Raw genomic sequence first — 72,089 nt, forward strand, 5'->3', positions numbered from 1 at the left:
TCAGAGGTGTCCAAAATACTGAACTGGATGTTTTATTCTTTAGATGTGTTACTAAGTTAGATGTGTTTCCGAAATGTTTATAGGAAGATGAACACAACTTACATTGCACTCGATTATCTGTAGTTTTCTTGTAAAACTCCCCATTACCACAGATTTTTTGTTGTACCGAGGCATAGTTAGATAGAATGAAAATTAATAATGGCTACAGATCACTTTCAAAACATCACTTAGGGTTATGAACAAAATGACTTATTCTGTCTGACAAGAGATGGATCGCGCTAAAAGTTCGGAGCGAGTCGGTCGAGTTCGTAGCGAGTCGTAAGAGTTCGTAACGAGTCGGAGCGAGTCGGACGAGTTCGTAACGAGTCGGAGCGAGCCGGACGAGTTCGTACCGAGTCGTCCAATCTCGGGTTCCCTTTGGTTTGGGTGGGATAGTGATTAGTGAATAGAATACGAAATGCGAGTTGACTCTACTCGAATAGAACGGAATTGTCACTCGAGTCGACTCGAGTGGAGTCTGACTCGAGTTGACGAGTAGAACTATTCGACTCGTCACATCACTAGCAGGAACGCGAACTACTACCGTGTACGGGAGAACGGCCCTTACTTAAAAAACAGCCCTCGTATTTACGGGAGTTATTTTAATTTTTAATATGGACATGTTCCTTTTTGAACGGAAACGCTGGACTTGTCCCTTTCTGCACTGACACAAGTTGGATATGTTCCTTTTTGCTTGAATTAAGACTATAGTATTGGTTTTAAACTATTACTGTTGATATCTCTTAAACAATGATACTACAGTACTTTATCAGAGTATTAACCCTTACCTGTAGCTTAGGCAAATAAGGTATGATTCTGCTCGCTGCTCAGGTGACTCGTTGCTGCACTCTAACACAGTTTAATACCTTTCCAAGAATTTAATACTTGTATATTTAATAAGTACAGTAAATATATTGTATTTTAGTTATAGGCATTGTTTAGTAGGGGAGAGCGGGGCATGTTGAGACAAACTTCAGATTTTATTTTTTACATTTTTTGTTTGAATTATTTTGTAATTGGAAAAATACTGATATTATACTTCAATTAGTTGTGCACTTTTCTATGGTATTGACGCTTTAATTAACTATATATATCTCCCAAAATTAAAATATTTGTTTAATGCTGTAAAGTGTATCAATGTTCCCCACACGGGGGCAAGTTGATACTAGCGAGAGGCAAGTTGATACAAGTGTATAAATAATAAGCTAATAGACATTAAGGTAGCAAATAATCACTTAATAGACAATCGAAAAAATGTATTAAGCAGAATATAGTACAAAGGTAACGTAAGACATATTATTAAACTATTTTAAACACACAGTTTATGAGATTGTGTTCATAACCTACTCAGAATCACTGATTACAAAGTCAGATGTACAGTGAATACAAGTGTACATTTTACAGTCTTTCCCACATTCTATATGGGCCCATTTTTTGCAAGAAATGCACTGTATCCAGTCCTGACCTGGCTTGGATTCGGAGAATGGCTCCAAACATATGAGACACAGGGCGTCGTTCTCTTCCTCCGACTCTGATTCAACCTTCATTTTATTCTTTGGGACGCATTTCTGTTTCTTCACCTTGTTCTTCTCCTTAGTCTGACTCTCTATCATTTTAAAAAGTATTTTTTTGGCGTTTTCTGACTTGGCTACCATTTTAGCTTCCTTTTTTTTGGCTTCCACTTCCAGCCTCTCCTTAACTGGTGTGCTAGTAAGGATAGCGGATTTTAAAGATTTCCTCCCTTTTTTGATATTTTTTCGCTCTCCAGCTTTAGGGTAGGGCGGATTTCTTGAGGGCTTACAGTGAATACGCCTACAGAAACATCCTTATTTGTAGATGGAACTGCAGTTGTAGTCTCAGTTCGGTTCACTTTGGAGTGTAGACCATCAGCGTTGCTTGTCCCAGCTTGAGAAGTCTTGACAGTGCTGTCTTGTGAAGTCATCTCTCTATCCGTGACTGCGCTGGACAAGAAGTCATCCTCAGTAAACACTTCTCTTGCATGGCGCGATTCCTGTTGCTTGAAATCCAGATATAATATTTGTAGGATTTATTGCTCTAGGGAGTGCCATCTTTACTATGCCAAGAATGTCGTAGATTGTTACAGTTTTCCCTGCATTGTTGACCATCCAGTCGTCGACTGAAGCGAAGTAAAATCTTTTGAAAGGCCCATAAACTGACCTGTCAAGCGGTTGCAGGCGGTGGGAAGTGTGGGGGGGGGGAAAGACAACATGACGATACCATTTTCTTTGCAGAAGTTGAGCACTTCAATAGATAAGTGTGATTCATGGTTATCCAAAACCAACAAGCAGGGATTGCCCTTGCTAGATCTTACGTGGCCGTGAAAATGTTTAATGAACGTCAAAAACGATTCAGATGTGATCCATCCGGATGGGTAGGAAGTTCCAATACATCCTGGTGGCCCGTTAATGATGAAGTGATCCTTGAAGAATACTCTTGGGAATACGAACATTGGAGGAACTGAGTTGCCGATGGCACTGACAGCCAATACCATAGTGACAGTCTGCCCCCTTTCTGCTGACGTAGCTTTCCCTACTTGGCGTACTCCTTTCTGAGCTACGATTTTGTTTGGCCTCTGAACTGTTTGCACACCGGTCTCGTCAATATTCCAAATATCCTTAGGTTCAATTTTGTATTAATCTAAAGTACTCTTCAAATTGTCAAAAAATAGATCAACATTGACTTTATTAAAACTGGTAGCGCGACTAAGGCTCGTAGCCTCAGGCTCCCTGATTGATAGTCTAGGGTGTCTTTTCATAAATAAGCTAAACCAGTCCTTTGTAGCCATTTTATGGTTAATCCATGAATCAGGTAATGTAATGATATTCCTATTAGCCATAGCAAGTTCGTAAGCTAAAACTTTGATGTTTTGTGGTGTAAGTCCGTAGTAGATTTTTGAAGAGTGTATTATATACTCTTCGAGTTGAGATTCTAATTGGTCTGGAAAAATTTGTCTTGGTTTGGCATACCCCATTGTAACGGTTTGACCTTGCGATTCATCTTTTTTTCTTATAAATCTAAACAATGTCATTTTGTCGATCTCAGAGGCTACAGCTGCTTCCCGCAAAGACATGGTTTTGGTCTTGACAGCTTCATAGGCTTTTTCAAAGCTCTCATCCGGGACTTTCCCTCGATCTGTCTTCCTGGTATAATTCCGCACCATGTTTCTGTAAGAAAAGACAAAACTCTAATTTTTACAATATTGGGGTACGTTGATACACTGTATCAATTTTCCCCAGCTACGCGTATCAACTTGCCCCATTGAACAATTGTCTCTTAAGTCTAACTTAAGTCTCTAAAATATAAAGTCCAGAAATATGAAACTATCATGGAATTCTTACCAAGAAACAGGTGTTTAACTGTGGTAACAGTGAACTTCCTGAATATTATCCTCTTGCTGGTACGCCAACTCAAACACACTAGCCAACAATTACTTTCTACTCATGAAAACACAATTTCAACAATAAAAACACGTAGAGTACTCTGTTGACAGCTGGACGCCGTGTGGCACTGCGTCTCGGTAAACAACAGCCTCTACTGACTCATGTCCGCCCTGCGCATGCGCGTTAGCTCACAGTCACATCTGTATCAACTTGCCCACGTATCAACTTGCCCCGCTCTCCCCTACAATAATGAAAAAATCACATTTCTAATACATTTATTTATTCTAATAAAAATGTTACAAAAATAATTAACTTTATGAGAAAAACCAAGTGTAAACTTAACCCGGGATCACTCGCGTGTTAGGTTGAATCTAACATTTGGAAATATTGAATAAAAACTCATTTTCCATTAATTTTTTTGTTTTTATTGTACATAATTGCATCTTAAACAGTACTTTATACATTATTATGAAACATTTTAAATGGTTTGTTATAAAAAAATATACATATTGATTATATGAGCAGTTTTGAAAAAATGCCCTCGAGTGCCAAAATAAAAAAAAAAAAACATTGTAATATTCTTAAAATGTACATTTACATAAACATGTACAGTCTCTGATTATCACAAAGGTGTTCTTGATCATTTACTCTGCAGCTGCGCACTGGAAGCATGTCAGCACTGTAGAAGAAATATGCTCTTTGCATACTGCGTGGTTACAACCACTACATCTGGCCTGTGTATACCTGTTTTTTCTAATAGGACAGTATACACATCGGGTTTTTTGTCCGTCTTCTGGAGGTGGTGCTGGTGTTGCAGGTGTTCCCACAATGCTCTTGATCTTTTGGCGAAGTGCAATTGATAAGTTCGTCAGTGATGACCGTCTTGTAATGTGGGGGATTGCAAGTGCTCTAGCCAACTCGGTTAAATACTTCCGTCTGGGCATTAGAATGTTTGTGTTACTCTTCAGAATTATCTGGCTGTTAATGGCTCCAATATTCAACAAAGAACAAAATACAGTGAACGGCCATCTGTTACTAATCCTTGAAACACAATATTCTGTTTTCATTCTGTCAACCACATCTACACCTCCTTTTGTGAGGTTGTAAAATGTGATTAGTTCTGGTTTCAAATTATCACCACTTTCTTCGTCAATCACTCCTTGTTTGTGCATGGTTGATCCGACTAAAACATTTTTATTTCTCTTTGGAATGTATGAGGCTAGCATACAGTTGTTTGGGCTTTTGGAGAAGGCAAATATAGTACTCTTTACTGCACGTTCACGTAAATTGGTCGTGAGTTCTAAAGGGAATTGGCGCTTATTTTTACGAACAGTTCCTACTACAGTAAGTCTGTGATTTGCATAGAGGTCATTAGCCAATGGTATGTCCATGAAATAATTATCCATTGTAACATTTCTTCCGGAGTTGTCAATGGGTTTTATCATACGTTTTACAACACTCACTACATCATTGCCTAAATCAAACTCTCCTGGAGGCTGTTTTCCAGGATAAATCTCGAGGTTGTTTGTAAAAAAAAGTCCTTGCATCAACCAGTGCGTAAATCTTTATCCCGTATTTCGCGGGTTTGTTGGCAATATATTGCCTGAATTGGCACTTGCCCCTAAACGCCTCCAACATTTCGTCTAGAGTTGTTAATGCACCTAGATTGTAGGTGTCTTGACATTTTTTTACAAATGCCTCAAACACGTCCCGTATTGGTGCTAAGTTATCCTTAGTTGATCGGGCAGGTCTTGTGCTCTTCTTATCAAATATTATGGCCTGAATGAGTGTTTGGAAACGCTTTTTAGACATCGTAGCCACAAAGAAATCAGGAGCAGTGCCATCATTTGCCCAAAGCTCATCAATATTCAAATGGTTACCTTTCTTGACTCCAGCCAAATACAAAATACCAAAAAATGCGTGTAATTCGCAAAAATCTGTTTGAGGGCAGTCTTTTTCTCCTCTTGTGTACTTTTGGCTCATAACTAACAGCTGTTCATTTGTACAACGTACTATTTCATCAATTAACGTGTCGGGAAAAAACAATTTCCACGTGTCATAAATTGTGTTAGAATGACGTGCCATAGCCTTTACTCCAGGTAGTGTTGTAATTATATTTTGCCTAGGTGTTCTTGAACTGGGAGGTTCATGTACATTCCATCCCGTGATTTGGTCTCTTCCTACATAGTACGGTTGTAAGTTAGAGACTAATGATAGATTAGGCCTACTTACAGTTGGTGTCGTAACACTGGGTTCACATGGAGCAGCACTTTCAGTAACTTCATTAGGTTCATTCTCGAAGTCTGACTGCTCTGAGTTGGTGTCTTGATCATCAATTTCAGTTGTTGCATCCAAATCTGACACGTCATCGTGCAACAAATTCTCCTCTTCTTCTAACCAACCCAAAATTTGTTCATTGTTCATTTTTAAGTATCTGTTTATAAATGTCACTTAGTTCAAGCAAACAGATTAACTACACCACAATATTAAAATTAAATCAACAATAAAACTAAAGTTGAACACAAACAAAACACTAACGCGGTTACTCGCGTCGTTAGGTAGCACCTAACAAATGAGACAACATCGTTACTCGCGCGGTAGGTTGGCACTAACAGCGCGCGTATGGCTACACTCCCCTCCCCACCAGTTACCCCCACCACACGGAACTTACTCTTTTCGCGCGAAAACATGCACACAGACACTTCAACGAGGAATAGACAAAAAGACGAGAAAAATATAGTAACTTTGACTAGTAATATTGTACTCCATTTACCAATGTTAGGTTCAACCTAACAGCGCGAGTGATCCCGGGTTAAACGGGGCCAATTAACTTAAACGTGAAGCCCACAATCATCTTCAAGACAGTCACATTGTCCAATGTCAGCTTCTTCCCCCTCTTCTTGATTTATCTCTCGTCCCTCCAACATAATCTTCTTGTAAAAAGAAAATTTCTCATCGTCACTGCAGTTATCACTATAAAGTTTCTTTAAGAGCGAGTCAATGTCCTTCTTTTTTCCGTCAGTTATTGGATGTCCCAAGGGACGTTGCTGTAACGGTTCATAAACGATTTTTTTAAAAGTCCAACCCTTTTTGTTTAGTTTGATTGGCTGTTCATCTTCGTTTTCAAATCTAAAATTTTCCATTGCTTTTAATATGTTTATTACTTTGGATCCTTGGTAATGACAATTCTTTTTTTCTAGCTTATTAAGTGGACACTTTTTAACTGCTTGGACAAAGATAGTGTCCTTTAGGAACTAATCTTCTCCCAGTTTTTGTATCTTGCCAACTGCTTCATACTCAGTAAAGTAATCTTCTTTGAAAGTCATTGTTGGTTTTTTTCGCATTAGGCGGTAAAATGGTAGTGACAGCGATACATATGGGTTTTATGTATTAAATTCAGTCGTCGGAAGTAGGGCTATAAACAGACTTAATAGTTTGGTACATTGAATAATATGTTTGACATACCCGGCCGGGTTTTTTAGTACACCAGAAAATCAGTTGGATTTTTTACCACAGCTGATAAGATACCTTTTGGAGAAAAAAATAATCGGTAAGCTATAACAAATAACGACAAGAAAGGCGCGTTTGCGTCCGACATGTTGCACAGCAATGACAATGTTATGAGCTGAGAGCTGAGCGGCAGGAGAAACATTTACTGTCTAGAATTGGCGGCAGATAGTAAAATCGTGTGGTACCGCCCTGCCGCTCAAATCTGTCGTGAGTGTTCCCCATACGTATAACACAAACATTAAACTTTAAATCGCCGCTCGATCCAGTGTTCATCTCGGTTGGTCTATGAATGATTACTCCTCGCACACGTTCAGATTGGTCATCAGATTACATATCGTTAGCCTAATGTGCAAAGGGCGTAACTCTAAAATGACAAACTTTTCAGTACAACCAAAAAACTGTTTCTATGACAACTATGTTAATAAAAACATCCTTTTGCCCGTAGGGGGACGTCTTACTCTGACTTTTAAAGGTTGGCGACCTTTCGTACCCCGAGCTAGTGCCAGACACATCTCCAATCCTGGCACTTTCCCCTGTCTCATCCATAAATCCTACCTATTCCTAATTCCACCCTTTTCCTGACTGGATCGTGCTATTGTTTGCGGGGAGTGCTTGAACTGCTACACTCTGAGAAGGTGTAGCAGAAGAGAGCTGATGTGAGCTTGCTCTGCCGAAGCAAACGGTAGTATGAATCCTAGTGCCAGCCACTTCGGTCCCTGGTCAGGAAGTGATTATTGGACAGAAATGTCGGAGATTTCTGTTGCCACGTGCGAGCCCGAGTCGTGCGTGAATTCCCGACTCGGTTAAACGAGATAACATCGGGCCCCGGGGAATTGGGGTAGGGTGCCCTGCCAAGCTTTGGCTGACAGGTTCCCGAGGGTATACCCGTTCCCGATGTCTCGGCCTGCACCTTTAATCACGATGCGCTGGTTCATCTATTGAATGGCTACCCTAAACCCTTCTCAAGAACAAAAAAATAGAGTTGTAGAAAGAGATTCTACTATGGATCTGGAAAAGAAGCGTGCTCTCTCTTCAGAATCTGAAGAGGAAACAAACAAACAGAGAAAAACTGCAGACAAGAAAATTAATGTTCAAAATCTTCCCACACCACTTTTTCTAGTATTCAAACACAAAGACGAAACTCAGAACTTGGCAAAGGTGAGCCCCTTCCTTGTTAACAAGGCTCTAGTCGGAGTGGGCGGCTCGCCGTCTTCTGTTAGGAAGCTCCGTAATGGAAGCATCTTGGTAGAGGCTGCGAACGCTCCACAGGCTCAGAAATTTCTCTCCATGAGATCCTTTTACGACAAAGTAGAAGTCGTTGTCCATCCTCATGAGACATTAAACTTCTGCAAAGGAATTGTATTCTGTCGCGATATGCTATGTTGCTCAATTGAAGAGTTGAAAGAAGAACTGAAAGATTGTCTTGTGACTGATGTGGTGAGAATAATGAAGGTTGAACACGGTGTACCGACACCTACACCAGGTCACATTTTGACTTTTGCCCTTCCTCACCCACCAGCCACAATTAGAGCAGGATATCTTTCTCTACAAGTTCGTCCATATTTTAGAAATCCTCAGAGGTGTTATAGATGTCAACGTTTTGGGCATTCAAGCAAAACTTGCAATAACCCTGAAACATGTAGTCTTTGTGGAAAAAGTGGTCACAGTGACAAGGACTGTGCCGGTGGCGAAGAACAGTGCGTCAACTGCAAGGGCAAGCATCCTTCAAGCTCTCGCAGCTGTAAAGTATACATCGAAGAAAAGGAAGTGCTAAAAATGGTCACTAGCGAGAAATTGTCTTTCGGCGATGCTCGTAAGGAATATAGGAAACGACTTGGGCAAACCCCGAAGAAGGACGTATCCTATTCTCAGGCTGCCTCTGTCCCTGTGCAACCGAAACCGTGTTCTTCCTGCTCAGCTCTGGAAGGCATGGTTAGAGAACTAACCCAACAGGTTGCTGCCTTAGTACAACAAATTAGTGCCAAGACCTTCCCACGTAGTGGAGGCACTGATGTATCAGACCTTGCACCTTCTGTGTCTGTAAGACCGGCTACACCTACTCAACCCAAAGGACGAAACACTTTAAACAAGCAACAGTCTTCTGAAGGGCAGGTTGCTGCTCAATTTTTAAAAACCCCTAATGCTGGAGGTTCCAGCGTGACGGGAAAGAAAAATTTATCTCCGGAAGTACGCCAAAAACTTGTGTCAGGGCTGAATCAAAAAATTTCCTCTAAAGTGGTCGAACGGTCAAAGGGTGCCAACAGAACCCCTCCCTCATACCAGTCCTCTAAATCCAGCCTAATGGAGGAGGATTTGTTTGATGACGACCTTAGACCACATTCAGAATTAGAAAAAACTACTGTAAATTTCAAACAAAATCAAGGAAAAACAAAAAATAAAATTACTTTTAAAAGCTAATGTTATATGAATATTAAACAATGGAATATTAACGGACTGCGAAGCCATCTGGAAGACCTGAACCTACTAGCATCAGAAATAAAACCAAATCTCATATGTATTCAGGAGACCAAGCTTAGCCGTGCATGCCAATTTTCCATCAGAGGATGGGATATCTTCCGCCATGACAACCATAATGACGGACATGCATGTGGAGGAGATATGGTTCTCGCAAATTCTTCTCTGAATACAGTGGAGGTACCTTTGAACACACCTCTACAATTAATTGTTACAATTAATCAGTTGTGTTTATATCCCCCCGCCACCAGAATGTCTTCCAAGAGAAGATCTATTGGACCTTATTAATCAATTGCCTCATCCTTTCGTACTTGTGGGCGATTTCAACGCCCACCATCGTTTTTGGGGCTCTACTACTTGCTCTCCAAGGGGCAACATGGTTTCCAAGGTCCTTGATGATCTAAATCTTGTTTTATTGAACGATGGCTCGCCAACTTATCTTTGCCCGAGAACAGGTTCCTGGTCAGTATTAGACCTAACCGTGTGCTCACCACAAATTGCTTACCGCTTCGATTGGTCAGTTTCCTCTGACCTTTACGGTAGCGACCATGCACCGGTCATAACTAAAGTTCTCGATATTCCAGGTAATGTGTCCCAAAGACCTAAATGGGTGCTTGATAAGGCAGATTGGAGCAAATTTAAACAAGTTTTACAGGCACCAGATGTTTCAATATCAGTAGTTATAGACTCCGCCGTCAACAATATAACAGTTGCCATTTCAAGCGCCGCTCTGGAAAGTATTCCAAAAACAACAGGAATCATCAAAAGAAGAAACGTACCTTGGTGGACAGAAGAGTGTAGGATATCGCTTCGGGAGCGCAGGAGAGCTTTGCGGATATTTAATAGATCTCCGACCGAGGAAAACCTCGAACGATTTCGTTTTGCCAGAGCTAAAACTCGGCTCATATTTAAAAGATGTCGACAAAATTCGTGGAAGGAATTTACTTCTTCGATAAACCGTACCACCCCTTTATCTCTGGTGTGGAGGAGACTAAAGGCAGTTTGCGGAAAACAGCCACCTCTGCCTATTCTTGGCTTAAGGGTGAACGACATCATATTAACCGAGCCGAAAGATGTGGCAAACGCTCTGGCCTCGTCCATTTCTAACGTGTCGAGGACGATGTCCTACAGTCCTTTGTTCTAGCGATATAAAGTACAACATGAAGCACAGCCATTAAATGACAATAACTATATAAGTCCCTTAAATTTATTTTTTTCCCTTGACGAACTAGAATCTGCTATTTCTCCCATTATAAACTCAGCTCCCGGTGCTGACGACATCCACTACGCCATGTTGAGAAACCTTCCTGTAGAGGTTAAAGCGTGCCTCTTGTCCCTTTTCAATAGAATTTTTCAAGAACGCAGCTTTCCAAGTTCATGGCGTAACTCTTACGTTGTGCCATTGTACAAACCTGGCCAAGACAAGTTCTCCCCTACTAGCTACAGGCCTATCTCGCTTACCAGTTGTCTTTGTAAGATACTGGAGCGGATGGTAAATCGTAGACTGGTATGGTTCCTAGAACACAATAATCTTCTGTCTCCACAGCAATGTGGCTTCCGTCAAGGCCGTTCAACTCTAGACCACCTAGTATGCCTGGAATCGTCAATCCTGAATGCTTTTCTGGAACGGAGGCAACTTGTTGCTGTATTTTTCGATATAACAAAAGCGTATGATACAGCTTGGCGTAGGGGAGTTATAAACACCCTTTCAAATTGGGGCGTCGGTGGTAATATGCTATATTTTATTAAAGGTTTTATGGATGAGCGTTCTTTTAATGTAAGACTAGGAACTCATTTGTCCGACACCAAAATTCTTGAGAACGGTATACCTCAAGGGAGTGTCCTTAGCTGTACTCTCTTTGCTGTGGCCATAAACAGCATCACTTCCTGCGTCAGAGCTCCTGTCAGATGCTCTCTATTCGTAGATGACTTTGCTGTGTTTGTCCCTGCCAGGAGGCTGGCTACTGCAGAGAGGTACCTTCAGCTCACCATCCACCGTCTTGAAGATTGGAGCAACCAAACCGGGTTTTCTTTTTCTCCTTCAAAGACTAAATGTACAACTTTTTCTCGACTGAGGAACGTCGCTGATCCAACTCTTAGGATAAATAGAATAATAATCCCAGCGAGTCGCTGTGTGAAATTCCTGGGGTTGTGGTTTGATTACAGACTGACGTGGGTTTCGCACATTAAAGAACTTAAAGCGAAATGCCTAAAGAGACTTAACGCGATGAGAGCTTTAAGCGGAACGAAGTGGGGTGCAGATAGAAAATGCATGCTTCAGTTTTACAAGGCATATATTCGATCTTGTATAGATTATGGATCCCAGGTTTATTCTTCTGCCAAGCCAAAGCCCTTAAAATGTTGGACTCAATCCATCACTCTGCTATCAGATTGGCTACTGGAGCTTTTCGTTCCAGCCCCGTTGTAAGTCTGTTAGCTGAGAGTGGTGAGCCATCTCTATCTTTCAGACGTGTTCAATTGGCTATAAACTATTTTTTTAGTTTAAAATCAAGGCCAGAAAATCCGGCCTTTGAGGTAGTCCTCGACACATCGCTTGCTCCCTTGTACCACAATAAACCTAATGTCCCCGCACCTTTTGGCATTAGAATCCTGTTACATCTCGCAGAAGTGGACATGAGAGCGATTGATGTTGAAGTATGTCACGAGATGGATAGGCCACCATGGACAGTCAGAACTCCCAATGTAATACTGTCGTTATTACAGTTGGACAAGCAAGATGCATCACTGTTGTCCACAAGCGCCTGTAGAGAAATTTTGTCATCGTGTTCACCCTGCGATGTCATCTATACGGATCGCTCAAAGAGTGAGGCAGGAACGGGTTGTGCCTTTATCACTTCCAATAGAGAGTACAAATTCTGCCTCACTCCTGAATCTTCAATATACACAGCAGAACTAACAGCTATCTTGAAATCGTTAAATATTGTATGTCCAAGAACAAATAGGGTGGTAGTGTGCTCGGACTCGCTAAGCGGTCTGCTGGCTATCAAGGACATGTACTCCAAACATGTCCTGGTTCGTAAGATCCGCTACGCTTTGAGCGAGATGATGTCGCGGGGTATCGCAATTACGTTACTATGGGTACCTGGACATACCGGAATACCTGGTAACGAGATCGCAGATAGGGCAGCAAAGGAGGCAATCTCTCTGACTCCATGTACTAGGCGATCAATCGCGTCCGATCTAAAGCCGATTGTAAAGTCACGTCTACAACATCAGTGGAATATATCGTGGGATCAAGTTACCAATAACAAACTTCGGCAGATTAAATACACAGTAAAGCCTTGGTCAACTGCTTACCGCACTAACCGTAGAGAGGAGGTTGTACTGTGTCGACTCCGTATCGGACACACTCGCCTCTCTAACGGTTTCCTAATGAGTCGTGGTGATCCACCGCAGTGTGCGGAGTGTAACATGGCGTTAAACGTCAGCCACGTGTTGATAGACTGCCGCCTCTACGCCGCCGGGCAGAGGAGAGCACATCGTGTGCCAGGCCGGTTAGATGAGTTGCTTGGTGACAAAGAAGATGTTTTTAACAAAGCTCTTTAGTTTTCTGGAGAGCACCAAATTAATGTCCAGAATATGAGAGATATAGTACCTGATTAGTTTTAGTAAACATTTTAACCGCTAGTTTTAGGCAAGGGTGAGCCCTTTTACAGTTCACCCCTGAGTTGTTTTTCAGTTTTAAGGCTCTTAACTAGCACCGCCTAAGTGCAATCTTTTAAATTTCGTTAGGAAAATTTCTGTGTTTTAATCAAGGGTAAACCCCTTTACAGTTAAAAATTTCTGTGAGGTGAGAGACACCACTATCTTAATATGTAGGTGTCACGTAAGGAGACGGGCACATTTGTCCTTCTATTTATCTGTTATTTGTTATTGGTGAGGGTGGGTCCCTTTACAACCTACCTTCACTAACGTACCTGGTTTTAGCATTAGATTTTATTATATTTATCATCGTTATTATTTATCTGACATATTCTAACTATCGGGCCCCTTTACAGCCTCTCGGTTATTTTTTTTATTTAGTTTTAGTCCTCCGTTCACTGTTGTTGTTTTTCTTATTGTCTTAATGTGATAATGTTATTTGACACAGAGATCCGCTATTTATTCCTTGCACTGATAACGTGACACCATATTTTAAAATGTAGGTGTCCGTTAACCCTACGGGCATTGATAACCTGCGTGTTTTATGTTTTTATTTTAGAATTAAAATTTAGGTACACACTTGTTACTTTTTACTTTCTTTCTTAGAAATTAAAGGTTTTTAACATAATTGTTGGGAGTTACAGCCTTTTCGTTTTAAAACTATACAATTAATAGGAGTTACGATGTTTTCAAATTAATAAAATGTTAATTAGTTACTGACATATTAAATTATTTTTTAAGTTATCAAGGTTAAAAAAATTTCCATATACAAATGTAATAATATATTTATTTAATCACAGTGAAAAAACAGCTTAGGCTATTGCACAATAAAAAAATTGACTACTTCATAAAAATAGGCATTCAATTAGTGTCCTTTACTCCCAAGGCAAATTATCATAAAATAAAAGATAATCACTAGGAATTGTTTTTTTTTAATTCTTGGAGGTCATCAAACTTTCGCTTTTTAATTTTTAGTCTTTCTTTATACAGCTTTGGTATGTCAAAAATTTCCACGGGCGGCACTGTTGATGAGTATCGGATGGGAAGGTCCTTGTATTCCTCTGAAAAATCCAGTTTGTACTTCAGTCCTTTTTTGTTGTATTGGATTGCTCTGATGTCAGTTACACAAGGATCACCAGCTTTCCTACCTGGTCTTATAGACTTGAAATTGTTTAGGCTTCCATAGTTTCTGAAAAAAGTGTGCTCTAAGTAAGCAACCGAATAAGAGTTAGGTTTTGACCGTGCTGACAGGAAAGCTGCAACATAGTCAGCAGGAACATTGAACACTTTGTTTTTAATGTTTCTTTCAATTTGAGAATGGACGGCATCAGCCTCCATTTGAGTATGACCTTTTTCTAGGTACTTTTGCTCAATTTTAATGTTCTTCAGCCTAGCTAAGTTGAAAAGCCCATTTGATACAATTGCGTTACGGTTTTGATACGTGCAACCGCCGCTATACGGGATAATACTTTCAACATCATTGGGCAAAGGGCACTGCTTCATAATAAAATCACAAATTATTGTTGTGAATTCATTGGCTGTTAGTCCTCCCTTAGACTCATTCCACACATAACATTGTACATCCTTTGTTTTCGTTGAAAAATGTTAGATTGTGCATTGCTAATTTTGTTTTGTAATAAAGGCTTGACACGTTGGACTCTGGGCATAGTAACACACACTGCAAATCCATAGTAAAAACTAAATGCTCCTTACTTTCCTTGTCCTTTTCTTTTTCAGCTCTTGCCGCATTCTTTTTCTGTCTATGCCCTGTGTAAATTTCCTCTGTTACATTTCCTGTCCGAAATCCAACACATATATCGCACTCGTCCTTTTTCGGTTGGAACAAGCTCAAGTTTTTGTCCTCGAATGCCTTTAAAAATGTTGCAATAGACAGAGGTTTTACATTATTGTGTTCTGTACACCAACGACAGTATTCTCGGTATAATTGCTGTTTTTAAGTCCAAACTGACTCTAAATATTGTCTCGAAGTGCTCTTCCTACAGTAATGAGACTCCATTTTTGCCAAACTTTCAAAAAAAGAGTCTAAAGCTGTATTTGATTCAGAAAAGACACTCCTTCTTGATTCAGAAATTTTCGGATACTTTTTCCTCTGACTGTTTGGGATAGGAGCTACATTTTGGTCCTCTTGGCATGTCAGTTCATCAGATATCCTTTCACCACAAATGCTAGATTTTTCCAGTTGCGCATTGCTTTTTCTCCTAATCCAAGTGTACCTAAGAACATGCTTTTGCACACGCGTACTCTCTCTTGATTTTTTTCTAGAAAGTAGATATAAGAACTTTCTCTTCTACTTGTATCTTCGTTTTTTTCGGTCTCTTGCTCTTGATGTAGGCCGAACAATAACCAACATATCCAAATAAGTTTTCTTCTCTTCCCAAGTCATTTTCCAAAACTTTTTAAGAATGGTTTCCCTGTTTTCATTTCAGATCATCTTACACTGTATCTTAAATTTATCTTTTACTTTACTCTCACAGCGTTCTTTCATTATTCGTTCGTTTTTTGGTAAATCATATTTCCATTTTCCGTCTTAACGAATCTTTCCTAGGTATGTTTTTCCTTTTTCTCTAGCAGACTTGTTACGATTCACAGCCCAGTCTTCTTCATTCACATGTTGCCGCTTGCGCCTTTTTCTTTTTGGGTTTGTCACGTTAGCTAAGGGTAAAGACGTTATTTCCTCTTTAACATCAAAATTTGATCTTGGTCTCGGATCTTCACTATCAGAATCAACCGAAGAAGAAGGCTCATAGTCAGGGTCGTTAAGGTCCATCTTCTATGGATTAAGTGAATTGTCATTATCTTCTAATATATTGGTATCACCAGGCAAATCAAATAAATTATTTTCCGTGGTCACTTCAACAACTACGTCACTTGTAGGAATACTAACAAAATTATCATTTTGATTATTTACATCATGTCCACTTAGATTATTATCAGTACAGGCAGAAAAATCTTTAGGCAAAATGTTAGTTTGGTTTTGAGTGTACTGGTCACTGTAGCTAAATAGGCGTGTACTAAATGAGTTGAAATCTAAACTCAAGTTCACGTCTTCTGTAACATTGTTTAGATCAAAACTTAAGCTAGGCGTTTGTCACATCATTGCTTTCGAGATTAAAGTAAAAAAGTGACCCACTTTTATCAATAACCAGCATGTTGTTGGCTTGAATTGCTGTATTGAAACCTTCACATGGGTTGTTGATTAATGTTTTATCATTTATTTCTTTGAGTTTGTTCATTATTTTGTCTTTTCTGATAGCCATACTCAAAAATAACAAAAATAAAATAACCATAGTAACTCCATTATAAAGGCCCCTTTAATACATTTAAATTGACAATGTTATAAGCCTTTGCCACTAGGTTAATAGTGAAATAATGTAGGCCTACGTCGTATTAAATTTGTGATTCCTACCAGAACTGTTGCCATGGTATCAGTAGGAATACTGTAGTTAATTTTTCATTAATATCTTAAAAATTTGAATAACTTAATTGGTATAATTTTAAACAATATTCTCAATATCTAAATTTGTGAGGCTGCACTTCCATAGGAGGCAATACAATAGACAATAAAATTAAAATATCGATAGCTGAACAACCTAAAACATTGCGCTATGGCGGTAAAATTAGGTTATGTTACGTTATTTACACATACTTCGATTTGGAATATAAAATAATCTGATCTAACTGCCACAGAACGATGTATTGGTTTTCAGAAGCCTTAATAATAGATACTCTTTATTCTTTATACTGTGCGCCTATTATGGAAATGCAGCTGTTTATGGAGTTACAACTTTTGCTTTTAACTTACCCTTAAGAAGGAAAAGCTGTAACTCCAAGGATATAATTAATTGGGTTATTTTCTCACGTTAACAAACGCTAATTTTAATACTAACTTTATACGGAGTTACTATGATTACTTAGTATCACTATTTCAGTATAAAATGTAAATAACTACTATTAACAACTTCACTACATCCTGTACATCAGGCACTGTTCACTGCTCTTGGTATCACTATGGCATTTTCCCATGAACTACAGGAGTTACAGCTGTTGCTTAGTATTGAACTAGAGACTTCTAGATACAACCTTTGATAATTAAGGATTTTATTACTTGTGGATTTTTTTGGAGTTACAGCCTTTTCTTGACCATTGAGAAACAATATCACCATGGCAATGGCCAAAAATCTCAAAATTTACAATAAGTGGAGTTACGACCTTTGCTAATTAGGCTAACGATATGTCAAAACAAAGAAAGTGATGTTATGTTTTGATATCACGGTCAGGGCCGCCCACGGGGGGGAGCAATGGCGCAAGTTGCGCCATTGAAACAAAAATTGGGGGGGAATGAAAATTTTGGGGGGAACTTTAAAAAGCTGGTTTCGGATACGTTATTTACAAAGTTAAAAAAATGTACAAGTTTGCAGTAGTTTTAACAAATTAAGGGGAGCGGGTCGTTCCTATCCCGCGCATGTTAAATTTACAAACTTTACGTACATATATTGTCAAAACTAAGTAAGTTACAACCTTCAAATTTTTTGTAGGCAAAGAGTACTCCTTTATAAACATCTCTTGCAACTTTAGTAAAAAAATCTTTAAAAAAATTTTTTTTAGGAATTTTTAAATATTGTGTGTAAAAAAATTATTTTTTTATACAAAAAAATTTTTTTTTCTCATTTGTTTTTTTAGATAGAATGATAAAAGATGCAACACCATTTGGAATTGCACTGTTCTATATGCATACCAAATTTCAATTCTCTAGCATTTATACTTTTTGAGATACATGTACCTTTATATGAAAAAAACCAAGTTTCCGGGAAATGTCCGGTAAAGGCAAAAATGACTGCTAAACTAACCTTTTGCTGCTAAAACATCCCAGCTCCGTACTCAGGGTCATCTGGGTCTTCATTTTCCTCTTCTAATGCAAGTTTTCTTTTCCTCCTAGCAACTCTAGCCTCCTTGGTCATGTCTAAAGCAGATTTTTCTGCCTTTTTCAATCGTATTGTATCAAAATTTCGCAAAGCGGCAACAGACTTCTCGCTCAGTTTGATTCCTAGCTTGTTATACACATCCAATTTGCTGGTGAATCCATTATTAAAAGTTAAAACTGCATCATATATGCCAAGTTTTAGAGTGTTTAGCCTTACAAAAACATTTTTAGGCACCTTAGACCAGACGGCATTGTTGAAACTTTCGTTCTGGTTTTGAGTCTTTTGGTCAAGGCATTTTTTTAGAAGATCCGGATTGGCTAAATCTCTATAAATTTGTTTGATCTGTACCATCACTTCATATGGCAAATTGTGTGACTTATGGCTGAAAGTCTGATGTAGGGCTTCGGCTTTATTATAACCGCACCACGACTCCGGCCCCTTTGGACATAGGCCATGTTGCGGAGTGTCATCATTCGATATTTTGTGGAAATAAGTTGCCCACACATTTTTAACCATTTGTTGAAGATCTGATCCACCTCTTTTTATAGCTAGGCCATAATATTCTTGCAGCTTGTCTATGTCATTATTTGTTAGCCTATTCTTGCCCCATATTGCTCTATTATCTTTTAGTTTTGTTTTTCCCAACCGTTTCTTCAATTCCCTTAGTCTGCTCCCCATTCTCTTCTTGACATAATTGACGCATTCCAGTTTTCTTACTTCTACTTCATCTCCATATGGCTTATCGTCAACCACCTTTTTAAAACCATTGCTGTCACCATCTCCTAAGTATCGTACATACCGTACATTTCGATCTCTGGACTTTCGGAAAACATCTAGGGCACCCGCAACTTCCATGCCGCCACTTGACCCTTCGTAGTTTTTGGAACATATATGATCAGGTACTATTTTTTTTTTTATTTTCATGTACAGTGCAGATTTGACAGTATTTGGACATTATGGAAACATCCAACACCTTGCCAGTATCTAATGATGTTACGCTGACAACCCCATTCAGTGACTTGTGTCCCCTCCTTTGCCAAGACCCATCTAAACAAACCGTCAAATCTCTTTTTGACGTTTCTTCACACTCATTTACAGACACAGCTTCCTCAATTGCCTGCTTCATACTTTCACTAGCACAATTTTCAACAGCCTGATATATTATGTTACTACAAGGTCCTATTTTTTGAGGTGGTAAAGGTAAGTCTAATAATGAACACAGAATGTTACCTGCACTGATACCTTTTCCGATCGTTCTCATGCCGTAAATAAATTTCAAGTTTACCTCATATTTTCCATTCTCATTTTTTTTAGAGTTGTAAAAATTAGTTGATTCCAAACAAACACAACATTTCAGTTCAATATTCACAGCCAATCCAAATCTTATCCGTAGTACAAAGTTCTATGCAGTCTTCGCTATCGCAGAATTTACATTTTACAAATTTTTTTAATTGCTCACTAAATAAACTAAGATCCAAAATAACACTACCCATTCCAGTTCCTTCATAATTGTCATATTTATCAAAGGACAGTTTTTTAGAAGCAGAGCTAATGTTTGCATTAGTAGTAGGCCTAGGGCTAGGGCTAGCAGAATCTGTTTGGGTAGGCCTAGATTTAGAGTCCAACTTACGGTACTTGTTTCCTCTAAACTCACGTTTAGATTTAGTTTTGTAACTAACCTTTGCTCTTGGCATGGTTATAAGAAGTTGTAAAACACTTCAAGAAACAATACACACTCCTAATCTACCACTAACTATGAATAAAGTGCAACACTTTTAGTAAAACTAACTATGAATAAAGTGCAACACTTTTAGTAAAACACAATTATCCGACACAAACACATATAACATAACCTCCTAAGCATATCAAAACAAATAAAGCAATATTCTTTCTGTCATCGTATTCCCAGTTGTCAGTACCAGGTTGACCAACAGAGCAAAGCCATAACATACTTATAACTACCGTCCTGGGTATGACGTTAAACTGCCTCTTCCCACCTAACCATTCCCTAATTCCTACCAAATCCCCCTCCAGGGTCTATAAGTACCCGTCCTCTGACCGTTCCAGTGCATGGCTCGCTGGGAGTGCTTAAGCCGGCACTAGATGCCCTATCTGGTGTCGGTGAGAGCTGATGTGAGCTTGTCTCTGCCGAGGCGTAGGTCATGTACTGGTTCAGAAGCCAGCCACTTCGGTCCTTGGTCAGGAAGTGTTCAGTAGGCAGGGGTGTCGGAGCCCCTGTTGCCACGTGCGAGTCCAAGTTGTGCGCGTATTCCCGACTTGGTAATCGATGGAAACCGGGCCTCGGGGAACTGAGGTAGGGTTGTCCCCCAAGCTACGGTTTGTGGGACACCCGAGGGCATGCCCGCTCCCGGTGAATCGGCCCGCACTACTAAACACGATGCGCTGGTGACCTTATCTATGGAAACTCAAACCACCCCACCCTTAGGGCAAGAATTCGGAGTAAGAGATCCTAATGATCCAGAGAAAAAGCGACAGTTGTCGGATTCTGAAAATGAATCATACATAAAACAAAGGAAAGTGGAAGAAAAAGTAAACGCAGAAAATATGAACGTTCCAACTCCACTATACCTAATCGTTAGCCATAAGGATGAGGGCAAAACTCTAACGAAGGTTAGTCCTTTCTTAATAAACAAAGCTTTAGTTTCCTCAGGCGGTCAGCCTAAATCTGTAAGCAAACTGAGAAATGGAACTATCTTGGTGGAGGCTGCAAACTACATCCAAGCCAGGAAGTTCCTTCAGATGACAAGCTTTTTTGATCAGGTGGAAGTCGTCGTTCAACCGCACTCCTCACTGAACACCTCCAAGGGGATCGTCTTCTGCCGTGACCTGATGGAGTGTAGTGAGGAAGAACTCAAGGACGAGCTGCAGTGTGAAATGGTAACCGATGTGGTTAGGATGCTTCGGACGGAGAATGGGAAAAAGGTTCCTACTCCTGGTCTAATTCTGACCTTTGCTTTTCCCCAACCTCCAAAAACTATTAAGGCTGGGTACTTGTCCCTGACTGTACGGCCATACTTTAAAAATCCCCAGCGGTGTTTCCGTTGTCAGAGATTCGGGCACTCTACTAAGACGTGCTCGGGCCCTGAGACTTGTTCCCGTTGCGGCGATGAAGGCCACCAAGAGGAAGGTTGCAAGAACGACGTCAGATGCGTGAACTGTAAGGGCAAACACGCGGCCACTTCGAAGGAGTGTAGAGTTTACTTAGAGGAAAAGGAAGTATTGAAGATCGTTACTCTTAACAAACTCTCCTTTAACGAAGCCCGCAAAGAGTACAGGAGAAGAATCGCTCCAACCCCTAAAAAGGGAGTCTCATACTCCGAAGCTGCTTCAGCCCCAGTCCAATCCGCACAGTGCCCGTCATGTACCGCCTTGGAGGGTATGGTGCTCAATTTAACAGAGCAGGTTGCTGCTTTGGTTAAGCAGCTTGCAGCCGGTACCGGACAACATCCGTTGGCATCCACCAGTAATCCTTCCCAAGCAGTCCACACGCCCCATACAAAGTCCAGCACACAGATTCAAGCTCGCTCAACAGTTACTCCTACTTTCAGAGATAAGGTGCAACAAAATACGAAACCCGCATTATCTTTGGAAGAGAGGAAAAAACTCGCCGACAAACTAAAAAAGAACATACAAGCAAAATCAGAACATAGATCTAAATTCTTAGTGAAAAAGACTAATCCATCCTCGTCCAGATCCTCCCAATTATCACTTGATGATGATATGGTTGAGGACCCTTTGGATATACAGACAGAGTTCCAAACTGTTCAAGGTAACTTCCGTCCTGTATCTAAACAAAGAAAAAAAAATTACGATGAACTAGCACAAAATAAAATATATAATATAATATAAAATGCTATTACAATGGAATATTAATGGTTTGAGAAGCCACTTTGAAGACTTCAAATTACTTCTAAAGACAAAAAAACCTAAAGTTATTTGCCTACAAGAGACAAAATTGTCTCCTCATACTCGTTTCAAACAAAATGGTTATGACATCTTTCGCCTAGATCATCACCAACAAATTGCCTGTGGAGGTGTGGCTATTCTAGCAGATTCTTCTGTTAATGCTAGAGCCTTGAACATTGTCACAAACCTCCAGGCAGTAGCAGTATCAATCGATGTTCCGTTTAAATTAACCATCTGCTCCATATATATTCCACCTTCCCCTTTTGATTTATCTCTTGATGATCTACGTGATCTGTACAGCCAACTCCCTTCTCCTTTCTTGATGGTTGGTGATTTCAATGCACACCATCGCTCTTGGGGTTCCAGCCATTCTGATCGGAGGGGTAACATGGTTGCGGGATTGTGGGATGAAGTGGCAGCGGTCATTCTCAATGACGAGTCGGCCACTTACATGTGCCCTAGGACTGGCATATGGTCGGCAATCGACCTGTCAGTCTGCAGTCCGGTCGTGGCAACTCGAGTGCATTGGTCCGTACTTCCCGACCTGTCAGGGAGTGACCATGCGCCCATTGCCGTGGCTTTTCAATCCTTTCCGTCTTTGACAGGCAAGTGTCCCAGGTGGAAAATTAAGAGGGCTGACTGGAACGAGTACAAAAAGAACATAGTTTCTCAAACTACTAATATCGAATTAAACGACATAAATACAGCCACTGAATTATTTACATCTAATATTATAACATCCGCAGAGCGAAGCATTCCAAAATCCTCGGGTTCACCAAACAAACGCCAGGTTTCTTGGTGGTCTGAAGAATGTTCGGCGGCTCTAAAGGAACGTCGAAAATGTTTAAGACAATTCAACAGATCACCGAATGAAGAAAATTTAAGTAGGTACAGAAGAGCACGGGCAAAAGCAAGACAGGTTTTTAGACAAAGACGGCGGCAGTCCTGGCTGGACTACACAGATCAAATAAAACGTACTACTCCTGCATCTGATGTTTGGAGGAAGCTTCGATCTGTTTGCTGTAAGACCTCCCCACCTGCTCTTATTGCTCTGAAAAATGGTACCGATGTGGTAACTGATCCCTTGACAGTTTCTAATTTACTCGGCTCACATTTTGCGGAAATTTCAAAAACGTCATCTTACAATAGGAAGTTTCAAAATTTCAAAACAAATACAGAAAGACATGCTCTAAATTTAAATATTAATAACAACTCTCCTTTAAACCTTCCCTTTACCATTGATGAACTCGATTCATCACTAAAGGCGACATCAAATTCTGCTCCAGGTCCCGATAACATACATTATGCCATGTTGCGGAACCTGACGGAGGATGGAAAACAAGATCTTCTAAAATTATATAATAGAATATATTTAGAACACACATTCCCTAATTCTTGGCGTCGCTCACACATTATCGCTCTCCAAAAACCGGGCCAAGATAGAACTTCTCCAGGAAGCTATAGACCAATTTCGCTTACTAGCAGTCTCTGCAAAGTACTGGAAAGGATGGTCAACAGACGTCTTGTTTGGTTTCTGGAGAAAAATAATCTTCTTTCACCTTCCCAGTGCGGATTCCGACAAGGCCGGTCTACAAGTGACCATCTACTTGCCTTGGAATCGGCAATCCTGAATTCCTTTATTGAAAGAAAACAGTTGATCGCGGTATTCTTCGACATTTCCAAGGCTTATGACAAAGCTTGGAGAAGGGGGATATTAAATGCTTTAATATCTTGGGGTGTAGGGGGCCACATGGTTTCTTTCATACAGGGCTTCTTGTCGGAAAGAACCATACAGGTCAAACTTGGGACAACCATTTCCGATTCATTCACGCTGGAAAATGGTATTCCACAAGGTAGCGTTCTAAGCTGTACTCTGTTTGCCATTGCAATCAATAACATATCGTCTTGCGTTACCCCTCCTGTGCGCTGTTCTTTGTTTGTAGATGATTTCTCTATTTACATCTCTACAAAGAAGCTAGCGGTGGGGGAGAGAGCTTTACAGCTTACCATCAACAGGCTTGAGCAGTGGTGCGGAGCTACGGGTTTTTCTTTTTCGCCACCTAAAACAAAAGCCATCGTTTTCTCCAGAATGCGTACCGTTGAGCAGCCAACGCTCTCTTTGCTGGGTCAGACAATCACTACCTGTGACAATATCAGATTCCTGGGTCTCACATTTGATACCCGGTTAACTTGGGTGCCTCACCTGAAAGATCTAAAAAATCGATGCGTGAAGCGCTTGAACATACTGAGAGCTTTAAGCGGAACAAAATGGGGGGCTGACAGGACATGCATGCTCAGGTTCTACAAAGCCACCATCCGTTCCTGTCTAGATTATGGATGTCAAGCATATGGGTCCGCAAGACCCAGTGCTCTCAAAATGCTTGACCCAGTCCATAATTCTGCTTTAAGACTGGCCACTGGAGCTTTTCGATCTTCTCCTATTAACAGTCTTCTCGCAGAAACGGGAGAACCCCCTCTTTCGCATAGACGACAACAACTGTCCCTAAACTATGTTCACGCTCTTTCAGGGAAGCCAGAAAACCCTGCGTTTGAACCGGTCCTGCGAAATCCACTCTATAATTCTTTCCTAGCGAGACCAAATCTTCCTTCACCCTTAGGCGTTAGGGCCAAATCCTACGCTTATGAAATAGGCCTAAACGATTACCAGTTTAAAGTCGTTCATCAATGTGATATCCCACCCTGGAGCGTCTCAATGCCAAAAATTATTTTAAATCTCTGTAGGTTTAAAAAAGTCTCCACTCCAGAAACAGTCTACCAACAAGAATTCCGTCAAATACTAGGCAGCCTCGCACCTTGCGATGTTGTCTACACTGACGGGTCAAAGGAACGTTGTAGAACTGGATGTGCTTTCGTCACTGGGGTAAGACGATACGGATTTCGTCTCCCCAACGACTCTTCTATTTTCACGGCCGAATTAACAGCCATCCAAAAGGCCCTAAATATAACGTTTCCTATGACTAAAAAATTGGTTATCTGCAGCGACTCCCTTAGTGGTATACAAGCCATCAGCGACATGTTTTCAAAACACATCATCATCCGCGAAATATGGCACTCTTTGTCTTCCCTTCAGTCCGAAGGTGTTGCTGTCTTCCTTGTCTGGGTACCTGGACACATTGGAGTATCCGGAAACGAGCTGGCAGATAGAGGAGCTAAGGAAGCATTACAACTCCAGCCTTACACCGCACGGATGATTTCTTCCGACATTACCCCGGTAGTGAAGGCCAAACTGAAAGCCAAATGGAATAGCGATTGGCGGGCAGTCGTCAACAACAAGTTACGGCTTATTAAAGACTGCGTTGGACTCTGGGAAACAGCGAACCGCCTGAGTCGTCGTGAGGAGGTTGTGTTGTGTCGCCTGCGGCTAGGCCACACGCTTCTCACACATGGCTTCCTCATGAGTAGAGATGATCCTCCGGTCTGCGACACATGTGACACTGTCATTACTGTCAAACATGTGCTTGTTGACTGCCCTCGCTATTCGGTACATAGGCGCAACTCGAATCTGCCGGCTTCGTTGAACGATATTCTTTGTGACGACGAGACGGTAACTCAAAGATTGCTGTGTTTTCTGAATGCAACGTCGCTGATTAATAAAATATAATTTAAATTTTAAATTTATTTATTCAGATTATCTATTGTTGTTAATATTTATAAATTTTATTATTTATTTTATATATCATTATCTTGACAGCTGCCAAATTAGCCCCTTTACAGCTAACTTGGTGGCAGTAAATTGTGTTAAGTTTTTACAGTTTATTTAATTAATGTTATGTACCTTGTCCTTATTTATGTTCTATTTATCTTTTAGTCCTTATATAGGTTAAGACCTCTCTACAGTCTTTCCCTTGTCATATTTATTGTTATCTAGTTTTAAGTATAAATTATTTACTCACCTACTTGTCGTAATTCCTATTTTTGTTATATACAATGTAATCTGTATGCACCTAATTGACACTACCAGATACGAGTAGGTGTCAATTCTTTCTTGAGGGCAATGATAACCTCAGCGTTTTTTGCCCCTTATATAAAAAAAAAAAAAAAAAAAAAAAAAAAAAAAAAAAAAAAAAAAAAAAAAAAAAAAAAAAAAAAAAAATACTTATAACTAACACACATGATATATATGATTGTGTCAGCCAACATCTTACGAACTGCTGCAAAAAACTAGTGAACATCTTTTGTTTGTGAATTTTTTTTGGTAATTTATAAATTTATTTGAGCATTAATACTTACATATTTTTAAAATACACACTTTAAACTATTAAAAAATGCAATAAAAATTTTTTTAATTTTCATCGACCTGCTCCCCTTAAAGCCGTGAGAGGCAAAAAAAAAAAAATAATAATAATAAATAAAAGCAAATTAAACTTTGCAATTCAAACTATTAATGACTCACTCCTAAAGCTTTCAAAACATTAAAACCTTTCTAAGTAACAATGAATTAAGGCATTGAAGGCCACAGAAAAGGACAAAGCTTATAAAAGAAGACTATCAAATGATAAAAAACTTCAAAATGCAAGTAAATATTATACTGTATTGAAGAGATGAGGCCTGCCTGAAATGGTGACAAGCTAAATATATGTAAATATTAGCATTTTACATTTACAAACATACTATCAGCCAAATATTAAAGTAGTATTGGTCCAATACGTTATAAGCAAAAGCATCTAATGAAATAAAAATTCAAATACAATTTAGTTTAATAATGTATAAGCCTATTGGTCTATAGAGTTTCTGTAATTAAAATATCAAGATCGTTTTACTTGTTATTGTTACAGCTTACAGCTTTTGCTTTGTCCCTTCAACCCTATTAACACTCTTTGTACGTAGAAAGGAGTTTCTGTCTTAAAAAAAAACATTTTGTCATAATATATTTTACCATATATTTTACGATAAAGAAATTGAACTTCCAACGTCCTCCATGGAAACTAGCCTGCCAATGTCAACACCAGAAGAAGAAGACGAAATTCTAGAAAATCTAGAGGACAACATACCCACAGAGAAGATACCTGAACTTATTACTTTGACCAAACTTCAATTCTCTACAATCGATCCTATAGATCCAGCATTTTATGCAAACAAAAGACTCTCTGCTGAACTAATTAACGAAGCACTAAAGCTGGAATCGCAAGACCTAAGTATAATAGATTTTCATTCCTCATCCGATAGAAAATTCAACCCAAAAGTTAAAAAAAAGTATTTTGCCTAATGGAACAACCAAAGATAGGAAGTGGCTTGTTTACAGTAGACATTCTGATGCTGTATTTTGTTTGCATTGTTTGATATTTGCTTTGCCATCAGAAAGAACAATTTGGGGTACCACAGGTTATAGGGGTTGGACGGATCATATAGGAGATCGAGATATTGAACTTCATGAAAAATCAAAAATCCGTATTTCTTCTCAAATTGGTAGATTGCAATGGATATCCAAAAAAGAGTTGATACTGATTTGACTGAGCTAAATGATAAATTAGTCAGTCATCACCGTGAGGTTCTGTCGGTCGTTATAGACTGCTGTCGGTATCTGACCGAGAAGATGTTGGCTTTTCGAAATAAAGAGTCTCTAAACGGAAAACTAGTAAATTTATTTCGATTGCTTGCTAAGTATAAACCCAGACGCAAGAGTTTATTTGGAAAAGCTTGATAAATCAAAAGAAAATAAAACTAAACTTGGTTCTAATTTTCTGAGTTACAGAAACATTTATGATTTAATAAATCTCATGAATAGAATTGTTGTTTCAAGAATTGTGGATCATGTAAATGCAACTAATACGTATTCTATAATTCTTGACTCCACACAAGATGTTAGCAAGAAGGAATGCACAACAGTGCTAATTCGATATGTCGATCACAGAGATACATTCGGAGAAATCAAAGAGAATGTGAAGCCAGAAGAGCGGCTTGTTAACGTTTTTACTAGCGGAGACACAACTGGCAAAAACTTATCAATTGAGCTATTAAAAACTCTCCAGGAAATTGGATTTGATAAGAATGGTATGATTGGGCAGAGCATGGTGCGGGAAACATGCGTGGTCCATTTTTAGTGGGGTCAAATCATTTGTCCTCAAGGACTGCCCTAAAGCATTCTACATTTGGTGTTGTTCGCATAGATTTGCCTTAGTTGTCGAACAATCAATGGAATTGTGTCCGCAAATAAGGGACATGTTCTCAACTCTGCAAGAACTGTACAATTTCATGTCTGGACATAAAAGACATCATATTTTCGTAGAGACGTCAGAAAAAAGTCCATGTCAGGCTAGAAAAAAGCGATTGGCTATGGAATGATTCCAACAGTGGTGTCTGAAACTATTTCTAAACTCCAATCTATGAGAACCGACTAGGTATGGGACAAAATGGTGGGCAGTATTAATCATTTTGCTCAAGAACACAATCTCCAGAAAACTTCAAACAAACGAATCCGAAAGAGAAAAAGATTCATGGACGAACTTGCCATTGATGAAATAATATTCGATCCTATGGCAAAACTGAGGACAGAAGTCTTCTTTAGAGTGCTTGATTCCGTGATCACACAACTACATGATCGTTTTCCTGAAAGGTCATTAAATTTTGTGCAGCAAATGACTCATTTTTATCACGAAAAGCTGCTAAACACTGGGGACGACACCCTAAACCCAGACATTGTCAGTGACCTGTGTGGTTACTATGGATTGGATACCGAGAAACTTTGTGAGGAGTTTGATGTTTTCAGCCAGTTATACAAAGGCAGCTACCAAAATATTGACCTGTCAGATATCATTTCTTCAAAAGATGATAAATACAAAAATTCAAGACTAACCAATGAAGAAGTTGAAACCCAAGATTCTTCTGATGAAACATTGGATTATACAAGTACAATTGCAAATCAACGATATCTTGATCAATGGATCAAGAAGGGCTTTACAAGACCCTATCGCTGTTTATTGAACATATCTGGGTTTCCATATTTGACATCATTGTATCAGATAATTCTCGCCCTGCCAGCAACAAGTTGCTCAGCTGAAAGAGCAATGAGCAAACTTAAAATCGTTAAAAATAGATTGAGAAGCAGTATGGGTGATACCTGGTTGTCTGATATGTTGGTTTTGGCATCCGAAAAGGATATTTTACAATCAATTCCAAACAGTGAGATCATAGACAAATTTGGCATTTCATGTGAGAACAGGAAAAAACTGCTGCTTTACAAAGGCCATCAAGGGTAATCAAGGGTTAAGTTCATCAAGTTAGTTACCTTTTTGAAACACCTCTAGCCATTTGGACTTTTAATTATAGTACTGTACATTGATTTATTATTTTGTATGGCATATGTGTTGTTTATACATTTTATTAAAAAAGTTTTAAAATAATTATACTGTATAATTTATACACCCCCATGAATAGTAAAATTTTTGGGGGGGATGCGCCATAGCCTTTGGGGGGGATGGGCACCCCTGATCACGGTCACATCCAAACCTCGACTGAACCGCGTTTACACTGGCCAATATTGCACGTTCGTGTCCGACTGTAAAAATCTCTCGCAATCGCCGCCGCAACCACTATAGGGCAGTTGTTAGCAAGAACCGGAGATCAGTCTCGACTATTACAATTTCAAATATAAACATTGCCAAGACATCACTGCCGTGGGCAAAAGACTTTGAATTGACTCCCGGAACAACCAGCGATACACTAGAGGAGAAGGTCCAAATTTCGACTACCACTTTCTTTTTCACTTATTACATATTCAATACCAATTTAAAAGTAGTTTAATGACTGAGAAGTTATAGCTGATATGGTTATAAATGAAATCCGATCACTTACATGATATAAAAATATAACACTTATTAAAAATATGTTTTTTTGTTACATGCGATAGATCTCTTAGTATTGGAACTGTGGTCTAAATTTCGACTACCTGCTACAAAATGCAAGGAAATGAAAATAACAATGAAAATTCATAATATTTTTATTTATTATTTCACATAACACGAAAACTTTGAACATTGCTTCAAAATAAGACTTTGCATACCGATATTGTTAATGGTATCATATTATTAATGTAATGAACCTTTCACGATTGACATTTTATTTACAAAAATCACAGACATAAATGTCTTTGTCTGCTCCAGCACATTCGTTATGTGCCCAAACTTGACACATGACGCACATAACCCAGAGCTCTCTTCTGTGGTCATCGGAAAATTGACCTTGACAAAACATACATGTTGCATCATAATTTTTTGGTTTTTTGACTCCAACGGGGAAATCAAAATCACTCATGTTGTCGTCGACAATAGAGACACCATCAGAATCTTCAGAAGAACCGACCTTAACAGGTTTATCTTGTGACTTTCCTTTGAATTTTGTTGTAAGTAAATCCTTACCCTTTTTGGTTTTATTCTCAATTTTCAATTTCAATTCAAAAAAAAATTTATTTCACTTTTTTTACATAATACAAACAAATAACAGTAAAGTACTAATACTAAAAGAAAATTAAGCACAGCATAATTATTCTAAACAATTAAGTACAATATCCTAAAAAAACTAAAATAATTAATAATAAAATAACATAATTTTGTAGTGAAATAAATTAGGTATATCCCAAAGGCAAGGCCCGTGTGGGATATCCGTCACTTGAAAAAACACTTAAAAACAACACAGAAAACAACAGCTGCACTTGTGCTGTCTAAAAAAAAAATCAAAATACATCTTTTTTACGTAAAAAAATTTAAAGGACATTTAAAATAAACATTTATTATTTCTGCCTTAGACATTTTTGCTATTATTCATAACAAGTAAAATAAAACAATTAAATATATCTAAACATTTATTATAATGAGCTATACTTAGAATTGGATCAAATAAACAAAACTTAATTGATAGATGAGTTAACTGATTATATATGTATGCAATCTAGTAGGAAACTAATTTTAGATAAACCTATATTAAAATGTAAAAAATCATTTATCCCCTTTGTGAAAGAAAAAAGAACAAACTATTCAATAACGCTAAATAAATTTTCACAATCAGGAAACGTGAACAATAGTTTTTTTAGGCCAACTAAAAATTGTGAAATAGTTTCTTTTTTCTGAATTTTGAACGAAATTAAATTAAATAAGCGTGGTGCATTAAATGTATAAAACTTTTTATAAAGAGTTAAGTTAGGCTTCGGAACTTCCACTAGTAGATTTCTTAATTGGTATCTGATATTTTCTCCAAATAAATTTGATGTACTTCTGGTGTAAAATAGTTTTAAAACTTTAAAAATATATAGATTTCTAATGGGAAGAATTTTGAAATTAATAAAAAGTGGCCATGAATGTTCCGTTCTATGAGCATTGGATAGGATGCGGATGAAGGTTTTCTGGAGTACAATGATAGGGTATAAAGTAGTAACATATGTACCTCCCCAACATGCCAAGCCATAGCTCAGTCTGGAACCTACTAAAGCGTGATATACTTTCACTAAAACTTTTGTAGGGCATATACTTCTTAGTAAATAAAATATTCTTACACTCTTTAACATTTCTGTTTTCAACTTTCCTACGTGGCTTTTCCAAGATAAGTTAGAATCAATAACCAGGCCTAAATACTTAATTTTTTTAACCTTACTAATTTTTAAACAATGGCAGTTGTTGACATTTATGCAATAGATATTATGATAAACCATTTCATCTTCAAAACTCTGAGTACCTCTTAAACTAAAAATCATGTACTTTGTTTTTTCACTCATTATCATAAAATTTTTGTTGAACCAATAATTTAGTAGTCTTAGATCAGCACTCATCTTTTCGTAAACTGTGTTTATGTCCTCATCTATATAAGTAAGGGCCGTATCGTCAGCAAATGCAGTAATTTTCCCATTGAGATAACCCTCACATAAATCATTGACGTAAACCAAAAACAAGATTGGGCCTAAAACAGAACCTTGTGGAACTCCATACTTTATCTACTTAGATTAGTTCCAATCTTTACGAACTGTTCTCTATTAGTTAAATAACTTTTAGATTCTTCTGAAAATCTAAGTCTAATCTCTTTTTAGCTGAATTTTTTTCCGGATTAACGGTTAATGATTGTGTCAGGGCTTCTTTGTACGGTGTGCCAGTTATGATGCAAGCCCCTACAGCCTTACGTCCTCTGTTGCTTGCTTTTCGTTTTTTTGATGGCACAGGGGTGATATCATTTTCCCAATGGACTAACACTGCTTTTTGAAGTGCTAGGTTGAAGGTCATTGTAAGGATCAGCAATCAACAATTCGTGTGGATGGCCTAATGAAGGAGTTGGTTCAATAGATGAAGATTTTGCTTGAACTTTCTCATTTGGATTTATTGTGTGAGGACTGCAGGTTTTAGCAGATTCTTGAACTGAAGCTAAGTAGTCAGCATCTGTGAAAATATTCTTGTTCATTGGGAAAATGCCTGTCTTTTCGAAACCATTCTTTGCTATCTCCCCAGTTTGCACTTTTAAATATGCCTTTCCAAACAGTTCCATCATGTCATAAGTAGACAATGGTTTGTCTGAGTGAATTAACCGCTGTCTTATTTCTTCACTATAGTGAGATTTTAGAGGACCCATAAAGGTTTTGTCCAGCGGCTGTAACTTGTGTGAACAATGTGGTGGCAAAGACACAATTGTCACATGGTTGTTTCTGGCTGATTCTATCAAATCAACAATCCTAACATGGCTGTAATGCCCATCTAAGATTAAAAGAACTGGAGATTCTTCAGTAGGTTTTACTTTATCTACAAAATGTTGAAACCAGTTAGTGAAAATGTTGGTTTGAACCCAACCTGATGGGTGAGCAACTCCAACGGTCCCCGGGGGAGCTCCTCTCATTAGCAGATCATTCATATTCTTACGTAGGAATATAACTAAAGGAGGGACAAATTGTCCAGAGGCACTCATACATGCTATGACTGTCACCGTCGCCCCTCTCTCTGCTGACGTAAGACTGGCAATTTGGCGTTTGCTCCTCTTTCCTACTACATAAGGAATTTTACTCTGCACTATAGTCAGACCAGTCTCATCGACATTATAAATGCGGTTAGCTGGATATTTGTGTTTAACATAGGCTTCTTCTAATAGTTGGAAAAAAAGAGTGGCGTTTTCTTTATTAAACCCTAAGGCACGTGAAAAAGAAGTTCCACAGGGTTTTCTTAAAGACAGGGTATCTTTGTGACGCAGCAAGAATAGATCAACCCAAGAACGGCCTGCTGCTCCTTGCTTGAAAGGATGATTTACTCCATTTTTCACCGCAAGCTGGAATGCCATACGCCGTAGATCCCCTAAGGTAAACCCATAAAACTTTGCTTCCATATGAAGTAAATAATTTACAAGTTGTTTTTCGAGATAATCTCCTAGTACTGGCTTCCTCCCTATTTTAGCAACTACCAGTTTAGAAGGGGACTTGTCAACCTTTTTGCTGAGATCTCGCAATGTACCACGAGGAACGTTGTACGTTTTACTAGCTTTCAGGGTGCCCATCTTTTTTCCCTAACTGCATAAATGGCTTTTTTCATGTCCTCTTCTTTCCATTGACGTCTTTTATTTTTTGGAACATATTTAGGCGTTCTTCTAGGCATTCTGAAACAAAAACGGCGCAGGTTTAGTTTCTAGCCTTGTTGGTCCAAATTTCGACTAGTCGAAATTTAGACCAATACAGTAGTAGTCGGAATTTAGACCACCGCATTGCTCAACTTTTGAGGTTATGTACGAGCTTAAAGGAGAGGGAAATGGTTAAACTAAAACAAAATTAAAGAGCCTAAAACCTACTTAATACGGTAATTTAACAACTTTACAGCTGGCATTAAAATACTATGAGTAAAACAAATTAGAAAACATACCTGAAAAAGTTTACAAAATGACCAAATCGAACTTTTCACTGGTGCACTCCTACTCGTGGGCAGGCGGAACTGATGTTTCTACCGAACAATGATAAGGTATTGGGGGGATGTTTCACATTTTTTCCGTAAGACTGCAGCACTCCCCAGTATGCGAAACCCTGCTAGGCGGAATTTAGACCCTAGTCGAAATTAGGACCTTCTCCTCTATAGCAAGTTGTACAAGTACTTGCGCCAGTTGTCGTGAGTGAAATTGTTTATATTGTTCACATTATGTGACAGTAGTTGTGCAAATTCTCTCGCAACTTTTTGACAGTGTAAATGCAGCTTATGTTTTCGTCAGTCTGCTGACGGCAGACGGCCAGCCGACTTAATCAAACACGCACGTCAGTTTCGTCGTCAGATTAGGATTGGTTGGATGACGGCTGGAAACCCCGTAAGTTCTCCGAATAACTATTTACCTGGACGACTTCCCCGCACACGTGACGACCGGTCGGACGATTCGAACTTTTTAAACCAAAGGAGTCCAACATGTATAAGGAGTCTTATGTTATGTTGTTTCGTAGTCCATGACTATAATCTAACGAACCACAGACGTTCGTGCGTTTATTTACTTTGTAGTTGTGTTTTGTCGTGATGGGGTGCTTCTATTCTTGCAGTGTATTAAAGGCTGACGCAAAAAAAAAAAAAATAGGAGCCTAGGCTATCACTAGCATATTTGTTACAGTACATACCTGAACCCAACAGGTTTTCATCACAAAAGTGATTGAACACATCTAATTCAGTGCAGTTTTCGCCTAACTGTCTCGAAATTACAGGATTTATTTAATGATTTCCAGTAAAATTTACTGTATTCACAGTGTTTTACTGTATCCAACACTCCACTTAGTCACTAGGCCTAGCGGTAGGCTATCGTCACTTTCACTATCAGTGCCGTCATCGTTCACACCATCAGACATATAATGCTTGTTCACTATCAATTTCTTCATCACTATTTTCGTCTAAAACATTAGCAACCTACGCCGCAAAATTGTCCGAATTTACGAACACATTGTCCCGGTCATGATCCGCCATCTTGACTAGCCTGTTTACAAATAACACTGTTGTTTTTCTCAGAAGATTTGAGGCAATATAAGATGTTTTTCAAAAACAAAGAAGAAAATAAACATAGACTAGAATATTGAGAACAAAATACGCAGTAACTATGAAATCCCACTGCGATCTATCTGCAATATATTCAACTACGTCAACGTTGTGTCTAGCGGATGGGCGTTGCCCGTCTTTAGTCGTTGGGCCACGCGAATTGTAGAACTGAAACTGCCCGTCCAATGTCTTGAATGGGTTAAAAGGATCACCGTGCCGGATCGTCGAGGGAGTGGCCACCCATCTTTGGTGAAATAAACGACCCCGTCCACTGCTAGCCGTACTTCTTCACCGCATGGAAGTCTGGAGTAGAGCGCGAGCTAGCAAAACACATAAAGAAAAACTAGTAATTCGAGCAAAAATCAAATAAAGACAGGTAAGTCTAAAAGAAGCATTCGCATACGACAAGAACAGCTTAACTACGTGGCTGCCGGCCCGACCACCGGCGAACAAAATAAGTGGCAGACGCCACATACCTTTCGACAGGCAGCTCACCTCCTGTATCTGGAGGCTAAATGATTGCCGTTCCGAGGTCATTCTGAAACTACTTGGATCATTCTTGTTTCGATACTACTCGCTGATGATCAGAAGGTCGGTGTTTTTCCATCCTCGATTATGACTTAAAGATACTCCAAATAATTACAAAAAACCATCATATACAATATTTTTGTAACTTAAAAGTCTATTTTATTAAAAAATATTAATTAAAGCTTACCGTGAGTTACGCCCTTCTGCTTTTGATTGTATTCATTATGTTGCTACATTCCGATTGGGTTAAGCAATGTTTCCACCACATTTCCAGAACACAAAATCATTTTATTTATTTATTTTATACAATTTGATCATTACAGAAGATCAACATTTTTTAGGGCGATTCAGCACCCTTGCAACATTTTTTTTATATTTAATTTTGCATGGAATTTTTTTATTGTTGTTTGGTCATAGAGCCCTAACATACATAAAAAAGTTAAAAAAAAAAAATTTTATTTAACGTTACCAAAAAAATAACGTTTTTTCAGAAAAATGTTAATTTAATAAAAATGTTATTCTGAAAAAACTACTTGGTCAAAATAGATGATTTTGGTGTTAAATGAAAGGTATTTTTATTCTCAAAAAATTTATATATTTTCATTATTGTATCTACAGAAACACTGTTTTTTTTTTTAAATTATTTTTTCAACTCATAAAAAAACTGTTACAACATTTTAAAAAACATTTTTTTTACAAAACACCAATGGTCCAATATTGATCAAAATACATAAAAAAGTAGCTTGTAGTACTACATGTATATTGTTTCACCAAAAAAATCATGGATCTATCTTTAACGGTTTTCAAGTAATATCCAATTTTCCTCCTGAAAACAAAGAAAATATAAACTTTCGGATAATCGCAATTAAAGTTAGACAATATATTGATATCTAAATACTGTGTATTTTGGTACAGTTAAATATTTTTATGCAATTATATATTGATTTATAGATAGTAAAGACCATTTATACATCAATATAATGAATATTCATGGGTTATAAAATTTCTCATAGGCTAATTTACTGGTAAGCTACAAATTTATTTAGCCTAGGCCTATTTAAAAAATATGACTTACTCTTAAAACTGTCCTGTACCATATGATGTCCCTTCTCCTTCCAATCTTCTTTCTTCTTCCCTCATTACTGCTAATCTTTTCTTCCTTTTGTAGTCTTGGTATTTAGCATATTTCCTTTTTGTTGCTATGCTAAGCCTCGAGGCGTCAAAAGATTTGGCGATTTTCGCAGTGTTCGTACCAGGACTGGTTCCAAAGCCAGATGTTTGTTGGATATCAGTTACTGTTTTTAGATACCCTGTGTTGTAAGTACAGATGCCTTCACTGAGTCTCATAAGTAGGGTACTTTTAAAAACAAATATAGTTTTTGGGCATTTAGACCATAAAACACCGTGAAGAGCTTCATTTGCGTTTTGAGTTTTCCCATCAACACATCTAGATAGTAATGTTGTAGAACCTAGTCTTTGATAAATTGGCATAATCTTTGCCATCACATATTGCCTTAGTGGATTTTTTATTTTATTTTTATGGGATGGCGGGTTTTCTCCTTTCGCAAGGGCTCTCTGGTAGAAACACCATGATTCATCTCCAACTGGACAATTCATGTGCTGTGGTTTATCGTCGGTGGACATGCAGCGATGTAAAGTAGCAAATACTGTTTTTTTCATATTTTCAACACTGCCAATGTTGTTTTGAATGGCATTACGGTAGTATGCGGTGAGCTTTGTAATTGTTGTGTCTTTTAGGCTACCAAGAGATTTACCGCCTAATGTGCATCCGGTCTTTTTATTGTCTTGGACAACATTCCTCAGAGCCGTACCTAGGGGAAAGGGGGGTACCTTTGAACACTTTTTGAAAAAATATTTTTGTATTTTTTTTAAATTAATTATTTTTGATAAACAAGCATGGGGACATTGATCTTTAGACTATTATGCAACAAATTACTTAAAATTAATGTTAATAATCTTCAAATATCTAGGCTAAAAAAAAAAATTAAAGTTCACTGCATGTTGTTCAAAATGTACCCCACTAAGGGGTACATTTGAACAAGCCTGGGGTAGGTTTGAACAAGGACGGGGTGGATTTGAACATTGGATAATTAGTAAAGAAAAAACTAAGGAAATACACAAAAACATTTTATTCATAGTGTGCACTAATCAAAGGTACATTACAGATTGTGTAAACAAAATTTAGGTTCAACTTCTACTTTTTTAACATTGAGTATTTTGATCGAATTCTCCTTTTTACACTTGTCGTCGATGAGAAAGGGTCCATTTCCAATCAAAGGTACTGGCCCGTAAAAAGATATTTATTTTCTATCACTTGAACATCATCATGTTTTGGCCACTCATATGAATCTCCAAGTCCTTCTTTCAAAAACTTAATTTTAGAAAATCCTTCATCCGGGAAATCAACCACCCTTCCTAAATACCAACTTATATCATAAAATACAGCATAGTATTTTTCAAGCATCGGACATATTTTTACTTGTTTAGACAGGTTAGGCCTATCGAAGTTGTCATCTTCTTCAGAGCTCTCCACCCAGTCTGATTCTTCACTTTCCATATAAATTGGGTCAGGATCGTCACAGTCAGACTCGTATGAAATAGATTTATGCTTATTTGTTTTTCTTCTTTTGTTATGTCCTGATTTTTTTGTTTTTTTTTCTGGTAAATCTAATTTTCTTTTTGCCTTTATGTCACGCTGCTTCCCTTAGTTCTTCTTTTTTCTGTTTTTCTAAAAGCTTTCTTTTTGATTTCTTCTTTCCAACCGAATTTTTTTCTGGAGTGGCCGTAATTATTTTCGATTTTTCCTGGTTCTCTTCCTTTTTTACATCTACTGAAGATTTTGCCTGCAGCTGGGGATAAGGCCTAAACAACCTCTGGACTAGGAGACACTGCTACGGTTTTGTTTAAAATCCATCATTTAGGCTTTCATTTTCAATTGATGTTGAACCTGTAGGTCTAGCATTAGATGTACCTTGGCTTGTAATTTTCATTTTCGCGTCCTAGATTAGAAGATTTTCGTAGTGTCAGGTGTAGGCGTACTAGAGGTTATCATCGCTTCAGAAAATGGGAAATCTTCATCAGTAAACACAGTTGTAGAATATGGCCATATTCCACACTCCTCAAATCCTTTTAAGATATTCTTCCTTGTAAATGCTAAATTAAAAGCTTTTGATGCCAACCCAGCTAAATCATGAATTGAGAGTTTAGATCCGGGGTTGTTTGTTAGCCAGTTATTTTGAACTGTGGCTAAGTTTTGTTTAAATGGTCCTAAAAATTGAAACATCTAGAGGTTGGACACGATGGCTACAATGAGGAGGTATTGTCACAATACAAATACCATTATCTCTTGCGTATAATATTGCATCCAGAGTGCAATGGGATTCGTGGTTGTCGAGAATCAACAAAACTGGTGATTCTTTTGAGCAGTGGCTGTACTTCACAAAGTGCTCCAGCACTTTGAGGAACAAAGCATTAGTGATCCACCCACTAGTAGGGGAGTTAACAAGTCCTAAGCTTCCACTGATAGCACCTACCATTAAACTGTCATGTAGTCTAGCTCGGGGGAAATATGAAAACTGGAGGAATGGTATTGCCTGCCGCATTAACAGTAGCAACCATTGTAATTAAGGCTGCCTCTTTCTCCAGACACAACTTGGCCTACTTGTTTAGTGCCTTTTTTAGCTACAACATTTGGGGCTTGCACGACAGTTTTAATCCCAGTTTCATCAAGATTGTAAATGTCACTCGGAGAGAAAATTTTGTGTTTTTTTGTAAACATCATCTAAGTTTTTTTTAAAATTCTTCAATGTTTTTCCGATTGAAACCTAATGTTCTAGCTAAGCTTGTGTTTTCAGGTTTTCTCAGTGATAAATCTTTATGTCTTTTCATAAAACCTTTTTAAACCAATCTAAACCAGCTGTTTTATTATCTTCCCATTTTTTTGGACATCGGCCCAATTTTTCTGCATACTGAAATGCAAGAGCTCTAATGATTTTGTACGTGAGACCATAGTTCATCGCAGAACATGTAATAATATATTCTTCTAGCATTTTTTCTTCTTGAGCTGAAAATACTTGGTTAGAAGTGTACTTGCTATTAAATGTTAAAAGGGGTGCGGGTGCTGAAGGGACTCGGATATCAGTGTGCTCAGATGGTAAATTTGTCTTTAGAAGAGCCTTTGCTTTTTTTATTCGATAGAATAACATGGTATGAACCAAGCCAAACGATTCTGCTGCTTGACGTATTGGGACGTTTTTTTCCAAAACAAGCTTAACAGCTTCCTCCACATCTCGCTCGTTTATCTCTGGGCCCACTTTTTTCTTGATGTAGTTTCTAACCATTGTAACCTGAAACAATACAAAGTGAGTTAATTACCTAAACATAATGTAAGTTAGTAATTTATTGTTTTAGTAGGCCAAGGCCTACAATGTAAGATCAAATTAGGTTTGTTTCAATATTAGGCTGCTATCAAATTTTTTTTTAATGAAGAGATTTTAAGGACGTAAGACAACTTGTGTGTTTTAATGTAAGAAAAGTACTAGATTTAAAAATATAAACATGGAACTAATACAAAAAAATAGGCCTCATGCTTATTCTATCTTGATGATAGCCTACCATTATATGTTCTAGGTTTAAAAACAATTCTCTTAATATTTATAATTTCCAGTAAAAAATAAAATAAATAAATTGTTTAACCTTGTACAAATGCTAATAAATAACCTAAAAAATTCGGCTTTCTTATATTTTACCTTTTTTTACAAAACCAGTAACTTTTATGAATAATTTTAGAATGTTCAAATGTACCCCCCCAATGTTTGTTTTCAAATGTACCCCACATGTCACAGTAGAAGAAACTGATTTTTTTCTTAGTTAGTTGAACAGATTATCTTATGTTATTTATATTCAAAAAATTGCTCAATAAATGTACTTACCTTAGAATATAAGGTTGGTCAATTCTTCAATTCTTTCTTCCGCTGACAGTCTTACAACTCAAAACTCAAAAGTTTACAAAATGTGGCTAAAACCTAACGTATCTGGCACTGAATACAAAGGTTAAAAGAAATGGGAGGGAAACAGGTGTACTAGGTCATACAGATGAGAAGAAGAAGTAGAAAAAAATCAGGCAGTTAGCTCATTCAAATGGCGGGAAATTTAAACTTGTTCAAATGTGCCCCCAGTTCAAAGGTACCCCCCTCTCCCCTAGTCTTTTGGAAACATGATTGACACATTCAATCTTTTCAATTTCCAGGTCACCATAAGGTTTCAGTGAATTCAAGTGGACAAGTGTCTTTGAATCACCATCAGATATTAGAGTTTTATACCGAAACCCATGAGCCAATGAACGGGACAAAATCCTCTCAGCTGCAACGACCTCCATCATAGTAGATGATTATCGTAGTTTTTTTCACAATTCGGCTTGTGAGAAGCTATCCAAGTTTCTAGTTCTGCAGGCTTTTCTTTTAGTTTGTTTGACATTATGTCACAGCTTCGACAGTATTTTGATAAAACTTCAAAATCAATGACAAGACCTGTGTTCATTTCAATGCAACAGCCAACCCCATATTTACTGGTAAAACCTCTCTTGTGCCAACTGCCATCATAACTCACTGTCAATTCCAAAGGTTGATCAGTATCAATACCTCCCAATAAAGTATTAGCTTTACGAACCTCGCAGCGCGCAAGTTCAAGATTTTTTTCAACATTTTGAGTTGCTGATAGAAGTAAGGCTTTCTTGTGGGCATTATAAGATTTATTCTGAATGGATTTCATGTTCATGTACATCGAAAAAGTTTGAATGCCCCTTAGTCCTTTGCCCATAGAAGAGAAAGCTTGAACCATGCGTCTGTTTACATCAAACGATGGTGTTTTGGCTTTTTGCTGTATTCTAGCCGAAGTATCAAACCGAGAGCTATAGGCACATTCACTGCAATATATTTTAAAAGTAATGGCAAACCCATTTACATTTAGTGTCTCCAAAACTACACTACCAACAGATAAACAATCAGGACAGGGAAATGTGCATATAAATGCTGTTAGCTGATCTTTATCAACTAATAAGTATGTAGTTGCATTTTCATCAACATCAATATTATCATTATAGCTATGATATAGAGCAAATCCAGTTTTTTTTTCCTGCTTGTTCCTCATCAACACTAGTTTTACCTTGATTTGATGGTAATGTTTCAGAAACAGTTTCTGTGGTTGTTTGGCCTAAAGCTGGGTTTAGGTTAGGTTCCTGTTCATTTGTAGATTTCCACCGTTCCATAATACTCTTCCTATTTTTCTGGCTCATCACAAGCCTTTTCTTACTTTTCCTACCCATTGTAACACAAGTAGATAATGTTTCACTAATAAAAACTATTATAAAAAACCTCTCAAACACATCTGATTACATCTACTGAAGAACTACTGACATCATTTGTTTACACTTTGTTATTATAGGCTATTTTTGAAACAGGTGACTCATAGACCTCAAAGTAAACAAAGCCAAGTATATAATATAATAAAAATGGAATACTATAACAAGATGCAACTGCATAGGAGGAATGGAGTAAACACTGCACTAGCCTACCTTTTGCATCCGCGCGGTGAGGCTTGTAATGCTTTAGAATAACGCCAATTACACATGAAATAAACAAGTATTCGACTTTTTTATTATATTTTTCTTGTTTATAACTAAATAAAGTAACATTTTATTAAAAAAAAAATGTTTGTAAAAAAATATTTTTTTACCATTTCAAGGGTGCTGAATCCCCTTAAGCCACTGTGCTTCAATTATACTTTACAAATATTACTTCGAAGTTAATGTTTTGTTCTTATAAAACCTCACAAGTGATTACGTCTAGTAGTTAACCCTCCAACTGTCTATCATACTGGGTGGGGCAGAGTGGTTAACTGTATAAAAACCATACAAGATTACTACAAAAGCTTTTTATTTCTGAAATCTACATACAACGCCATTTATTTTTTTATTAAGTTTTAAAAATGATATCGTCCAGGTGACGACCTTGACGAGCGATACACATATTCAGCCGTTCAATGAAGTTTTCAAAAACTCTACGCAGCATATCTGGCGTTATTGGTCGAACTTTGTAAACCTCAGATTTGAGGTAACCCCAAAGAAAATAATCGCATGAGCTTAGATCGGGGGAGCGAGGGGTCCATGACACATCCCCTCGTAATGAGATCAAGCGGCAGGGAAACCGTTCTTGCAGAAGTTGGTGAGAGCGACGGGCGGTATGAGCCGTAGCACCATCCTGTTGAAACCAAAAGGCTTCCATATTATTTTCCTCACCATACTATTCAATTATGGGGAAGAAAATGTTCTCCAACATCTCACAATAGCGTACAGCGTTCATAAAGGGTTAGCCAGTGAAACGGGAAGATTGCAGATGGCCTTGACAGTTGGAATGTGAGTGGTGGGGATAATAGTGGCTGGCTCCTTTCTACCTGCATGTCCCGCCATTTAGTTGAGATGGATCGTTGGACGGGGTGAACATTGCGGCTACGCGGTTAACACGTTCGCTACCGAGCGGCGCATATATGCGCCGGCCGGGTTATTACGAGAGACCGACGTCAGAAATACGATCTTTACACACAGACCAAGTTAATATTGGTGTGCCCTTCATCACAGACCGATGGTAAGATTTTGTTTAAAATATGTTATTATACTTTGTAATAACCCTAATTATATATATATATTTGATGTATATTTCTGTTTTTGCGGTTTTTTAGCATTATATTATTACGGCGCATATATGAGCCGGTCGGTCTATAGCATCAAAATGGTATCATAGACCGAGTGTGTCCCAAATATGAGCCACTATTTATTTGTTGAAATACTTTAGATTCAAGGATAATTTTTAACAAAAAAACACACCTATTCCAATGAACAAGTTTATTTTACATATTTTATAAGACATATAAATCAAACTTTTACATTACAAAGATTACAAATAAATTCAAACAAAAGTGTACTTGAGATATAAATTGGATGTTTGGGCCTACTTCTCATGCCATAGATTGAAACAAGTTGGCATGCAAAGGCCAAATGGTTTGTCTTTAGAGTCCTTGCAAATAGAGCAGGCATAAAAGGTTTGCTTCCTTGTATTGTGTGCTTCTCGGCAGACATGGCACTCAGTCGCTTTTCCAGCTTGACAGGAGCATGAGTCGTCTGTGAAGAGCGGATGGGGCGAGGTTTCCGTGGAATGGGTTCTACATGAATGTATTGTTTTATAATAATGTCTCTGAAATTCAGATAGGTTGTCTTCGTTGTCCAATTTGGAAAAAATAAATGTGCTGTTCCACAGTGATACATCTAGCAGGTGGAAAAAATATTTTTATGTACCACCGAAGAGACTTTCTAGGAGTGGAATAATAAGAGATCATTTGATCACTGCGATCAATCCCACTCATACCCTTGTTGTATCGAACAACCATGCTGGGCTTTTTGGATCACTTCTCCCCTTTTTGTTCTTGTTTCCTCCATCTCGGGGCCATTTGAAGTTGAAATAGTCAAAACATTTTCTTTTATCTCGCCATTTCATGACGGTAACGTCACCTCTTTGACGGCTCACACACTCCCCCTTTTTCAGTTTTGTTTGCACCACAACTTGCGGGATTCCCAACTCTATTTGACTGTAGAGTACCACACACATGTTAGTCTGGTTGGTCATGAGGTACTCGGCCAGGTCCACGCTGTTGTAGAGAAATTGTCGAGAAAGATTATGTGGCCTTTGCCGAGGTAGTTCTGCATTAACTTTCTCACAACTTCAAAGGCGTGGCCCTTTTCTTTGTCAATAAGTGTCCCCTTTCCTAAGTAGATGATGATATTTAAAATGAATCCATCAGATGTTGTCAGTTCGTACAGTTTTTATACCGTACTTGTGTGATTTGTTTTTTTATACTGCCGAAAACGACAGTCGGCCTCTGAAGAGGACCATAGCCTCATCTAGAGAAAGTGACTTCCCAGGGCTGTAAACCCTAACAGAGTTTTGCTAAGATATCATTGAGGACATTCTCAATTTTATGCATCCTATTGTCTGTGGAGTCTATGTTTGGATCATAAAAACACAAACATCTTAAAATACATTCAAAACTATTGCGGGACATGGTCCGGCCAAAGATAGGATGCTCATATAAGCCGTCCTTGGACTAATAGTGTTTTATAGATGGAAGGTTTACATTACCCATCAACATACACAAACCTAAAAATTTTTTCAATTCTTCAACAGAAACATTTTCCCAAAAGTTTAGATGAGCATGTTTGGAAAGAGGTGTCCCTCGCATGATTCCAGCTCTGGTGTTTGTCCATGTGACAATTTTTTTCTAACAGGGCGGTGTCAAAAATATTGCCAAACACTTCAACTGGATCAGTTGTTTGTATATTCACTTTTTCTTCACCCACAAAATCATGAATTAGTGGGACTTTGTTCGTGTCAGTCCAACAACCATTAATACTGATATGATCATTGTGGACTTCATTGGCAACGAACTGTACATTAACATCATCGGTAAAATTATTTTGATTCTGCACATATTCATGTGCCTCTACTTCAGTAACAACTTCATTGCGGTCTACTTCACTACTAGAATCATCACTACTGTTAGAGGTTGGAATGTACTCACTGTTACCATCTGATGAAAATAAAAGAACTTATTTCAGTGTCACTGTCACTATCAATTAACTCACGGTCAATCTCACTGTTGGTACACACACACGCCTTCGTTTTCTATTTGGCTCCATGTTCATAAAAAAATCAGATAGAAGCTTATACAGTACGTAAACTTACTCACAGAACGTAACCTCATTCACTGAACATAACCTCAAACTTAGTGAACCACGTGCTCTGCTGCAGTGGCGCGGCCGGACGAGCATTTCACAAACTAATACTGTTGAGACCAGTGAAATATATACCGTAAATACAGGTCATTGACTTTGACTTATCCAGAGACCAACCGTCCCATATTTGCGCCAGAACCCCCAGAGACCGATACGAAAAAATATTAAACCGTTAAAATAGACCAGTGATTTGTCAGGATATTATTAGTAACAATAGAACACTGTCCCAAATATGCGCCGTCGGTCTGTATCAGCGGGCCCGAGCGGCTCATATGTGGGACGCTGGTCCAGGAGTAAAAAACCGTACGGCGCATATATGGGACAGCTGGTCTATGTATATGTTTTTTATTTAACATATCGGTAGCGAACGTGTTAAAGCTTATTATACGGATGGTGAGAGTTTGGTGAAAACGCGACGTGCTTTCTGACGCCATTTCCACATACCGCGCAACAGGCCTGTTCCTTCGGATAACGTAATTCGTTCATGTATAAACAACCTTGAACAAACTGGATCAACGTTTAAAAAACGAGGTGGGAGTGCAAAGACCGTTCGAACCCTCAAAATATCGCTACTGTTCAACAGGCAATGCTCAGAAGTCCACGCCGATCTGCCAAACAACTTGCTCTATGCCTTGAAATAAGTAACACTTCGGTGAGAAGGATTCATCAAGATTTAAATTTTCATCCATACAAAATACAGATTGTGCAATCTCTCAAACCAACTGACAATCAGAAACGATTACAATTTTGTGAGGAAATGGCCAGAAGATTTGAAGAAAATGTCGACCATGTAAACAACTTGTGGATGAGCGATGAGGCGCATTTCCACTTCTCTGGTTTTGTTCATAAACAAAACTTCAGATAGGGTAGACCGGGGGAATCGCGCCACCTTAAGGGAAATTGAATTTTCATGCAAAATTTTGTTAGGATTAATGTAAATTGTAATAACCATAGCATACTACAGTAAATAATCTATCTTTTAGTGATTTTTTAAATTGGAAATCTTTAATAGAAACTAAATAAAATGGTTTTTTTCCAAAAGCTTGCACAGTGGCGGAATTACCCCGATACCTGGGGTTATTCCGCCACACCACTGGGGTTATGCCACCACACCACCAAAGCACATCAAATCATCTATGAGCAATAGAATAGGATGTAATAAAGCACAACGTACAGTAGTAAATTATATTTAATTGAATGAAGAAATTAATTAAGAAATTAATTAAGAAGTTTAAAAAAATCACACGTGTAGTAAATGGCTATTACTTAGTCTCTGCATTAGTTTTACTATTCTTAACAAATTAACACATGTAGTAAATCACTATTAGTTAGTCTATGTCATACTATTCATTAAAAAACATGTTTAGGCCTATTAAATAGCTATTACGCCTAATTATTCTCTATCGTTCTAATCTGAGCAAAAATCACATGAGTAGTTTTCTGGGGAATCGTAACCACTGCATTCTGAGTGTGCCCATTTCCCACATATTACACACCGGTACCACATTTCAGAAGTAGGACCATACTCTCCACACACTAAACAGTATTCAACGTCATCGCCAAACAAATCAAAAGTATTGTCGTCTTCATTATCGTCACAAATTTTGTTTAACTGAACATCTTCCTCTGAAGAAGAGTCAAAGTCTATTTGACGTCTACAGGTGCCACGTTTTGCGTTAGTTTTCCTTCCAGGTTTTCTTGTCCCTTCTTTCTTAATACGTGGTCTCTTTTTAGGCGAAAGACCTATGTCTAACTTGCTTGTCAATAGTTTTGCTGCTGCCCTTTTGGCAGAATTAAATTTTTTTAAATCTTTCTGTTTCCTTTTTTCTAAAGCTTCTTCTAGAGTTGCTTTCATTGGAGTTGATGTCAAGATTGATGACTGGCCTTTCCGCCTAGAATTTCCCTTTATCTGGTCAGCTGCAAAAGCCGGGAGTGGTGAAAACTTATTTATAACTGCTGTAATATTTACACTGCAGTTAGAGGTTGATTCTAAAGTGATTTTCTTTGACATTTCCGAAGGTCCTGGCAGCCCTATGTAACCATCCTGCTTATTGATAGCAACTGTTGGCTCTTCAGAGACTTGGTTTTGGTCTATATTAGATTCGTTGTTCACAGGAGTCTGAGATAGATTGTTGTTAAGCTTGGTTTGAGATTCTTCTTCAAGATTTTCCTCGCCATCTGGGTCCTCAATGACAGGTGCTCTTAAACGCCGTTCAGACACGAAATCTTCTTCTTTAAACTTGTCTCGATTTACTGGATGAATACCTGTGCTTTCAAAGCCTGATATGGCTTTTTCTATGGTCGCCACATTCATATAAGCTTGGTTGAAAATGTGAGCAATGTCGTAGGGTGTGATTTTCTGATAAACATTAGCCCTCATAAACTTGTCACACTCCTTATTGAAAGCGCTTTTCAGCGGAGCATAAAAGGACACATCTAGTGGCTGGATCTTGTGTGATGTGTGAGGATATATCGACAGAATGTGAATGTGATTCTTGCGGCAGAATGTGTAGCTGTCCAAGGAAATATGGCTCCCATGGTTGTCCAGAACCAAGAGAACCGGTTCGTCTTCAGTTGGCTTGCAAACGGATTTAAAATGTTGCAACCAGTCCAAAAACAGATCCTCATTAGACCAGCCGTTGTGAGAGCAACCATAAATCGAACCGGGTGGTCCACCGCGTTCAAGAAGAGGCGTCATTCTTTTCCGTGGAAAAATAAACATCGGGGTACATACTGGCCAGATGCACTGAAGGCACAGACTACGGTGACGTTTCGTCCTCTTTCCCAACTAGTTACTCCACCAACTTGTTTCTGGCCCTTTGGTGCTAGAATGTGGCCAGGCTTCTGAACGGATGAAATCCCAGTTTCGTCCATGTTGAAGACTCGACTGGCTGGAAATTTGTGTTTGTCTATTAGATTTTCGAGGTTCTTAAAAAATAAGTCTACTTCCGGTTTGTTGAACCCTATTACTCGGCTAAGACTTGTAGCAGATGGTTTCCGCAAACTGATCTGAGGATTTCTTTTCCGAAATCCTGCAACCCAATCCTCACCAGCCATCTGGGTTTCCTTATTAAAGTTGTGGCTAATTTTTAGCTCTTCTGCCACAGAAAACGCCAACCGTCGCAAGTCTGTTATGGTTATCCCGTAGAACATGTTAGCTAAATCGATTACTCTGGCTGTTAACTCATTTTCCTGCTCTTTGTTAAACACAGGTTTTCTTCCCATACAAGGCTCGCACGTTTTTTCTGATTTTAGTCTGTCCCGTAACGTTGACCTTGGAATGGCAAACTGTACAGCTACACTTTTTACTGATTTTCCCTCTGAAACCAGCCGGACAGCTTGTTTTAACGTTTCTTCGGTCCATTTAGCCTTTTCAGTTATTCTTTTCCGGATACGTGGCATCTAGAAAGAAAACAAATACGTAAGTTGTAGGGCCAATATAAGAAATTTTGATTTTACGGGGGTATGCCGCCACCCACACAAGGATGGCGGCACAACCCCGGAGTGATGTGGCGGCATAACCCCAGTAAGACAAAATGGCGTAGATTGCTTGTTTAAGGGAAGGTAGATAGTCTAACTTCCCAACTAACAACGTGAAAACATGGCCAAATAGTTTCTCTTTTCAACTAGATATAACTGATTTATCTAACTTAAGGATAACAGTCACTTACCTCTTAGTTTCAAAAGACTCAAAATTAGATGACTCTCACTAAAAACCGTATTTCGTCGTACTAATTAGCAAACCTAAGTCCAAAATGGCATATTTTACAGGGTGAACTATAAACCGCGTAGAAAATGTTATAGTTGTTACTAATGGTATTTATACAGTATTTTATTTAATAGTAACCATTTAAACCTGATTCTGGTTAATCTTCAATACATTTTAATATTTATATATATTTCCTAGGAGTTAAGAGGTTTTCCTACAGTTTGCATTGGAGATAGGAGGTTTTCATACTGTAACATATTTTACTAAACTATTGGACTAGAGGATTATATTAGGAAACAAAAGTTACACTTTATACACAAACATTGTTTATTTACATACAATTAACTCCTTTGAACAGGAATTATAGACGTATATATATATATATATACAGCTGATTTTACTTGTCAATGAAAGGAAGGTCATCATAAAATCGATGGTAATCAGAGGGTACGATGGCTTTCAAGTCCTGAAGATAGTTGTACTTTCGTTTTTTAATTTTGAGTCTGGTTTTGTGGAGACTTGGTAATTTTTCAAAATCCATCGGCAACACTGCGAGATTTTTTCGCTGCGGAAGCTCAGTCCAATCCTAAGAAAAGTTGAGTTTGAATTTAATAATTCCCTCTGGCAGGTACAGGAACGCTCTTATATCAGTAACACAGGATGATCCTGTGCCCACTCCTGGTCGGACACTTTTATAGAACAAATGTTCATCAAAGGACTTGAAAAATCCATGTTCAATGTACTCTACAGAGTACGGTTGAGCTATTCGAGCCTCCTTGACCACTGCAATATACTCCGCTGGCACGTTGATGTTTTTATGTCGTAGCCTTCGCTCGATCGTAGAGTGGATGGAGTCAGCCTCCATTTGCGTATGGCCAACTTCGAGGTACTTTTGTTCTATGACAATTTGCTTCTTAACTGCAATGTGGAGCAAGGCATTTGATATATTAGTGCTCCGGTTCTGATATGAGCAGCCGTCACTGTATAGGATTATCTTCTCCTTACCTTCTGGCAAAGGAAGGAGCGAGAGAACAAAGCTTGATGTAATACTTGCAAATTCATTTGATGATAAGCTTCCTTCTGATTCATTCCAAAGGAAGCAGAAGCCATCCTTTGTCTCTAAATTAAAAAAGGTTAGGTTGTGAATGGATAGTTTCATTTTGTAGTATAAAGATGAAACATTTGATTTGGGACTCATCAATAGTTATTGTAAGTCCATGGTAAAAGTAAGATATTTACTGTTCTTTTTGTCTTCTTCCTTTTCCATTCTACTCTCTTCTTTTCTTATAATGTGAGCTTCATATTTTGTCACCTCTAAGTTTCCTGTTTTAAAAGACTCACATCTGTCACATAAATCTTTTTTTGGTCGAAATAATCCCAGATTATTATTATCAAATTTATTGGAAAAGGTACAAATAGAAACTGGGCCTACATTTTTCTTTTGGCACCAATCACTCTTGTAGAACATATACAATTCCCTCTTTGATGTCCAATTAGGCTCGACATATAATTTTTTAGATGACTGTCTGCAGTAATGCGACTCAACTTTTGGCAATGTTGAGAAAAAGTCTTCCAGATTTTCAATTTCTTTCGATTTTCTTGTTTTCTTTGGCCTTGAAACTTTTACATTGTCATTCTCTTGATCCCTGCCGTAAAATATTCCATCTTCTGGCTCATCAATGTTACCATCTTCTGAGTCTTCATTAGGCGCCTTTTGCCAATTTTGTGCTGTCCAAGATCCAATAGCTAAAGTGTTTTAAAAAAAGTGTTTTACAAACACGAACTGTAGAATTTCCTTTTTTTTAGAAAATACATACTTGAAAACTTTCTTTTGCTCTCGTCAACTTCTTTTCTATTTCTTGGTCGTACAGTTGCTGTCTTTTTTGTTAAGAACTGAACAAAAATCTTTTTCGCTTGCCAATCTAGGCTCCAAAACTCATCAAAATTTCGTTTTCTGTCATTTTCTGTAATTGAAGAGCACTGTATTTGCCCGTTTTTCTTACTTTTGCATAAACATCTGGGCTTAATTTCTCTTGGTGTTTTTTTTATGTCATACTTCCACTTTCCATCATTAAGCTTCTTTTTTCCTAAATATTCTTGTCCTAATTTTCTTCCTGTTTTAGATATATTGATTTTCCAATCTTCTGGTTTTACTTGGTGCCGCTTCTTGCGTGTTTTTAACTGCGGATCATTCTCTAATATTCTGTCATCCCTATCTTCTTCTAGATCACTCTCATTTGGTTGGTAATCATCGGTCTGTGTATCTTCGATTTCCATTTGATCATCAGAATCACCAAGCTTATTTGTCAAATCCTCTAAATATCCATCAACTCCAGACATAGGTTTTTTTTCTTGTATTTTTTCAACAATTTTTTCTTCACAATTATTTCTGCATATTTTTGATTCATCATTGACATTATATTGCTCCTCATCTTCATTTTCAATGTGATCCAACAAACCACTGATATTTTGTATCGTATCAGGGTCAATAGAGATATTACCAGTAGTAGCAATGTCCATTAAAAAATCATCGGGTTCATTTGGGAGAGGAGAAGGAACCGATATTAATATATCACTACTTAGTAAGTTCAAATGAATGTCATTATTACTTAGGCCTAAGTTGGTTTCAGCATCATCTACATTTGAAGTTACATCTAAAATCAACTGTTTATTATCGTGTTCAAAATTTGAAAGTGGTCCATCACTATTAACCACGAAAGTCCCTTCACAATGTTTCACGTTTGTAGCTAATTTCACTAGTCTTTCCCCTCTTGACAAAGTAGATAGGTCAATAATCGAGGATGACGAAGAAGTTTCACCGTCTTCTTGATGTTCTGTAATATAAATACAGTTGTTGAAGATAATGTTTTTTAATTTTTAAACCTATCTCCAATGCAAAAAGTAGTTATTGACCTTTGCTTTTGTATTTAGTCCTGGGAATAATATATTAGGCCTACCTAGTCGAGGTTAACGATTAGCTAAATATAATTTAGATTATTCATCACTAATAATGAATTATACAAGAATTATTTTGGGGAGTAATAATTATTAGCCAAATAATAAGGTTAAACAACATACTGATGTCAAACAGAAAACCTCTTAACTCCATAAAGTCAACTGGCATAACCTAAATTCTGAATATTAGCATACCTCCTAAGTCCCAGACAAAAGTTTACACCATTTAAGTAAGTAATGTAAAAAATAACTACTATACTACAGTAAATAAATAAAATTTAATACTTACTTTTTGTAAATCTCTCCATGTGAGTAGTGAATTAACACAGGAACACATTAACAATTAATGTTAAACACAGCACCACGTTTCCTGGGTCACCAACAATGGATCAACTGGGAGTTAGCAGGTGTGCCAATTCACAAAATGGAATCATGGACTTAGGAGGTTTTCTGTATTCACTTTTATTATTTAAAGGGATTTTTCTCACAGGAGGTTTGCATTACAGAAAAGATATTTTTTTCTAGAAATGTTGGTATTAAAAGTCAAAATAACAAAAAAATGGACTTAGGAGGTTTGCTAATTAGTACGACGATTTGTTATTATTACGTTACACCAACACACCGCACGGCCATAAGCGTCTGTACTACTGATTGCAGTGTTTCCCGCTAGAGTTCAACACTCACAGCCCCCCTCCACACACAACCACTGGTGAGATACAAGGGGTGGCGGCATTGCACAGTGTGGCGCGATTCCCCCGGTCTCCCCTACTGGTCTGAGGAAAACCCTGATGAAACGCCTCTTCATGCTGAAAAAGTGACGATTTGGTGCGCAATGTCAGCAAGAGGAATCATAGGCCCATTTTTCTTTGAGGATAGCAATGGAAGTGCTGTGACTAACTCTGTGCGTTACGTTGCAATGATCCAAAACTTTCTTACACCACAACTCTCCCGTTTTCCAGTAAATGAACACACAATGTTCCAACAAGATGGGGCAACAAGCCACACTGCAAGAGTTGCTATGAATACTGTGAATATTGCTTCGAGGTGGCGTCATTTCCCGAAACGCGGAATATCCCTTGGCCCCCTCGCTCTCCAGATTTGACAGCCTGTGACTTTTTTCTATGGGGTTATTTAAAAACAAGAGTTTTTCAGAACGATCCACCTAGATCTATCTCTGCTCTAAAAAAACGAATTCGGGACAAAATCGAAGGAATACTAGTCAATATGCTGCAAAATGTCATGAGAAACTTCTAGGCCCGGCTGCAGTAGTGCATAGATCCCAATGGAGGACATATGACAAGTGTTATATTCGAAAAATAATTTTTCCACTTATTGTACAGTAAATGGCTACCTTTTTTCTTTATATTTATAACCATTAAATAATAAAATTAATTTTCTTAAAGAATTAGTTACTTATTTAAATCTTCCCGTTTCACTGGCTAACCCTGTAACCCTGTAGTAACGGTTGCACCTTCCGCTTCAAAAAAGTAGGGGCCAATTATGCCTATGGAGGACACAGCACACCACACAGTCACTTTTGGTGAATGAAGAGGTTTTTGATGAAGAGTACGTGGGTTTTCAGCTGCCCAGTAACGAAAGTTTTGCTTATTTACTGTGCCCGAGAGGTGAAAATGTGCCTCATCACTAGACTACAGAATAGTGCCGGGTTGTAAAGAAGCCAGTATTGCATTGCAAGCATCTGTACGTTTAACAAAATCTGCTGACATCAATTCTTGAACAACCATCATCTTATACGGGTTTAAATGAAGGTCTGAGTGTAAAATTCGCCTTACCGTTCGGGCCGACATTCCAAGAGCAGCAGCATGTTTCCGCGCAGAGCGCGATGGAGATTGTTCAATAGACGCTCTCACCGCCATTATGTTCTCTGGTGTCCTCACACTCTTTGGTTGTCCGCCTGGTTTTCTAGGCAGTGCAGATCCTGTCGCCCGTACACTTGTAATCCATTTCCTTATGGTTTTAGCATTAGGAACACTATCATGACGATTCAAACCAAACCGTCTACGAAATGCACGCTGGGTCGCCACCACACTATCCTTATTTTTAAAGAACGTTTCGACTACAAAACCACGATGCTCGCCAGTCCACGGCATGGTGACTACTAAAAATGGCATCTTTCCCCCCACCAAATAAAACCACTCCGACTCCGCTAACTCGCGTGCGCGCTCTTCGGCGACTGATTGAAACTAGGGAGTATTTTCCACAGTGTCGCCTATATTTGGTGGTTTTGCAGGGGCATTAATAAAAATTCATAAAAAATTCAATAATTATGGTAAATATGTTGTTTAATATATCATTTTGTTTGGAAAGATCTGTAGAACAATTTAAAATACATTTTAAAATAAAAAAATGTTTTTTTATTTTTTAAAAAAGGTCAAAACTTGTTTTATTTTTTTTTAATTTTTTTACTTTCATTGTATATAACATAATTTATTTGATATCTTTCTAAAAAAATGAGATTGGTATAAAATCTGTAATTTCATTGTGAATACAAAAATATATAACTTTATAATGATATACTAAAAAAAGGAATTACTATGCTCTTATTATGCAAGCGGTTACCTAGCAACGACAAAATAAGAATTTGCATGCTCACACAATTAGAGGGTCTTCCAGAAAGTAAAGAACGTTTTGTTATAAGTCAATAAAAACAAAAGATAAGAGCATGAAAATTTATTTATAAATGCTTATAAACTTACTCTATTTTTCTACAAAATCGCCGGAACTGTCAAGGCACTTGTTGTAGCGTGGCATCAGTTTTTCTATACCGACGTTATACTGTTCTGCCGCCAAGGAATGAAGCCACGTTTTTACTCCTTCTATGAGGTCTTCGTCACCCAAAAAGTTTTTTCCGCCTAAAAACACTTTCAACTTTGGAAACAAGTGATAGTCACTCGGAGCCAGATCTGGACTATACGGAGGGTGTCCGAAGATTTGCCATTTGAAAGAATTGAGTTCTGCTTTGGTTCGTGCACTGCAATGAGGCCGAGCATTGTCGTGGATCAGCACCACTTTCGACGACAGCATTCCGCGTCGTTTGTTCTGAATAGCGCGGCGAAGCCGATGCAAGGTCTCGATATAGGCCTCTGAGTTGATTGTTTCGCCTCTCGGCATGAACTCCACATGGATTAGGTCTTTTCGGTCCCAAAAAACTGTTGCCATCAATTTCCTGGTGTTCAAATTTGGTTTTTCTTTCCTGTTTTTTGTTGGTGAATTCGAGTGATGCCATTCCATTGACTGGAGCTTTGTTTCCGGGGTTCGATAGGAAACCCAAGTTTCGTCACCCGTTACGATGCGGTCAAGAAACGCATCACCTTCTTCGTCATACTGAGTCAAAAACTCAAGAGCTGCTCCCATCCGTTTAGTCTTGTGGACATCAGTAAGAATCTTAGGCACCCAACGAGTACACATTTTCTGATAACCAAGACGTTCAGTCACTATTTCGTGCAAAAGCGACCTTGAAATTTGTGGAAAAAATTCCACTAGACCACTCAAAGTGAAACGACGGTTTTGTTGAATTTTTCCATCAACTTTCGCTGCCAACTCGTCAGTAACGAGTGACGGCCTTCCACTTCGTTCCTCGTCGTGCACATTAGTTCGACCTTCCTTAAATTGAATGCACCATTTTCTCACTGATGACTCGTTCATCGCATTGTCACCGTAAACTGCCTTAATTTGCCTATAAATTTCAATAGGTCGAACATTCTGTGCATTCAGAAACCGTATCACACTACGCAGTTCACACTTGGCGGGATTTTCAATTAACGCCGCCATTTTAAACTTTCACAGGAGACGCAAACGTGACCTCACGGTACCGCTACTCAGCTCACACTGAGGCAGAAGGTGTGGCTAACGAACAAGCTATCTACCGCGGTGGTGGGGGAACTGCGCCGCCCGTGATGCGCAATCGTTCTTTACTTTCTGGAAGACCCTCGTACTTACATTTTGTTAGTACATAGTAGCCTGTGTTGGTTGAAATTACACTTTTTACTGTTCAAAAACTTACTGTACACTAAAAAAAACATAAAATTTGTATAATTTTTCACTATTTACACTATGTACATATATACACTACAAGACATTTACTCGGATTCTCCACAATCTTCTTGTGGTTTTGGTCTTTTCACACCCCTCAAAGGTCTCCAAAAATGCTTGAGCTGAGAAAAGCACTTAAGATGTGATCCACAGTTGCATCCTGGACAGAACCATGAACTCCTTTTCCCATATAATGGACACACTCTGGTAGCTCTCACAGGTAAGTGCGCTAGCTCGTGCTTGCCGGTCTCACCTGCCTGTAGGTTTACATCCTGAGGTTCAGCAACAGTTTCCTTTGACAATGCCATAACAACCTCCTTCATATATCTTTTCCTGCTCACTGGGTTATCCGTATTTTTTTAGTACAATATGTACGAATCAAATAATGCCATGTCTAGAAGATTGAAAAAGATTTTTTTCCAGAAACGCCTGGTAGGTTTTGTACAGGTCACATGATATATATTGACTTATCCTTCATATCCACACCTCCCATAAAGAGATTGTACTTGTGGATAAGTAAAGGCTTTTGCATCTCCAGGCCTTTACGGCTACGGATCAATTTGTCTTCTGCGTGGCATCCAGTTGTGATAAGGTAAACTGGTTTTCTTGTTTTTTGTTGTTTATACCCTACAAGAAGGGTGGGTCCTTTTCTAAAGTACACATTTGCAGCAACTCCCAGATTTGCCTGTAGGACATGAGTAGATAAATCCTTTGTATTTTTATTGACAGTACCGGTAAGAAAAGTGCTGCGGTCAAAGAGGGCTTCGGCTAGTGGCAGCTTAGTATAAAAATTATCAGTGAATAAATGATAATATTTGTCTAAAAGATTACTCTTGGTCATCAGTTCCATTACTACCCTTTGTGTGAACGGGCCATCTTGACCTTCAAGAAAATCTTTTCCACTATAAAGTGTTGTATGCATAACGTATCCAGTCTCGCTATCACAAACCTCATACTTTTTGATCCCAAACCTGGCGTGGAGTTTGTTGGGCATGTATTGTATGAATATTACCCTGTTTTTCATACCTATCATGCTCTCATCGATAGATATGTTTTGTGAAGGTGTGAAATATGTTTTAAATGCATGATTGATAGAGTCCAGAAATGTTCTGACTTTATGCCACGGGTCATATCCAGGTTATCCCTTTGGAACAGAATTCGAGGCATTCAAGTGAAACACTGCAGATATGAGGAGAAATCTGTTGCAAGACATTGTTTTACCATACCATGCGACATAATCACAATCTAAAGTTGACCAGTATTCAGCTATGTTCTTTCTAACTGTCATCCCCATGTTAATTGTAATTGCTATGAAACGCTTCATTTCAGGTATGGTCACATCAACCCATCGCCTTATGCGGGACTTTTCCTTTAGATTACCTGAATCTCTCTTAGTGCTGCGTAAGTATCTTGGCTGCGTATGCATTTGTTTCCTTCACAATCAATGACCAAATAGCCTGAGTAAAAAACAAACTGAAATACTCTAGTGGTGAACTATTTTTTGGAGGACAATTTATTTTGCCTGGATTTCTTACTCAAAATTTAGAAGCAGTATCAAGTTCTGGTTCAGGTGGATAAACGTTGACCCATATTGGTCTAGATGGATTAAGATCACGAGGAATACGTGGTCCAGGCACAGAATCATTGTCAGAATCACTTACAGTGTCACTAGGCCTAGGCCTGTCACTAGGTCCGGGTAAGACTTCATCCCTTTCACTTGGTTCAAGTTCGGACAAATTTGGAATGTAATCATCATCTGAACCTGATGAAAAATCAGTTAATTCGTTCAAATCAACCAAATTTAAATCAATGTCATCATTATTGTATGACATAATTTCCCCAAAGAAATATGCCGTATTCAATTCGACTTTGTACAAGCGCAAAATATAACATTCTAAGTATTTTTAAATTGCAAATGTTTCTTAAAAAATAAAAAGTTCTTATAATATTATTGAGTTTTTTTGTAATTTTCGATATGTGAATTTTCCAATTAAATTCACTATCCATATGAATTCCCAAATATTTTATAATATCCGATTTTTGTATCGTTCAACAATCCATTGTTAAGCAATTATTGATTTGGCTTGATTTCAAAATACAGTCAGCACATCTATAGAAAACAGGTTCAAATATAATGTCATTTTTTCTGAGACTGAAATTGACATATTTTGTTTTTTCCGTACTTAAAAGCATATGGTTCATTGTGAACCACCACTGAATTATTTCTAGATCTTTGCTCATAGCAACGTGGATATCAGTCCAGCTATCTTTGACATAGCTAAGGGCTGTATCATCAGCAAATGATGTTAGTGTTCCTTGAAATCTGGCATCGCATAGATCATTTATATATATAATGAAAAGGATTGCTCCCAATACTGACCCTTGGGGCACGCCATATAAGATTTTACCCATTTCACTATAATGTGGAGTGCATTCTGACACACTGATACCTATCCCGTAAATAACTTTCAAACCAAGAATAAGCTATTCCTCGAATACCACACCTATAAAGTTTTTTTAATAAAATTGTATGATCTACAGTGTCGAATGCTTTTTTTATATCTAAGAATAAACCACTTATACATTTACTTGAATTTAGGCCATTGTATACATTTTTGGTAAAATTAAATAGAGCGCTTTCGGTATTCATATTTTCTCTGAAGCCAAATTGATTTTTACTAAAAAAATCGGTCTTATTTAAAAATTAACAATTTTCTTTTTCATGAGTTTTTCATAGATTTTTGAGAAACAAGAAAGCAATGAGATTGGGCGATAGCTATTACACGTACTGCTTAGTCCACCTTTATATATAGGAATTACAACGGCTGTTTTTAATTGTGTTGGAAAAATTCCTTTTTGAAAACTAAAATTGATCAAATATGAGAGAATAGTGACTATTTCTGGTGCGACAGTTTTTATAGTGTATGAACTAATTTCATCTATACCTGGAGAAGTATTATTTTTCAATAAATTAATTATACCAAGGATTTCTTCCTCATATACAGTTTCTAAAAATATAGTTCTTTGTTGGTGTTTATCTATAAAGTAATTTCTTATGTTTAATTTAGAAAAATCAGATGGAACATTATCGGACAATTTTAATCCACTTACTACATTAAGAAAATACTGATTAAATTCATTTGCTACATACTCTGAATCATATTTAAGTTTGCCATTTACATCTAAGACTATGGTTTTGCTATTTTTTGTTCTTTGGTTTGTAATGTCATTCAAAACTTTCCAAGTGTTTTTAGTATTGCCTTCACACCTTTCTAATTTATTTTTATAATAATCATTTTTCAATGTCCTAATTTCCTCTAATAGCTTATTTCTAAAACGTATATAATGATTTTTCAATTGAATGTTTTGAGGATGATTTTTGACTAATTTGAATAATGAATTTCTTTTTTTAATCTTGTAACAGATTGTATCATTAATCCAAGGTTTTAGTTTCTTGAATTTATTTTTTTGTAATATTGATTCTCTGCTACAACTTACACAATTTTTAAATGTTTTAATAAACGAATCAAAAGCTGACGACGGATCAAGTTTATTGTAAACACAAGACCAATCCTCAGCGGCTAACAGCTGCTTTAGATTCACATAATTGATACGCTGGCCGTCCCGGTGGGGCGGAGGAGGGGGCCGGGTATCCCCCTCCGCCACCACACCAAGAGCAATGCATACCAAAGAGTGGTCTGTGATACCAGCGTGTATTGTTGTGACATCGATTGTTACCGAGCGCTTATCATATAAACGCGCATAGACATGATCAATACATGTTGCTGAATCTACTGTAATTCTTGTAGGTTCATTAACAAGACTTTCTAAACCATTTACTGCCATTAACCTTTGATAATTATCTACAAGATAGTAATTTTCCAAAATATTTATGTTAATGTCGCCTACAACTAAAAAACTTTTTTCCTTCTTAAAACCATCTAAAATATTAGTAAACTCTTTAATAAACGAATCTATTGTATATGAATATAATCTATATAGAGCCAAAATACAAAGGTCAAAGTTACATAATTTTAATGATATTTTTAATGCGTCAGCTGTTTGCATTTCTACTATTGTTGAATTTATAACAGTTATTGAATTTTTAACATAAATGATAACGCCACCAGCTCTGTAGGTATCATTACAGTTTGAATATAAAACATAATTTGGTATTTCATAAAAATTTATTTCACTACTGTAGATCCATATTTCAGATAAAATAATTATATCGGGAAAAGTATTTCTCTGTTCAATTTCAAGTATAAAAAGATCAAAGTTTTTACGAAGGCTTCTTATGTTTTGATGGATTATTTTTACAGAATGTTGATTAGTCATAATTAAAGATTTTATGTTTATATTTACTTAATACTGAATACAAAATAACTAGTATACTTTTTATTCAAAGTTGACCTACATAATATAATAATAAAATAAAAAAATAACACTTAATGTATTAACATACAAAAGAAATAGATACTGGTACTGAGTTTAACCTTCATACATAAGCTGTTTATTTACATTTACCTTTGGCAGGTCAGCCTGGCAAGTTACATGAATAACTTTAGAAGTCTCCTCTTTTCGTAAAAAGATCCTTCCATCCCGCACCCAAACGAACTGATAATTGTTCTCACGCTTAAACTTCCGTGCCTCTGCCATGAGCTTCCTCTTCATCGGTGTCAGGGACTCGTTGATATAGACCGGCTTGTCCATTTCCAGGTTCATGTGCCGCGTCGAGAAGTTACTTTTGACACGTCTTTTTCTTAGCAGCTCTTCTTTATCTAGTCGGCTTACAAACTTCAGCACTATTCCAGGCGGAGGACTGTTGGGCTCAGATCTTTTTCCCAGACGATGGCAGGCATCAATCATTGTATTGGATATATTGAAGTCCAACGCTTTTCCCACCTCCTTTACGACAGACACCACGTCTTCATTTTTTTCCTGTGGGATACCATGGATTTCAACAGTGTTCCTTCTTGAATACTGCTCCTGCTCCTCGATGCGTGCTTCCAGAGAACTGATTTTCTCCCTGAGTATTTTATTCTCATTTACTAGGCCATCAACTATTGCGAGGCATTTTTCCACTTCCTCAGTTTGTATCTTGACGGCTTCGGTACTCTCGTCGATTTTACTGTAGAGTGTTTCATACGACTTATTGAAGTTTTTCTCCATTTCTTTTTGGCTTTCTGCCACTTCAATAATCTTCTTCATAACGTCTTCTATGGTGAGTTTCCCCTCCGTTGCTTGAGACTCGAACCTCATACTCTTTCGCCGTTCTGAAGCACAAGGTTGGCATCTCCACACTAGGTTATCCGCTGTCACACACTCTGCATCAGCCTTGCTCATTTTCAGACAACTTGCGTGAAAATCCTTAACACAGTCTTTGCACGACAACCTTATCTGCTTAACCGTAATATTGTTTTCAGGCACATCCCACACATAGACATTTAAAAAAATTTAATTATGTGGCAGTCACCAAAATAAAACTCTCCAAAAACCAATAGTATTAACACAGCGCGGCAGGTTGACAATTGATTCACTCGCGAATTTAAGACTCCCAAGAGAGACGTGAGCTCTTATCAGACACAACCTTCCTCAACGAGCGCTGACTCATTACAGACTATATGTCTACTTCTTTTGTCTTATTTTTTGGTATGTGCTTTCCTCTTTGATCCTCTTTGGCAGTACCAACTATAGCCCTTTTATTTCTGAGAGCTACTAAAACCTTTTTTCACCTATATCTAGAGTTGACAAGAAATATGTTTTACACACTAAGTTTTTCACAGTTTACTGGTAAAAAATAATTCTGTGTTCTGTTTTTGCGGCTTTCTGTATTTTTAGTATAATTACGTATTTTATATACTGCATCTACATTGTTATTAATAAAATTATTTTGACCTGTGTAACTGCAGAGATTCCAAAAGTTTGCACAAATACTATTTCTTAACTGTTGAGAGATGTTTTTATGACATTGATAAATACAAGTATCTGTACATACATAATCACGTGGCTTTTTAGCAGATTTAACTTCTCCTTTCCTATTCTGATGTTCTTGGCCACTATGTATTTTAATATAATTTTCATGTCTTTTATTAACTTTCTTAACCCTGTTTCCCTCTTCGCCTACAACTGGCTGATCAATTGCAACTGAAGGTATTAAGACCTGCAGGTTTTCAATGCTTTGGGCTTCCGTAGTACTACGTTCAGGTTCATTTAACATGTTTACATCATTAATCTCATCAATAAAACTATCATTAATTTGTACAACAGGTAAACCTAAGTCTATATTTTCATTTTGGTCTTTTCTTTTATGTTCCAAGTTTTCACTGTTGAGCATAAAGTTGTCTTCATTAGGAATTACTCCCAGTGAATTTGGTTCTACAAAAATGAATTCTCCAGATATTATAGCAGAGCTTTGGGCTGAAGCTTCATTTAAAACAAATTCTTCCCCTTGAAATGATTCTACACCATTATTACTTTGATTAAATGACACACCATTTAAAGTCCCAAATAAACTGTTACCCAAATCGTAATCAGCTAATACTGTACAATTGTCTAGTTCCTCATACTCATTATCTTGAATAACAACTGGCAAGTCAAGTTCTGCTACTAACGATGACAATTTGTCCTGATTTTTAGGGCGACGCTCCGGTATCAGACTATTACGTCACTTGTTACAAAAAGCTAGAAGTAATCAAATGGGTTACACTCAGACATAGTGTCAACAACATCAGGGTTAATGCGTAGGTTCATTGTGGGTTAAAATCAAAACTATTGAGATTGTCCTCATTTCCTACACGTCCCCAAGTCATATTTCTAGATGCAATATGATTATTTGCTAGTAATGGTTGAGGCGCATTATTGCGATTCCTTATGGTTTCGTCACTGTCATTATCCCTGTCAGATAGCGGAAGTCTACCACTTAGACTAGTAAAAGGTTGAAGGCGTCTACCTCTGTAGTTTTGAGCCGATTCGTCACTATCTGTAGTCTCTTCATCACTAATAACAAATTCGGGGTCAGCATCACTGTCATTAGACCGAATAGCCCATTGTCACTTTCTGCTTTACTCCACTCCATTTCAAATTGCCACTAACATTCCTTTCACTTCTCAATCAGTACTCTAACCTCAAACAGCACAGAGATCATCATAAAGTTATAGGCTAGTCTAAAAACAAAATGTTTTTTTTTTATACAACTAGTTGTCAGTTTAGCCAACCTATGAAAACAAAATGTCATTGCATGGAGATAAAAACCGTGGGTGTCATGATTATCAAATATATATATATATATATATACCAAATGTGTCCAAAATATTATTTAGTGACAGTCTGCACGATACCCACATTTGTGTCTCAAGGCTCCATGTAACATCTGCGTGAAACCCAATAATGGACCACATGGCGCTTAACCTGTTAACCTGACCTTTGAGCTTGTTCCTTTCCTTTTTATTAGTTCAGGTACTGAGTTTTGACCCCCTCCTCCAACCTTATTAAATCCTCAGTAAGATTTTCTAAATCTCTTTTCAAATCTTCTTTTATTTCTTTTCAATTCCAGTTATTTTAACATTACACTCCTCTCTTATTTTATCTTTATTTTGTTTCAGTTGTTTATTGCCTTTTTGAATTTCTGTTTTTAGATCCTAATTAATACTAACCATTTTATTATTTAAATCTCTTTAGATCCTGATTTGTTTCTATACATCTGGTCTATTTTATTATTGAATGTCTCACTTTTTGTGTATATTTTATTTATGCCTTCCTTTAGACTTGTCATCATAATTCTCATGAATTTTATGAGACCTTCATCTCTATTTCTTTTGTTAATGTGGGGACCATTTGACACATTAGTCTCACTCCTATCAATTATTTTATTATCCTCTTCTAACAACCCTATTCTGACTCCATTTTAAGTTTATATAAAGAAACAACGGTTTGATTTACTTGACTTTAATTTAATCAACTTAATCAAATATTTTAGCCAATTTATTTTTTAATTTAATTACCTTAATAGTTATTTTAGTTCAGGTCTTTGGTTCATCAAATTTAATTTTACTTCTGCATACCAGCTATTTAATACTATTCCACTAAGTTCAAAATATATCTATGTTTTACAACTTAGATTATTAAATAATAGCTTTTACAACTGTACTAACTTATCACATATCTTGTGATTGAGTCTCACACTTCGAATTATGATCAAATTTCACACTTTGACTTATGATCAAATTTCACAAATTTTAGCAGTACATGTGCTTCTTAAATATGGGAGAAAAGTACATCTATTCACCGCTGCTCAGGCTAGAATAAGGTTTTGGAGGCCGGCAATATCCTTCCAATATCCGGGGTTTACAAAAGGGGGCTCACACACCGGAAGTCGTTAGGTCGTCAGTCTCCAACGGAAATTAATATTTTAATGTGATTTTTGTTTCTTCATTAAATACGGGCTGCACCTGGTACCCATCTTTCGGCATACCCAGGTTTACTTTTGCGTTTTTTATTGTTATACTATACGTTATCCCTGTGATACCAGACGTTAATCTCATCAGGTGTATGTCCCTAACTGGTTTTATAATTCTTATGCACACTTCTAGCGTTTCTGGACAATCGACCACAGCCCTCCCCCCAACACCACAACTCCATGCTGGGTAGAAATAGCAGGGTCTATTTCTGGGGCCCCCAGCCCCGGGGGCCTAAGAGTAAACTATATAATTGTTCTAAAATATAAAAGGAGCTTCGGTTCCTTTAAAACATAGAACTAAATTGATATGTTATTGCTACACGTTACTGCGCCTATTGATCGAGCTATCTTTCCTTATAACGTGAGCTGTTAGTTTATGGCATTCAAATTAAAATTGGTTATGGTCATGTAAATTAAAATTGGTAAAATCTAACCAATAAAGTCGAATTATAACTAAAGGCGCCTTTCAAACGTGCCTGCCAGTGCTCTTGTCTCCGGAACAATATACGCACTTTGCCTTGGATTTGCCCACATTATGGGGGCAGGCCTTGGTCTCATGCCCTGTAGCCGCGCAGTGACCACAGACGTAGACCTCCGACTTAGTCTTTTGCCATGTGTCCGTATCTCTGACACTTATAACAGCGGGTCACGATATAGTGGTCTGTAACTTGACAACTGGCCCAGTCTATAAAGACACGGCCAGCCCTTGTCTCTGCGGTATCCTCACATATCCATTTATTTGTGGGTTTATTCTTCGGTCCAGTCTTAAAGAGGGGTCTAAATTTTTCCAGAGTGCAGTCCTCCTGCTCGTTGTTTTGACCAATACCACCTCAGTAAGAGTTTTGCCATCTAAGTCTTTTGGGATGTCGTACACGAGGAATTTTGGGCTTCTTGATGTCGACAATGCACTTTAACTCTTTTATTCCCTCTTGTTTTGGCAGTTGGTCTGCGTTTTCCACCTCGAGAGCTACACCATTATTGCGTATTTTGTATATACGCCTGATCTTTTAAACCCATGGCTTGTGGTTTTACTGCCATCTGTATCAGGGCTTTGGTGGTCTCACTTTGGGAGGTGTTTGGTGTCGTGTCTTTGGGATAAATTGAGCCGTGCATTTGTCACCTTTCGGTTTTGTAACTTTTCGCCCAAGGCCGTGAACTGTGATTTTGCTCTTTAGTATCAGGTTTTCCTGATGCAGGTGCTCTGCCAAATCTCTTATTTTGGCAAAATAATTCTCTATTGTGTGCTGGCGGGGCTGAGTGAGTTTGTTCCGCATTTTGTTAAGGAGACGACCTAACTTCAATCCGATCGCATTGCATACTTCCACCAGATCGTGACTCGTCTCAGCCGTGGATTCATAATCCTTTTCCGGCTGATTTTGCTCAACAGGTTCAATCTTTTCTATAGCTGTTTGTAACATTCTGACTGTATAACCTGTCACTTATACCATTCTGTACAGGTAGAAAGCAACAAAAATATATTCATGACAAGAACATATGTGTGTTCAAATGTACGTATCTGTGTGCGTGTTTATTTCTGCACATCTGTATTACAGTTATATTTATTGTTACAGGTATCTGGCATCGGGAAACACATTGAAAGATTTGTATTACTTATTCCGAATTGGTATTTAAACTTGTAAGCAATCATACAATGTATGATAGAAAATGTTCTAATATGCTTAAGTGCGATAGACGCTAACCACATCCGGATACAAAATTTTCCCCATGCCCGATCAGTGCATTTTAACTATAAAGCAATTGTATTTCATAGTCCTGTCAGCCATTGTAGATGCTAATTACAAATTTGTTGATATCGGTGCCTATGGTAAGGATTGTGACTCTTTCATTCTTCCTTCAGTGTTGAGAATTTTGGAGAAAGTTGACTCTTGGAAAACTAGATATTCGAGGCGCCTAGAATCAAACCCCGCCACATCCACTTGCATACTTTTTTTGTAAAGTGGCAAAAACTGTAACAAACAGGCCCACCATTAGGAAAAAACTTTTTTTATAAATGTTAACATTTTAGTGACACATTACTAAAATATATCAACAAATATGAATTTAATATGAGGAAAAATAGTTTTTGAAAATTCGGTTGTCACTAGTTTTGATACTCTCTTAACAGATTAAGTCCCATGTGCAGCACATTAGCTTCACAGCTGACTACTCTCACATCCCGGACCTTACATGAAGAAATGTTCCCAAATCCCAGACAACTTTTTACCTTGCATTTTACTTTTTATTGGCTAACAAAACCTAGTATTAATAAGAAAAAAATGGTTTTGTGTAATATTTGACTGAGAAATTACATGTGAACATTTTTGTTGCACATGGGACGCTGAAGTAATTTCTTCGTGATCACAATTGCTTCATGCCTAAATTTGGAATATTTTGGTAGGCATATATAAAATAAAACGCATGCTCAAAATAGTGTACAAAATAATTTTTATTTATTCCATAATTATTAACAAATACCATGTAAATTATGTTTTTAAAGTAGTAGAAACCACAATAAAACATAGTCAATGTACTGTTTTAGTATTACTAAAAAAATGTTACAAATTGGTGTTAGATCAAGTTTTCCTATCCATAATCAATGTATTAACACAGCTACACACAGCACTGACCATGTGCTCACTGAGTGGTGTGGGTGAACGTGGTGGAGGGGGAAAGGGTTGCCAACTTTCAGAACCCAATAGTTTGTGGACAGTAACCATGTGCCAGGCAACATGAGTAGACCTCGCCCGCGTTGAGCCGTAACATGGGCTCTTATGGGAGGGAGAAATTCCCTCATTTTCTGGAGAAATCCCCTCATGTGAGGGAGAAATTCCCTGCTCACACTCTTATCCTATCAAAATGTTCCAAATTCTGGGTGTTTTGGGGTGTCAAAATCGGCGTTTTTCGGTAAAATCGGTGTTTTTCGGTAAAATCGGTGATTTGTTGGGTCCTCACACTCCCCGTGAGGGAAAAACGAGGGACGGAGGGAATTCCAATATGGCGGCGGGGGCGGGGGCGGGAACAGGGGAACCTAACCTCACTTTCTTGGTTTCCCGCGTATTCAATATGGCTGCGCCCATGAATTGGCGGGAACATGGGAACATAACCTCACTTTCTTAGATGGCTGCGCCCAGTTGGCGGGAACTGGGGAACATAACCTCAATTGTGAAAAGGGCGGGAACATAACCTCACTTTCTTAGATGGAGTAAACAAGAGAAATAAAGACGAATCGTACCTTATTGTGTGATGATTGAGTCGATGTATAGAGCTGAGCATAGGGGTTCCAGGAGTTTAAAATAAAACATTTTTGGGTAAAAACTAATTTATTATACTATTTCTAAACAACTATTCACATTGGCACTCTTCACTCCCGCCACACACGTAGCAATACGTGACGTCATCGGAGGAAGTCTGTAACATAAATAGACCTGAGTTAGCCAGTTCTGAACAAGAAAGTTTCGCGCTTCCCCACTGGCTGGAATAAGCGCGTCCTTGATTGGATGTAAATAGTATCTAAGCGCTCTGATTGGTGGAACCTGAGAAGCCAGCACTCCTTCCTCTCTCTCTCCCGTCAGAATCATACCTTATTGTGTGATGATTGAGTCGATGTGGGCCTGGATGTGGTTTCGGAACATCCGCACTACGTATAGTACCCAGGTTAAACATTATCCAGTATCAGAATCGGTCCAGAGAGCTGGTAGACATCATACGACTGGATAATGTCCCGTCCCTTGGAAATTAAATTTGGAATATAAATTTTGAATGTGAAGCCAATTGAAGAAGCTTAATAATTAAGATAGAGGTAGAACTCTACCTGGGGAGATATATTGTGAATCTTCCCACAATCAGCTCACGGCACGTGGGGCATCTATCCCCCACTCTGTTGGAGCATGGACCACAGAGTGTATGCCCACAGTCGAAGAGCGATTGTTGGTAGATTCGCAAAGCAATCGGGGCAGGACTCTTCGCGGGGTTGAGTGGCAGGGGTTGATTCGTTGGACGGCGCAGCGGTGTTTCTACGTCGGGAGTCCTCCTCCATGCGGGTAGCCGTCTCGTATAGGAAATCCGCGAGGATGCTGCGGATTTCCTCCCAAGCGGCTGGAGCGGCGGCACGGAACTCCTCCACGGGTCTCCGTACCATCCACCGTTCGCGGATTTCCTCCCAAGCGGCGGCACGGAACTCCTCCTCGTCGGGTCTCCGCACCATCCACGGTTCGCTTTCGTAGATGGCCCCCTCACCGATGTGATGCACCTGAGTGATTAGACTCAAGGACCATGACATCGCCCTCATTGCCTCCCATTGGGGATCTCTGTCCTGTAACATAGGTAACGAATTAAACAGATGAAACACTACGGAGTGACATGGATAATGTAGGGAATGAAACGTACTGCAGATGGTGAGAGCAGGGGTGGCGAGGCGACAGCCACTTCCATGGATATGAGGGACTCCTGTGAGGAGGGGTCGGGGGAGAAACCAGAGTGGAAGGAGCCACTACTGATGGGCGAGACTGTTGGTGGAGTAGACTGATTCAACCTCCGATAGAACTGAGAGAGATCCTCAGAGGACTGTCTACGGGTCGAGGGGTTGCGTCGGAAGTCCCAAGAAGTACTCAACTGTCAACAAAAAATATCCATGTTTTGATTCTGTAAACAGAGCGAAACCTGCAATGTAATATGAATGCATTGCCCTATATACTAACCGATATCGCCTCATCTGAGCTGGAATTAGATTCCTCCATCACCACCCTTTGAGTCGCCTCGTCGAGAAAAGTCGACGCATCAGCTATAGCCCTATCGGCAGCAGCGATTAGACTCTCCTCAGAGATGTCAGAGGGGAGAGTGATGTTTGGGTTAGCATCACCGGTCCACCCGAGAGTCGATGGTTGAGACTCGTACTAAAGCACAAGTGAATTAATACATTGCGGGTCCCGCCACTGGTTGCGGGATAAATACACATTAGCAGACAGCTCTATAGTTAATACTGCACGAATGGAAAATAGGATAATGGTAATCACCTCTTCAATACCGGCGCTTATGACATGCAGTCGGCCGCGTTGAGTGGTCACCCATTGCCCAGACCTGAACATCCTCTGGATCTGGGCCTCGTACTCGTTCTGAAATAGAGTTCGATTATAGAGACTGCAGTAATGCATAATTAGTACAATGCAACGGTAACAATAGTGTACTGACCCTGGTCACCTCACGCTGAAGGACAGGGAGTGTAGCCCGATCATCGCCATTATTCTGAAAAGAGAACAATAAAGATAGAAAAGCTGCCACACACCTATGGAGTATAAATTAGAGCATTGAAATGTTTTTTTTTTTTTTTTTTTTTTTGTTTGTTAAGCAGAGGGAACCTTCAAAAGGTACTGGCGTCCCAGTTATGTGGGATTTTTACCCACTAAACCACTCTGCTGCCACGTCCTGTCGTGGCCGTACAGCACCTGGACCCTAGGTCCACTGACTGTAGAGGAAGCTCTGAAACATATCTATTAATTTGGCCTAATTAAGATCGTTGTGTTCCTGAAACAAAATTTGGTTTGTGATTTACTGGTTACGTCCCCAGGATTGGGATCGCGGCTTCATCCTTGGGATGAGTATTCTTTACGGAGGGTCGTCCAGTATTGTGGCTGGTCGTCGCCTGTAGTCATCTGGTCCGGCGTACGGCTCTGCGATGGCTGCGAATGTGGGGATGCTCCGATGCTGCAACTGCCTCGAAGAATTTTTCTGAAGTTATCCTCGCGAAGACGTCTAGAGTTTGGGATCTGTAACGAATTCCTTATTGTTTCGTTGCGGACGAACCATGGTTGGCGAGTGATGGAGCGAGAGCCTTGGATTGGAATGGTTTCCAGGGCTTTTCGGTTCGAGCGGCTGCAGTTTGACCACCAAGCTGTGCAAGCATACATCATTAGTGATCTGACAACAGCTAGAAAGATGGAGACTTTTGCACCCATTGGTAGGGATGATCTGCGGTTAATTAGAGGACCTATTGATCCTGCGATCCGCTTGGCCTCTAACTGCTTTCCTTTTCGCGTGAGGACCGAAGTTTAATCTGGAATCAAGCGTAACACCAAGATATTTAGCTTTTTCCTTCCAAGCAATCGGCTCGTCATCTAGTGTCACAGGCGGCGGGAGTCTTCGCGGCATCCTACGCGCTTTCTGAAACAAACAGCTGTGCTCTTGTCGGTGTTTATGCGGATACGCCATTTCTCTAGCCAGGGGGAGAGAAGATCCATTTGCTGTTGCATGACGTCAGCGGCACGCATCGGTTGAAAGCTCCTGCACAGAAACATGGCATCATCGGCATACAGAGATAGCGTTACTCTGGGGACCAGTGGCATGTCAATTTGTGTAAACAAGGTACAGCACTGGGCCCAGGACGCTGCCCTGGGGGACGCCTGCTTCGATCGCTCTCTCCTGAGGACAGCTCTCCATCTACACAGATACGGAATGAGCGGCCAGACAGATAAGATCGGATGAAGGGTGAGTTATGCAGGGGGGCACCGGCGAGCTAGCTAGCTTGTAGAGCAGGCCCTCATGCCAGACCTTGTCAAATGCTTTTGCTGACGTCCAGGAACACTGCAACAGAGCACAGGTTAAAGTTGGCGTTGTCCACACAGCGTGTTGACAACACGAACCAGCTGTTGGGTTGTCAAGTGATCGCGCCTGAAGCCAAACTGTTCTGGTCGGATAAAGCCATCCAGGTAAGGAGCTATGCGGGATAGGAGGAGTCTCTCGAAAATTTTTGGAGATGGAGGAGAGGAGCGAGATGGGCCGGAAGTTTTGTGGGAAAAGACGGGATTTTTCCGGGTTTAGGAATAAGGATGACCTTAGCGACCTTCCAGCTGACGGGAAAGTGATGTAGTCGGATGGCATCATTGAAGACTGTAACTAAACAGATTAGTAGGGCTATAGGAGCTGCAAGGAGTGCCCTGGATCCAACTCCATCCAGTCAGTCCGGGAGCTTTGCGCGGCTTAGATTTCTTGATAGTAGCTTGTAACTCTTCTAGAGTGATCGGCTCTATCTCGATGTCGGGAGCTGTAACAAAAAATTGTTTAGCGTGTTCTCGACGTGCTCGCAGTGGTCGTCGTCGTATATGTCTGCTTTCGGGCTGAATTGTTCCTCCATCGTATCTGCAAAAGCTTCGGCTTTTGTCAGTAGCAGAGTATACAAGTCCTCGTTGACCGTGCAGTGGCTGATGCGTTTGGTTTCTCATTCCTCAGGATCTTTGCAGTCTTCCAGGCACTGCCATCCTCTAATTCTAGACTGGATAGGTATGAGTACCAAGACTCTGTCCTGTAATCAAAACAACATCTTTTTGACTATGTTTGCACTGCACGTTGAAGGCCCGTTTGGTAGCCGGATGTCGCGTTCTCTGCCATATACGAAAGCAGACGCCTCCTTTTGTCTACAGCCGTCCTGATGATGGCAGGCAGGGCCGACCTGGTGTTTTTTGGACGACCAGGTCGAGACGCTGCCGCCAAGCATCCGTGACAGCTGTGTGTAAGTCTGTAACATACAAGTCTAAGACATTTGGATTAGCGGCTGGGGTTGGGGGCTGCAATTGCTCGCTCAGGATACTACTGTAGACCTC

The sequence above is a fragment of the Homalodisca vitripennis genome, chromosome 3 (genome assembly GCF_021130785.1).
Source record: "Homalodisca vitripennis isolate AUS2020 chromosome 3, UT_GWSS_2.1, whole genome shotgun sequence".
Lineage (NCBI taxonomy): Eukaryota > Metazoa > Arthropoda > Insecta > Hemiptera > Cicadellidae > Homalodisca > Homalodisca vitripennis.